The 54,515-nt window shown below is 35.3% G+C and overlaps 1 protein-coding gene and 3 pseudogenes across 1 annotated transcript; 2 read left to right on the forward strand and 2 right to left on the reverse strand.

The window, feature by feature from the left end:
• Positions 1-6,880: 6,880 nt before the first annotated feature.
• Positions 6,881-9,113, forward strand: LOC118062378 (pectinesterase-like; annotated as a pseudogene).
• An 11,578-nt stretch (positions 9,114-20,691) lies between these two features.
• On the forward strand, positions 20,692-22,782 carry LOC118062362 (pectinesterase-like; annotated as a pseudogene).
• A 6,032-nt stretch (positions 22,783-28,814) lies between these two features.
• LOC118062237 (MLO-like protein 3) lies at positions 28,815-47,143 on the reverse strand. The gene is made up of 16 exons (XM_035075976.2): positions 46,886-47,143; positions 46,585-46,663; positions 35,737-35,978; positions 35,583-35,639; positions 35,286-35,479; positions 34,348-34,409; positions 31,384-31,472; positions 31,172-31,246; positions 30,607-30,695; positions 30,420-30,469; positions 30,271-30,311; positions 29,984-30,157; positions 29,704-29,739; positions 29,530-29,597; positions 29,359-29,419; positions 28,815-29,245 (listed from the first exon to the last, which is right to left on the reverse strand). The coding sequence occupies exons 1-16, from the start codon at positions 47,141-47,143 to the stop codon at positions 29,129-29,131; spliced, it is 1,692 nt and encodes a 563-aa protein (XP_034931867.1). The 3' UTR covers positions 28,815-29,128.
• A 4,802-nt stretch (positions 47,144-51,945) lies between these two features.
• LOC118062387 (pectinesterase-like) lies at positions 51,946-54,185 on the reverse strand (annotated as a pseudogene).
• Positions 54,186-54,515: the final 330 nt, after the last annotated feature.

Here is a 54,515-nt window from a genome sequence, read left to right on the forward strand (position 1 = left end):
ATAAAATGCTGAAAAAAAAATATATTTTTTTTTTTTGAAATGGGCCGAATCAGTCCCAAATATATGGGCTGGGCCGAACCTGGCCCAAAGAATGGGTTAGCTACTGTGCACATAGTAACCGGGGTTACTGTGTGCACAGTAACCAGAGAATTAATCTGCAGGTTACTGTGCACATGCACAGTAACCGTGAATTAATTAGCGAGATACTGTGCACAGCACAGTAACTCGCTAATTAATCTTCATCTGCTGCAGAACGTAAACGTTCTGCATGCAGATGAAGCTCAACCAAAAAAAACGACGGGCAAGGCTACCTGGAGCGGTGGTGATGTTGGCAGCAACTGATGTGGCAGGGGTGACGGCGGCGGAACTGGCTGTTCGCGGTGGCCAGCGGTGCTGTTTTCCTCTCTCTCTCTCCTCTGTTTTACTCTCTTCTCTGCTTCTTCTTCTTCTTCGCTCTCTCTCCCTTCTCTTCTACTTTCTTCTCTCTGTCTCTCCCTTCTCTTCTCCTCCTCTTTCTTTGCTCTCCCTTCTCTTCTCCCCCTTTTTATAGAGCCCGTGAGCATGCTTTTTTTCATTGTGGAGCCAAGGAACGGGTCATGCGGCGGCTGGTCGGGCGCGGCTACCTCAGTTTCGGCGGTGCGGTAGGTGGTCGGCCAATGTCTTCGGTCGGTGGGCTAGAGGGACCGGCGGTCGGTGGGCTTGAGGGACCGGCGTCATTAAATATGCATTCTTTTTCCTTCTTTGCTGTTGTGTGTTCGGCGGGGAAGAAAGGGGAACAGTGTCGTTCAAAACGGCACTATTTTGAGCTTTCTTTGATTTTTTTTTTTTGTATTTATTATTTTTTTTATGGGGACCCAAAAATGGGTTACAACATCAGGTAAACACCTAATTATTCTAAGTCGTCAAAAGAAAATATCTTTTTAGTAACGGGCATACGTTTTACATATAAATTCATAATCCATGATACTAAAATCAAACAAAATAAAATTTTTGTTGTTTTTAAAATTTTGGCCAATGTTCTCTTGACTTTAATAAACTGGTTATTAAAGCCAAAATACATGCTTAAAACATTGTTTTTTTGGGTGTATGAAAAATACAATATGATTTTTTAGCTTTGAGACACTTGGTCGTATGAAAAAAATATTATTTCTCTTTTTTCACATTTTTTTTGTATTTTTTAGAAGTTTTGACGCAAAATCAAGTATGTTAATTGCCGGATTTGTATTTTTACGACATAAAAAATACTACCCAATATTAATCAAAATAACATAAATCAAAAGGTGGAAAAATCACAAATATATTAAAAATATTTTTTCTTTTGATTAGTTTTTTTGAAATGGGCTAGATTAAGCCCAACTATAGGGGTTGGGCCGAACCTGGCCCATGTGAAATAGTGCACTCCACTGTTCACATGCTACGTGAACAGTGGAGGCATTGCAGGGACGAAGCAAGAGAGAAAGAAGGGAAGAAGAGCTCACTTGCAGTGGTTGTTGTCTTTGACGGAGCTGCTAGAGGCGACAGACAACGGCGCTGGTGGTTCGCGGTGGCCTGCGGTGTTGTTTTTCTTCTCCCTCTCTCTCCTCTGTTTTTCATTTGCTTCTCTGCTTCTTCTTCTTCTGTTTTGTTTTTCTTTCGGCCTCCCCTCTCTTTTCTCTTCTTTCTCTTATCTTCTCTCTCTCTTAGTCTGTTCCCTCTCTCGGGCTCCTCCTCGTCTCTTTTTTTTTTTCATCCTCCTCCCCTATTTTTATAGGCAAAAACAGGGGGGACGTGGCTGGGGCGGCCACTGTGTTGCCGCCCCTCCACCACCCGTCCAACATGTGGAAAGTGGTCAGCAAGTCGGTGTCTTTTTAAAGGTGAGGCGGCGTCTTTTTGAAGGAGTCGGTGGTGGTGACAAAGGAAGGAAGAAAAATCTTCTTCCCCTGCTTCGGGCGTCCAGGGGAAGAAGAAGACACACAATGCCTTTAAAACGGCACCGTTTTGGTCCCCCCCTCCTCTTTTTTTTTTTTACAAACAGTGCATGAAACGATGCCATTTTTTCAAAAACCCGTCGTTTCATTTAAATGGGAATTGGCGCCAAAATGCGTCAGATTCAAAGCAGGCCTTCAATTTGCGTGCGTTTTTCATTTTGGTCCTTGGTCTCGGATTTCTTCAATTAAACCCCTGATTTTACCAAATTAACTTTCAAAATTTATAATTTGACCCAAAAACTTTAATTTCTTTCAATAAAAGCCCAAATTAACTCCAAAATCAATTTTTCTTGCAATTAAACTCTCCATAAATTCAATTAAACCTCCAATAAAATTTAATTGAGTCCATAAACTTCTAATTTTGGACCTTTCTTCCTCAAATTGAATTTTATTTGTCAATAGGGCTCTCATCAGTCAATGATATACCGTCAAATTTTAATTTTTATATTTTTGAACATCCTTAATCAATTTTTGAGCATTTTTAGGGCGCTCTGACATTTTTTTTTTCACTGTTATATTTTTTGATAATATATATTTTTTTCTTTTTTTGTATTTTTTTTATGGGGGGACCAAAAATGGGTTACAAAAACAAGTATGAGGGCAGATTAACCGATGACGAATACTAATGGTCTAAAAGAATTTATTTAACTTACAATATTCACCGCCTCAATCAGTTTGAACATATTTAATTTGAAGTGAAAATTGATGCTCAACAAGTGTTTTAAAATGTTGAAAAATAGAAAAATACATCAGATTTATTTATTATTTGATGCCACTTTTCAACAATTAGAGCAATATTAGTTATGAAAATTCTGTTTCTGCTTTTATTTTACCTATAATTCATATCAACATTAACATTGAGCATATATTAAAAAAAAAAAAAAATTAAGATTGCATTTACTCAATAAAAAACCAATGCCTCGTCCATAATGTTACACGAGCCTTCGAACTAGTTTTTACTCTAAATAATATTTTTTTTTTTTTACAAAGTAATTCTTTGGTTAGACTGTTTGAATTAATAATTTGTAGTGGAGTCTAATTCAATTTTAAATTTAAATCAAACCGAATCAATGTTAATTCGTTAATTTTTTCTATAAACTCCACGTGATTTCCATGGACACTTAGGCATCCCCATTTCCTCTTGAGCACTCAACATGATTTTTCGGTATGCAATGCTCTTTATCATCTCCTCTTTAGCATCTCACCTTCTTTATAATGGTTGATGCTGCCTATGCAATTTGTTTATATTTTTGTTTTATGTTTATCAAGTCACTATCTTCCATTCAAAAAACAAAGAAGGAAAAAAAAAAAGAGAAATCTTTATAAATTAAATTTGAGAATTCTTTTTTAAATTATATTATTATCGTCAATGATGAGGCAAAATATTAAAATATTAGATTTCTTTTCATGTAATTAATGAGTAAAAGCTAGCAATTAGAACCTTAACTAGGAAAACCTTAATACATTAAAAAAAAGCCAATTTATCGAACAATTAAGAATATGTGCTACTAATAATAGTATTAGACTTTATAACATAATTTATTCAAAAATGTAACACAATAATATATATATATATAATTAAAATTAAATTTAAATATCTTATTGAATGATCTTAACATGTTTCACGTTGAATAAGGTGCATGCCTAAAAGCTTCCTTCCTGCAGTATCTGTAATTTAATGGAGGAAGAAAAAGAATAAAGTAAAGTGGTGAATAAAAAATTTAAAAACCAAATAAGAAAGAAAGAAAAAATGATAAAAAAAGATAGAGAAACCAAATTCACGTTGGCCTTGAAATTTCATCCAATTGAAATCTAAGAGTGAGATTTGAAAAGGAAAAAAAGAAGAAGAAAAGAATGATGAATATTATATGTATCCTTTTGTGAGATAATAAATAATATTCTAAATATATTCTTCCTTAGATCTTACTGGGAACAAATAACTATTAACAACTAATAAAAAGAAAAACTAAAAGAAAATGGTGTTTTATTTTTTATCTCGGTTTGATGATTCACAAATTATTATTCATCAACCATTTATTTATCATTTTATTCAGCAGTATTTAGAAATTCCTGATTTTTTTTTATGAGATTTTAAGATCTTAAAATTAACTTATTAGACTAAAGATTAATAAAAATATCAGCTAGTTCTCTACATTTTGGATTTTTTTTTTATTAAATGTTTTTAAAAAATGTAACCCGCAATCAGCTAATGTATAAACTAATTCTATTCTAAGCAATTTGGTTTTTTTTTTTTTAAATTACAAAATCAGTCTTTGACATGAACATTAGGTTAAGAGTTTATAGTCAGATGAATTTATTATCTAATTCAAGTCTCAATTCTCTTTATCCCGTGGGCGGGCACTGGGCATCCCCATTCCCTCTGTATCACTCAAAGGTAATTTTCCATACTCTATCCTCTTTATCATCTCAAAATCTTAATCATTTCCTCTTTAGCATCTCAATCCTTCTTTATTATGGATTCAAAGGAAAAGCACTAAAGCTGCAAATGAAAAGAAAAAACCAGAGAAATTAAAATGCATGTGCTCCTGGGCACCACACCATCTGCACAATATCCTAACAAAACTTGACGTGGTAGGAGTCACTACCAGAAATTCATCTAAAATCAACAGAATTATCGATGGAATAATTATGTCGATATATTGCAGTGATAATTACCAACGAACATTATCCCGTCTGTAATTCAGTTGATATATACCGACGGAATTACAGACGGAATAGTTAGGATTAAAAAAAAAAAAAGTGGTTCGCTAACGTGGAACTTTTCACAGATAATTTTACTAACAGAATCATCGAGGGATTCAAACCCGAATCTTCGTACAGTGACGTGACCAATTCAATCACCGGTAGAATGAGTTTGTCGGTGATTCCATAGGTAAAAGTGAATATATCACCACTCTTCCGACCCTCTCCTCCTCTACTCCTCTATTTCTCCTTCTTCTTTCCAATTCCAACACTCCCCTTCCAAACTGCAAACAACCACCCAAAAAAAAAAAAATCTCCCTCTTCTCAACATAGTCATATTTCTTTAAGTTTTTTCATCACAACATCCGTGTTCTGATTTATTGTAGATTTTATTATTTTCTGTAAGTAAATCTATGTTTTTTTTAAAACAATTTAACATTTAAATGTTAATTTTATTGTTTTTTTAGTATATTTATTTTGTTAGTATATGTACATGTTTATTGTTATTTCTCAAACAAACTTGTAGTATGAAAGTATAATTTTAGACTTGTTATGATTTGTTTTAGATTTTGTAAAATTGTATTTATTTGTAAATTATTGTAACTTTGTTGAATTACCGAATTACATGTGTTGATGTGAAATAATTAATAGCTTATTTAACGGGTCCATTTTAATTTTTATCAATGCTATTACGGAGTTGTAATTTTTCATAAATTTATATGAATAAATTTGTATAGACATTAATAATTGATAGTGAATCCTTTAAAAGTTAGAACTATATACCGACAAAATTCGTCGGTATAGTTCCAGCAGGATGTTTTTTTGTTGCTCACATTTTCCAATTGAAAAGATAGAGAAACCAAATTAACGTTGGCCTTGAAATTTCATCCAATTGAAATCTAAGAGTGAGATTTGAAAAGAAAAAAAATGAAGAAAAGTGAACAAATTTTGATCAAATAGCTTGATATTGTGATGCATAATAAGTTTTAAAAGTATTTGTTTATGGAGAATGAGTTATAATGATATTTTTTTTAAAAAAATTATTTTTAATATTAACAAATTAAAATCATCTATAAACATAAAAAAATATATGAAATTAATATCTTTTCGAGTAAAAAGTATTTTGAAAAGTAGTTTATAACACAAAAATAAATATTCTAGATTTTTCTTGCTCAAAAAATTTATTCTCAAAAACTTGGGGAAGTGATACACAAAATATTTACCATAAGCATAATTAATAACGTGCAAAAATATGTATGAAGAGGAACTTGAAAAGATATTATTCTCTTCTTCTTCTTCTTCTTCTTCTTCTTCTTCTTCTTTATTGATTCAAAGAAGTATAGATTTAGCTTTTACCACAAAAGTCAAGGACTTGTGCAGTAACAATGATAAATATTATATGCATCCTTTTGTGAGATAATAAATAATATTCTAAATATATTCTTCTTAAATCTTACTCGGAAACAAATAACTATATTAACAATTAATAAAAAGAAAAACTAAAAGAAAATGGTGTTTTTTTTTTTTTTTTAATCTCGGTTTGAGAGGGTTTTATCATTTTATTCATCGACCATTTATTTATCATTTGTTTATCATTTTATTCAATAGTATTTAGAAATTCCTGATTGATTTTGAGGGGCTTTTATTGACAAAAGAAACTAAAAGAATATTATTTTTTTTGAAAAAAAATCTTAGTCCGTATAATATAATTTTATTTCCATCCTTAAAGTTTTTTTTTCTTTTCTCTTTATTAAGTTTAAGATTGATTTTGTCAGGCTTTTATACAAAATCTTTAGGAAGCATGGAATTTAAAACACAAGTGCCATATAATATAATATAGATGTAATTTAATTGACCAAAATGCCTCAAGCCAAGCCTTCGAAGCAGTTACTTCTATAGTAAAACAAATCCTTGAGAATAATTATTTATATCAATGGTGAAGTTTTTTCAATTTTATTCTTAATTTATTTTTATAATTATCTAGATGTGGAGGTAATTTTCCCTCTGGATCACTCAAAGGTAATTTTCCATACACTATCCTCTTTATCATCTCAAAATCTTAATCATGCATTTCCTCTTTAGCATCTCTGCTTCTTTATTATGGTTGACGCTGAATATGGATTCAAAGGAAAAGCACAAAAGCTGCAAATGAAAAGAAAAAACACAGAGAAAAATGCATGTGCTGCTCATGTGCACAATATCCTAACAAAGCTTGACAAATAACCCTAATTTATTGTTTTATTCACTATCAAAAATGATTTTATTAATATAACAATCGAAATATTCCCACATTACTTACCTTTTTTCCCTCTATATATTGGTTCATGGTGTAGTCTTTCACCACACCATCTTTTGAAAGTCCATAAACCCTACTTCACTATCCTCCAAGAAACCAAAAACCAAAAAAGATGACCCAAGCCGGCCAGTACACTTCCATGTCCAAGAAAAACAAGAGGCTTGTCCTTGCTATTTTTGCTTCTTTCTTACTAGTTGCCGCTATAATTGCCATTGCCATTGGCGTGAATTCTCACAAAAACTCCACCAAAAATGATGCTGCTCATGCCTTGCTGATGGCCTCATGCAACTCCACAAGGTATCCTGATTTGTGCTACTCAGCAGCTACCAGTTTCCCTGATGATTCCGCGAAATCGGGTGATCCCAAGGCAGTTATTCTGAAAAACATAAACGCAACTATAGATGCTATTAATAGCAAAAAGATCGAAGCGAATAAGATCCTATCCACCAAAAATCCTACAAAAAAAACAAAAGACCGCTCTCGAGGATTGTACGAAGAATTACGACAGCAGTCTTGCCGATCTAGACAAGGTTTGGGGAGAGCTCAATCGCAACCCCAACAATAAAAAACTTCAACAACAATCATATGCTGATGAGCTCACAACTAAAGTGAGTGCTTGTAAATCAAATGAAGACTCGTGTTTCGATGGTTTCTCTCATTCAACGATATCTAGGAAATTAAGGGATATTTTTCTTGGTTCCAGTGAAGATAATGCTGGAAAGATGTGTAGTAATACATTGTCATTGATCAAGGGGTTGATCGAAGACGCTCAAGCCATTGCCAATAGGCTCAAGACCACAAGCAGGAAGCTCAAGGAGGAGGACGACAGCGATGAAGGGTGGCCGGAGTGGTTGTCGGTAACGGACAGACGGCTGTTCCAATCATCATTGCTGACTCCAGACGTGGTGGTGGCAGCTGATGGCAGTGGGAAGTACAGGACAGTGTCAGCTGCAGTTGCTGATGCACCTAAGCACAGCGCTAAGAGGTATATTATCAAAATCAAGGCAGGTGTCTACAGGGAAAATGTGGAAGTTCCAAGTGAGAAAACCAACATCATGTTTCTTGGAGATGGAAGGAAAAAAACTATCATCACATCAAGTAGGAATGTGGTTGATGGCGGCACAACCTACCATTCTGCCACTGTTGGTATGTCCATTCATTTTATTTTATTTTTCCTAATTATTTTCTATGCAAGACTCTAATGGGACATCTTGATGAACCTCGCAGCCGTGGTGGGTAAAGGATTCCTAGCCAGAGACATAACCTTCCAAAACACAGCCGGCGCCTCCAAGTACCAAGCCGTGGCACTACGAGTTGAGTCTGACTTTGCAGCGTTCTACAAATGTGGCATGGTGGCCTACCAAAACACCCTCCATGTCCACTCAAACCGTCAGTTCTTCACAAACTGCTACATAGCAGGCACGGTTGATTTCATTTTCGGCAATTCTGCAGCTGTTTTCCAAGATTGTGACATCCGTGCTCGCCGTCCCAATCCAGGACAAACAATCACAATAACTGCCCAAGGGAGGAGTGATCCTAATCAAAACACTGGCATTGTAATTCAGAAGTCTAGAATCGGTGCTACTCCTGATCTACAGCATGCCAGGAGTAATTTCTCTGCGTATCTTGGTAGACCCTGGAAGGAGTATTCGAGGACTGTTATCATGCAATCATCCATAAGTGATGTGATAAGCCCGGCCGGATGGCGTGAGTGGAAGGGCAGATTCGCACTTAACACATTACATTTTGCAGAGTACGAAAACAGTGGGGCCGGTGCCGGAACCGCAGGAAGGGTTCCCTGGAAAGGATACAAGGTGATCACCGATGCAACTGAGGCTCAAGCTTTTACTGCTCGCAACTTCATCACTGGTAGTAGCTGGTTGAAATCCACTACCTTCCCATTCTCTCTTGGTCTCTGAACTGGGTTTTATCCATAGTATCCCTACCCACTTCTACCTTACCTAGTATGAGTGGATTGAGTGTCTCGAGTAGCTCTGGTGCTTCTTGTTTTTTGTTTGTTTTTTTTTTTTTTTACAAGTTTTGGTTCATCCCTTTGGAATGTTGCAATCTCCTCTCCCTGTGGGGAGCTTGTGTTTTTGGTCCTAGACTGGACTCTTACTTATGAAATAAAGAGTGTTTCAAATTAATTTGCTTGTTATTGTTGCTTAAATTAATTTCTCTATTTACTTTTTGCAATTGATAATGATTATGCCTCATTTCTAATACCAAATATGTTCCTTGTCTAAAGTACTGTCTTCATCCCTTGGATTATTGGATTAAGTATGTTTGGCAACATGTTTGGTATGGCGCCGCAACATACCCATCTTTTTCTAGGATGAAAACCAACCTCCAAAAGATCAACTTATTAAACTTATGAAAGTATAAGGATTACCTATACAAGTTTTACATGAGGTTTTTTACATACACAAGTGATCTTTCAATATTAAATCTTATTCATTAACAATTGAATACTATCAAATTTTTCACATTTTGCTCCAAAATTAACCCAGCTTGTAAAAAAGTTAGGTTGCGTTTGAAAAAAAGTTTCAAATTCTATTCAAAGAATCATGACTATAGTATTGAGAACAAACATGATTTGACAAGGTAGACATACTCTATGTTATAGTGTCTTGATGCAAACCTCATGATCATGCGATCATACAACCCACAATCAAGATTAAAATCTAATCCCAGAAAGCTAAAAAATGTTTGATAGGAGTGTGACACAATGAAAACTTATCCCAATGCATCGACACTAGTGGAATTGTATCGAATGACGCCATCTATCTAGTTGATCTTTAGTAAGTTCGTTTTAATTCTTTCAAGAACCAAAGGATGCAATAATCACTTTTACACGTTAAGTTGAGAAAAATTCAGAATTATTATTGATCAAAAGGTGTGGAAACTAAGGTTTACAAGAGTTTAAGTACTTCTGAGAAATTAACCCTGATTGATCTACCTTTGTGGGCTGAATTGACCTACTTACAAAACTAACCCAAAACCAATGCTATTAAGCCCAAACCTTGATTCAAACAAGTATTGGATTTTAGTTGAAAACAAAATATTAATTAAGCCCAAAGCAAGCCTTGGGTTGTAGCTTATGTAAAAGAAATAAAGTTTATAAGTTTGATTCTTATAATGCCGTGAGTAGAGAAGAAGAAAAGAAAATATTGCAGGTCTGATACAAGGCTTATTTATAGCCTACAATGCTGCCCAATAATCATAGAGATTAAAGGAGAAGTCGTCGCCCAAGTAGTTTCTTAGATAGAAGAGAATTTTAATTGCAGTCTTGTATTTGTCCTTCTTTTGGAAGAAAACTAGTTGTTGTCCTTAACCTTCCTTGTAGGATTAAAAAACTCCTCAAAATAAACTGACCAATCTATCATTAAATACCAATAGCTTTGCAGCCTATTAAAAATCCTTGTAGAACTAGAAAATTCCCAAAACAAACTACCACATCCTTGTAGGAAAATGATCATTTCCAAATAGAAAGTTCACAAATCAAAAGAAAGTAAATAACAAAACTCATTTAGCATGTTTTAACCTATATCATAAGGCCTTTGAAAACTCCGATTGACTTGAAATTTTTCTCTAACATAGAAAACAATTTCCGGGAAATTCTAGGTACAATTTCTACCCAATCCAACAATCGGATTGAGAATTATGATTATTGTCATAAAACTTTATAGTATGCACAATTACACTAGAATCTGAATTTTCTTGTTCAACCCCTCCTTGAAACGTATCATCCCCTCTCTCTTTAAGATGACTCCTCCTTGATTCACCTATATGTATGATGGATGTTTCATAAGCCTTTTGTTTAAGCATTTAGAGCTATTTTGATTGCAAACAGATGCCTCCAACTTTGTAAAGTTCATCAAACTTTCTATGATGTTAAGGAAAAACAATGTTTCTTAAACACAACGTGGTACTTGGTTTCGGAGACTATATAAATAGCTAGGTCCCTTTGGATTGCAAGCCATTGAGAACCTTTTCTCCATTGATGGAGCTGAATCTCGAGAAGCATTTGGTGGAAGTAGTGGCCACATCCATCACTAGAAAGCTCATAAAAGACTCCACAAAGCTATGTTTTGATCGCATGAGATATGCATACATGATCGTGAAACTTGTAGAGTGGGATGCAGCTCTCTAAAAGAAGAAGAAACCACTCATTTGAGAAGTCTAGAAGGGCATTAGCTAGAAGACGCTTCTCAACATCAATTGTTGACATGTATCCCCATTTCACCCCTTAACAAAGGAAAAGCCCTAAAGTTACAAAGCTCATAGAGATATTTAATTATAACCCAAGATGGATATTTTCATTACACAAACACGCACTCCTTGCTTTATATCTGCTTTCCATGGAAGGGAGAGTCTTTAGATGCCTTGATCCTGTACTTTGGATATTCAAGCCAATAACAATCAAAGAAATGCATCCAACGAAACAATATCTAACTCTTTGTAAGCCATAAAGAAATCCAAGTCAAATCTTTCTTGATCTTACTTGAGTTTGTAACTTGAAAACATGATATGAAGTTGATACTTCATAAACAAAAAGAAATGCCACAAAAATAAATGAGTAAATAATAATCTACAAATTATGATTATAAGATTAGAGTTTAAAGAATATAGGTTTGTAGTAATATGATTTTGTTGTATGTGATCTATGATGATGATGCAAAGAAAATGGAAAAAATTAAAAAGTGCTAATAAAAAAAAAGTAAACAAATATAAAAAAGAATTAATGCTCGGCAAGCAACAATGAATAATAATGTCACCTACTGATAAGACAAAATAGTTAGAGAATTTTAATATAAAAGGGTTAGCAATAAATAATTAAACCAAATCACAATATTTAATTATTCAAAATCCTTACTTTCGCTTAATAAAAAGGGTTAGCAATAAATAATGAAGCCAAACTAAGTAAATAAAACCTTAATTAATATAATGTTCAAAATAAGGATTTAGAAGTTAATTAGATAGTAATTTTAAAATAGGATCTATTTATATGCCATATATATTCTTAGATTTTTTTTTCTTGTCATAGTTTTTTTTAATATTTATTATTATTATTATAGTGAATTAAAATTTGATTTCAAGAAAAAAAAAAAAGGAAAGAAAAACAATGCTTTTATTTGGTTTAACACATACACACAAGCTAAGTGTTTAAATCTTATAGGGTTGTTTTATGCTGCTAAGTAACAGACATTATTGATGTTTCCTGATCCAGTCCCTATTTTTTTATTCCTCAAACGAAATCAAATAATGTCCTAAGAAAATGGTCTTTAATTAACCCAAAAAATTCTTGAAACATTAAATGTGGTCCCTCGAATCAGACCTTCAAACTCAGGTCAGGATCCTTCTTGCAGCAGTATTCTCTACTTTCACGTTTAGATATTCAAACGGGAATATCTTTAACTTCTGATATCAAAATTGAGGGATTCAAAAATTTAAATTCACCTACGCGTCTAGGACTACAACTTTGATGAAGGATTCGAAGTCAGAAAAAAATTGTTTTAAAGAATACAATCTTGCAACAATCTGGTTGATAAAAAAAGATCTCCTGATCTAATTCAGAAACTAACAATGCCGAGCCTCCTAATATAATTGAGAGTATGACCTAAAAACAATGACCAACAAAAATGTGATGGAAGCAGAGTCTTTAGTGCAAAACTCGGGTCAGAATCCTTCTCGTGAGAGCATTCTCTACTTTCATGTTAGATATTCAAATGAGAATATCATGAGCTTTTGATATCAAAATCAAGTGATTCAAAAGCTTAAATTCATTTACGTATACAAGACTACAACTTTGATGAAGGATCCAAAGTGGGATAAAATCATTTTGTAGAACAGAATCTGGCTGCAATCTGGTTGGTCAAAAAGGGTTTCATGATCTAATTCAGGAAACTGACAATGCCGAGCATTCAAATTTAATTGAGAGTTTGCCAGAAGAACAGTGAGCCGTAGGACCCAATAAAAATGTAGGTCAATTCTTCAACATGTCATGAGTAACAGAATATAGCTAGGATGGTCAGATATCGTACGAAACCAAATCAGAATCTAAGTTTAATGTTGCACGTGTGCGGTGTCGCGATGATCGTCCACCCTATCATGGAAAATGTAATGGTATCCATGACAAATATGGTGAGACAAGGAATTCTTGTCTCTTATCAGTAAGATATAGACTAGGAGTTGCCACCTGATATTTTAGTTACTAAGAACCCTAACTAGTCTTAAAGATCAAGTACGCAGACTGGTTGCGTAAAAGGAAGATATTAACACCCCAACTACGCCCTACCTAAGGTAGGCTATATTGTTTGAATGTATGACAAAATCTAATGTCTTGTTGTGTTTTTTAATTGTTGGTTTGTCTAAGGTTCAATAAAAGCCCTCATTACTAAGGAGGTTCTTATCTTAATGGGGTAGACCCCAACCGTTCTAGCGTCCGAAAAAAATAATTTAATATCTAGAACACGTATTACGTGTAATGTCGTACCCCAGATACAAAAAGACAAACACAATAAAAATTTTGTTGTTTTTGCAATTTTGGCTAATGTTCTCTTGACTTTAATAAACTAGTTATTAAAGCCAAAATACATGCAAAAACATTTTTTTTGGTGTATAACAAACACAATATGATTTTTTTTTTTAGCTTTGAGACACTTGGCCGTATGCACAAAAACATTTTTTTTCTTTTTTCAATTTTTTTTGTATTTTGAAAGTTTTTGATGAAAACCGGGTATTTTAATACCAGATTCATATTTTTTTCAAAATGACATATAAACAGACTAATATTAAGCAAAATTTAGTCTAAAAACATGGGGAAAATTACAATTTTTGAAAGGAAATTTTTTTATTTGGGTTGGACCCGGCCCAAACGTTTTGGGCTAGGCCAGGTCTGTTGGGCTTTAAATAGTGGGCCTCTCCACTGTTCACATGCAACGTGAATAGAGAAGGAGAAGACGCAGAAGAGGAAGAAGAACGGGAAAGGAAAGACGACTTACCTATGGTGGCTCACGGTCCATCTAGTAACTGTGGCGGTGGCAACGACGCTGCTAGTGGTGGTTGGGGAATGGTGGTGTGCTGCTTCTCTTTCTTCTTCCTCTGTGTAGAGGCGAGAGCCTCTGTTTTTTTCTTCTTCTTTTCTTCTTCTGCTCGACGAGCTGCTGCTGCTGGTGGTGATGGAGAGGAGGCACAAAGGTGGCACTACTGAGCTGGAGGCAGTCGTTCTCTCCCTCTACCCCTCACGATTTTGTTTTTTTCTTCTCTCTCTCTCTCTCCTCTATTTTTCCTTCTCTTCTCTACTTCTTCTCTTTTCCTCTCTCTACTTTTTTAACTTTCTTTCTTCATTTCCTCCCCTTTATCTCCTGCTCTGTCCTCTCTCTTCTCTTCTCTCTTCTGTCTTTTTTTTTTTTTTCCTGCTTGTGCTCCCTCTTCTTATAGGCAAAAAATAAAGGAGAAAGTGGACGGGACGACCACTGTGCTGCCACCCCTCCAACATATGAAAAGTTGTGGGCAAGTGGGTCTTTGGTCAACGTCTTTTTTATGCTTTTAAGAGGAAGAGAAGTCAGTGAAAACAGGGGAATGCAACTTCCTTCCCCTATTTCTCTACATGTCTAGGGGAAGAAGAAAGTCTGTAGTGCCATTGTTTTTTTTAATATATAAACAGTGGATGAAACGACGCCGTTCTGGACAGAATACGCCATTTCATTTAAAAGGAAAAGGTGGCAAAACATGTCAGAGTTCACATTGGTCCTCAATTTGTGATTTATTCAATCGAGTCCTTAATTGCAATTTTGATTGTAAAAATCAATTCACTTACATCCCTGCAAAATTCAAACAGCACCCCTGAAGTTGGCCTCCTTTTTCACTTTGATCCTTGGTCTTGAATTTATGCAATTTAACCCTCAATTGATCAATAAACTTCTAATTTCTTCAATTTTGCCCTTGATTTGTTTTAATTGCAGCCCCTCTCTTTACGCCTGTTTTTTTATTTTGGTCCTTGGTTTCATATTTCTTTAATTAAGTCCCTAATTGACCATTAAACTTCACTATTTAAACAATTAAGCCCATAATTTGACCAAAATAACACTCAAAAATTATATTTTGACCCTAGAACTTTAATTTCTTCCCATTAAAGCCCAAATTAACTCCAAAATCAATTTTTCTTGAAATCAAACCCTTCATAAATTCAATTAAACCTTTAATAAAATTTAATTTAGTCCATAAACATTTGATTTTGGACTTTTCTTTCTCAAATTGAATTTTCTTTATCAACAAGGCTGTCACCAGTCAACAAAATACTGTCAAATTTCAATATTTGTATTTTTAAACTTTCCCAACCAATTTTGACCATTTTCTAAGTGTTTTGGCATCCTCTTTTCACTGTTATTATTTTTTGGGTTTTTTCGAACATATATTTTTTATTTGTATTCTCTTTTTTGTGCGGGAACCCAAAAATAGGTTATAACACCTAAGTTGGAACAAAAAAAATTATTGGAACGAATTTAACATTATCAAGACTCCTAATTAGTCTAAGAAACCTTATGATTTTGGCAGCAGAGGGGGAGGATAAAGAGGGCAGAAAACAACTTAAACAGGGTTCGAAAAACATTTCTTTCTTCTATGTTTTTGTCAATTCCTCAACAATCATGAACTAAACTCCTTTATTTGATTCAAGAGAGGTACACATTATCTCCAGCATGTGGAGGCCAAAAATATGTAACACAAATATGAGGACAGATTAACCGATGACGAATACTAATGGTCTAAAAGAATTTATTTAACTTACGATATTCACCGCCTCAATTAGTTTGAACATATTTAATTTGAAGTGAAAACTGATGCTCAACAAGTGTTTGAAAACGTTCAAAAATAGAAAATACATCAGATTTATTTATTATATGATGCCACTTTTCAACAATTAGAGTAATATTAGTTATGAAAATTCTGTTTCTACTTTTATTTTACCTATAATTCATATCAACATTAACATTGAGCATATATTAAAAAAATAATAATTAAAATTACATTTACTCAATAAAAAACTAAGCCTCATACATAATGTAACACGAGCATTCGAACTAGTTTTACTCTAAACAATATTTTTTTTTTTACAAAGTAATTCATTGATTAGACTATTTGAATTAATAATGTATAGCGGAGTCATTTTCTTATCTAATTCAATTTTAAATTTAAATCAAACCGAATTAATGTTAATTTGTTAATTTTTTCTATAAACTCCACGTGATTTCCATGGACACTTAGGCATCCCCATTTCCTCTTGAGCACTCAACATGATTTTCGGTATGCAATCCTCTTTGTCATCTTTCCTCTTTAGCATCTCACCTTCTTTATAATGGTTGATGCTGCCTATGCAATTTATTTGCATTTTCTTTCATGTTCTAGGATTAGATTAATTAGCTCAGCAATTTGTTTATATTTTTGTTTTATGTTTATCAAGTCACTATCTTCCATTCAAAAAACAAAGAAGAAGAAAAAAGAGAAATAATTCTTTATAAATTAAATTTGAGAATTTTTTTTTTAAAATTATATTGTTGTCGTCAATGATGAGGCAAAATATTAAAATATTAGATTTCTCTTCATGTAATTAATGAGTAAAAGCTAGCAATTAGAACCTTAACTAGGAAAACCTTAACGGATTAAAAAAAAGCCAGTTTATTGAACAATTAAGAATATGTGCTACTAACAATAGTATTAGACTTTATAACATAATTTATTCAAAAATGTGACACAATAATTTATATTGAGATTTGATATAAACAATTGGGGCAACACCAATATTCGTATTTTCAAACTAAAATATTCATCAATTAAAATTAAATTTAAATATCTTATTGAATGATCTTAACATGTTTCACGTTGAATAAGGTGCATGCCTAAAAGCTTCCTTCCTGCAGTATCTGTAATTTAATGGAGGAAGAAAAGAATAAAGTAAAGTAGTGAATAAAATATTTAAAAACCAAATAAGAAAGAAAGAAAAAATGATAGAAAAGATAGAGAAACCAAACTCACGTTGGCCTTGAAGTTTCATCCAATTGAAATCTAAGAGTGAGATTTGAAAAGAAAAAAAAAAGGAAGAAGAAAAGTGAATAAATTTACTTATTAAAATTATTTTTAAAAATATTTTTTAATTGAGAATAAATTATAATGATTTTTTTATTTTTTTTTATTTTTAATATTAACAAATTAAAATTATTTAGAAACACCTAAAAAAACATTAAATTAATATCTTTTCAAGTAAATTTTTTTTTGAAAACCATATTATAATACAAAAATAAATAGTCACTAAAGACCTAAATGTTTTATATTTTTCTTACTCAAAAATTTATTCTCAAAAATGTATCATAAACAAAATTAAAAATGATTCAAAGATATGTATGGAGAGAAATATATTATTCTTTCTTTTCTTTTATTATTGATTCAAAGAATTATACATTTAGCTTTTACCACAAAAGTCAAGGACTTGTGCAATAACTATGATGAATATTATATGTATCCTTTGTGAGATAATAATTAATATTCTAAAATATATTCTTCCTTAAATCTTACTCGGAACAAATAACTATTAACAATTAATAAAAAGAAAAACTAAAAGAAAATAGTGTTTTATTTTTTATCTCGGTTTGATGCTTCACAAATTATTATTCATCAACCATTTATTTATCATTTTATTCAGCAGTATTTAGAAATTCCTGATTGTTTTTTATGGGGTTTTAAGATCTTAAAATTAACTTATTAGACTAAAGATTAATAAAAATATCGGCTAGTTCTCTACATCTTGGATATTTTTTTTTATTATTATTTTTTAAAAAAAAATGTAACCCGCAATCAGCTAATATATAAACTAATTCTATTCTAAGCAATTTGTTTTTTTTTTAAATTACAAAATCAGTCTTTGACAAGAACATTAGGTTAAGAGTTTATAGTCAGATGGATTTATTATCTAATTCAAGTCTCAATCCTCTTTATCCCGTGGGCGGGCACTGGGCATCCCCATTCCCTCTGTATCACTCAAAGGTAATTTTCCATACTCTATCCTCTTTATCATCTCAAAATCTTAATCATTTCCTCTTTAGCATCTCAATCCTTCTTTATTATGGTTGACGCTGAACATGGATTCAAAGGAAAAGCACTAAAGCTGCAAATGAAAAGAAAAAACCAGAGAAATTAAAATGCATGTGCTCCTGAGCACCACACCATCTGCACAATATCCTAACAAAGCTTGACGTGGTAGGAGTTGTTACCAGAAATTTGTGTAAAATCAACGGAATTATCGATGGAATAATTCTGTTGGTATATTGCGGTGATAATTACCAACAGACACTATTCCGTCTATAATTCAGTCCGTATATACCGACGGAATTAGAGACAGAATAGTCAGAATTAAAAAAAAAAAAAGTGGTTCGCTGACGTGAAACTTTTTGTTGATGATTTTACCAACAGATTCACTGAGGGATTCAAAGCCGGATCTCCATACAGTGATGTGACAAATTTACCGTCAGAATTGCCAACAGAATGAGTTCGTCGGTGATTTCATCGATAAAAGTGAATATATCACCACTCTTCAGACCCTCTCCTCCTCTATTTCTCCTCCTTCCCCATCCCAACATTCCCTTTCCAAATTGCAAACAACCACCCAAAAAAAAAAAAAAAACCCTCTTCTCAACATAAGTCATATTTCTTTAAGTTTTGTCGTCACAACATCCGTGTTCTGATTTATTGTCGATTTTATTATTTTCTGTAAGTAAATCTAAGTTTTTTTTTTTTTTTTTAACATTTGAATGTTAATTTTAAATGTCAATTTTATTGTTTTTTAGTATATGTATTTTGTTAGTGTAAATATTTTTATTGTTATTTTTCAAACAAACTTGTAGTATGAAAGTATAAATTTAGACTTGTCATGATTTGTTTTAGATTTTGTAAAATTATATTTATTTGTAAATTATTGAAACTTTGTTAAATTACCGAATTACATGTGTTGATGTGAAATAATTAATAGCTTGTTTAACGGGTCGATTTTAATTTTTATCAATTTATTGCGGAGTTGTAATTTTCATAAATTTATATGTATAAATTTGTATGGACGTTGATAATTGATAGTGTATCCTTTGAAAATTAGAACTATCACCGCATAATAAATTCGTTGGTATAGTTCTAGTGGGACTTTTTTTTTTTTGCTCACATTTTCCAATTGAAAAGATAGAGAAACCAAATTCGTGTTGGCCTTGAAATTTCATCCAATTGAAATCTAAGAGTGAGATTTGAAAAGAAAAAAAAAATGAAGAAAAGTGAACAAATTTACTAATTTGATCAAATAGTTTGATATTGTGATCCATAATCATTTTTAAAAATATTTTTTTATGGAGAATGAGTTATAATGATATTTTTTTAAAAAAAAGTTATTTTTAATATTAACAAATTTAAAATCATCTATAAACATAAAAAAAATATATGAAATTAATATCTTTTTCGAGTAAAAAGTATTTTGAAAAGTAGTTTATAACACAAAAATAAATATTCTAGATTTTTCTTGCTCAAAAATTTATTCTCAAAAACTTGGGGAAGTGATACACAAATATTTACCATAAGCATAATTAATAACGTGCAAAAATATGTATGAAGAGGAACTTGAAAATATATTCTTCTTCTTCTTCTTCTTCTTCTTCTTCTTCTTCTTCTTCTTCTTCTTCTTCTTCTTTATTGATTCAAAGAAGTATAGATTTAGCTTTTACCACAAAAGTCAAGGACTTGTGCAGTAACAATGATAAATATTATATGTATCCTTTTGTGAGATAATAAATAATATTCTAAATATATTCTTCTTAAATCTTACTCGGAACAAATAACTATATTAACAATTAATAAAAAGAAAAACTAAAAGAAAATGGTGTTTTTTTTTTTTTTATCTCGGTTTGAAAGGGTTTTATCATTTTATTCACCGACCATTTATTTATCATTTGTTTATCATTTTATTCAATAGTATTTAGAAATTCCTGATTGATTTTGAGGGGCTTTTATTGACAAAAGAAACTAAAAGAATATTATTTTTTTGAAAAAAAATCTTAGTCCGTATAATATAATTTTATTTCCATCCTTAAAGTTTTTTTTTCTTTTCTCTTTATTAAGTTTAAGATTGATTTTGTCAGGCTTTTATACAAAATCTTTAGGAAGCATGGAATTAAAAACACAAGTGCCATATAATATAATATAGATGTAATTTAATTGACCAAAATGCCTCAAGCCAAGGCTTCGAACTAGTTACTTCTATACTAAAAAAAATCCTTGAGAATAATTATTTATATCAATGGTGAAGTTTTTTCAATTTTATTCGTAATTTATTTTAATAACTATCTAGATCAACCGAGGTAATTTTCCCTCTGGATCACTCAAAGGTAATTTTCCATACACTATCCTCTTTATCATCTCAAAATCTTAATCATCATTTTCTCTTTAGCATCTCGGCTTCTTTATTATGGTTGACGCTGAATATGGATTCAAAGGAAAAGCACTAAAGCTGCAAATGAAAAGAAAAAAACACAGAGAAAAATGCAAGTGCTGCTCATGTGCACAATATCCTAACAAAGCTTGACAAATAACCCTAATTTATTGTTTAATATCACTATCAAAATTGATTTTTTATTAATATAGCAATCGAAATTCCCACATCACCTCCTTTTTTCCCTCTATATATTGGTTCATGGTGTACTCTTTCACCACACCATCATTTGAAAGCCCATAAACCCTACTTCACTATCCTCCAAGAAAACAAAAACCAAAAAAGATGACCCAAGCCGGCCAGTACATTTCCATGTCCAAGAAAAACAAGAGGCTTGTCCTTGCTATTTTTGCTTCTTTCTTACTAGTTGCCGCTATAATTGCCATTGCCATTGGCGCCAATTCTCACAAAAACTCCACCAAAAGTGATGCTGCTCATGCCTTGCTGATGGCCTCATGCAACTCCACAAGGTATCCTGATTTGTGCTACTCAGCAGCTACCAGTTTCCCTGATGATTCCGGGAAATCGGGTGACCCCAAGGCAGTTATTCTGAAAAACATAAACGCAACTATAGATGCTATTAATAGCAAAAAGATCAAAGCGAATGAGATCCTATCCACCCAAAATCCTAAAAAAAAAAAAAAAGACCGCTCTCGAGGATTGTACGAAGAATTACGACAGCAGTCTTGCCGATCTAGACAAGGTTTGGGGAGAGCTCCAACGCAACCCCAACAATCAACTTCTTCAACAACAATCATACGCTGATGAGCTCACAACTAAAGTGAGTTCTTGTAAATCAAATGAAGACTCGTGTTTGGATGGTTTCTCTCATTCAGGGCCTTTGAGGATATTCAGGAATTTGTTTCATGATTCCAGTGAAGATGATGCTGGAAAGATGTGTAGCAATACATTGGCATTGATCAAGAAGTTGATCGAAGACGCTCAAGCCATCGCCAATAGGCTCAGGACCACAAGCAGGAAGCTCAAGGAGGAGGACGACAGCGATGAAGGGTGGCCGGAGTGGTTGTCGGTAACGGACAGACGGCTGTTCCAATCATCATTGCTGACTCCAGACGTGGTGGTGGCAGCTGATGGCAGTGGGAAGTACAGGACAGTGTCAGCTGCAGTTGCTGCTGCACCTAAGCACAGCGGTAAGAGGTATATTATCAAAATCAAGGCGGGTGTCTACAGGGAAAACGTGGAAGTTCCAAGTGAGAAAACTAACATCATGTTTCTTGGAGATGGAAGGAAAAAAACCATCATCACAGCAAGTAGGAATGTGGTTGATGGCGGCACAACCTACCATTCTGCCACTGTTGGTATGTCCATTGATTTTATTCTATTTTTCCTAATTATTTTCTATGCACGAGTACTCTAATGGGACATCATGATGAACCTCGCAGCCGTGGTGGGTAAAGGATTCCTAGCAAGAGACATAACCTTCCAAAACACAGCCGGCGCCTCCAAGTACCAAGCCGTGGCACTACGAGTTGAGTCTGACTTTGCAGCGTTCTACAAATGTGGCATGGTGGCCTACCAAAACACCCTCTATGTCCACTCAAACCGTCAGTTCTTCACAAACTGCTACATAGCAGGCACGGTTGATTTCATTTTCGGCAATTCTGCAGCTGTTTTCCAAGATTGTGACATCCGTGCTCGCCGTCCCAATCCAGGGCAAACAATCACAATAACTGCCCAAGGGAGGAGTGATCCTAATCAAAACACTGGCATTGTAATTCAGAAGTCTAGAATCGGTGCTACTCCTGATCTACAGCATGCCAGGAGTAATTTCTCTGCGTATCTCGGTAGACCCTGGAAGGAGTATTCGAGGACTGTTATCATGCAATCATCCATAAGTGATGTGATAAGCCCGGCCGGATGGCGTGAGTGGAAGGGCAGATTCGCACTTGACACATTACATTTTGCAGAGTACGAAAACAGTGGGGCTGGTGCCGGAACCTCCGGAAGGGTTCCCTGGAAAGGATACAAGGTGATCACCGATGCAACTGAGGCTCAAGCTTTTACTGCTCGCAACTTCATCACTGGTAGTAGCTGGTTGAAATCCACTACCTTCCCGTTCTCTCTTGGTCTCTGAACTGGGTTTTATCCATGCTATCCCTACCCACTTCTACCTTACCTAGTATGTGTGGATTGAGTGTCTCCAGTAGCTCTGGTGCTTCTTGTTTTTTGTTTGTTTGTTTTTTTTACAAGTTTTGGTTCATCTTTTTGGAATGTTGCAATCTACTCTCGCAGTAGAGAGCTTGTGTTTTTGGTCCTTGCTAGACTGGACTCTTACTTATGAAATAAAGAGTGTTTCAAATTAATTTGCTTGTTATTGTTGCTTAAATTAATTTCTCTATTTGCCTTTTGCAATTGATAATGTTAACTTTAACCACTCGAATAGAAATTTGATTTAATTTGAATTTTAAATTAAATTAAATAATTATTAAACTAAATTTTAGAATAAAATGTTAACTTTAAATTAATCTGATCGATCATAAATTTAATCTAAGTTAAATTTTAAATTATATTAAATAAAAATTTAAGGTTTTGCCATGGATTCCAGAACAATGATGAGAGATGAATCGGAAAATAACACTTAAGGTGAGAAACGTTAGCTATGTGGTTCAGTTAGGGCATACTGTAGCATCAATTGCTCAAATGTCTTTGCCAAGATTGACATACCTCGGCCTCTCAAGTTTTTTTATCAGTATCTGTCAAACTATGAACTTATTGCCCTGACTCCATCAATTCTCATACAACCATCATTTTCTAGGTGGTATAATCCAGAAAAAAGATATGAATATCATGGTGAGATTTTAGGCCATTCAGTTGAGTAGTTACAAGAGTTTTAAGAACTAAGTTCGGAGGATGGTGAGCAAGAGGCGAGTTGAGTTTGTGAAATGTGTCATTGGATATATTTTTCCCTGAACATTTTCAGAATGACAAGTGATAAAAAATGTTTGGCAAAACACAAAGATTACAAGAAAAGCTAATCCAAGGATGGTGTTGAATTATCATTAATATGGTTATAGAATTTTGACTCTCTGCATTTTGTTTTGGAATCACATCTCATCCTTTAATGAAACATGTCTTTTCTTTGTCTCTTTGTTATTCTGAAATCATGAGATATTTCCTTCAAAGTTTATTTTGGCAAGATATTTTGATCGAACTCCGACACGCGATTTAGGCTAATCAATCTTGAAAGTTTAAAAGTATTTTGGTTGCAAAATGACTTGATGCTTTTTAAAATGATATGGGGTGACCAAACAAATTTTGAGCTCACACGTGAAACTAAATGACCCACTATGTAGCTAAGTTTTAGTAGTATGCATAATGACATGTAGTGAATTCGATAGTTATGGACTTGTGAATCATGATTCTTATAAGTCCAAATCACTACACTGGATGGGATCAAAATTTATTAGTTCTAACTGACCTTGTTTGAAATGAGAAAATGTCATCTTTGCCCATCCCTTCACTTTCTAAATATATATATCCTTTGCAATCCCCATTTGAGCCTAATAGAATATTTCTTTTCAAAAGAAACCCTGATTAGGATCACACCCCACACTAGGAGCAAATAAGAGATATTTTGAAGACACTGATAGAATTAATAAATAAAAGAAAGGCTTAGAACAAAAGTTCAATCATTGAGAAAGAGCTAGAAGAAGAAAGAAACCACAGACTGGAGGGCATGTAAGAAAAATTTATGGATGGGATCAAAATTTATCGGTTCTAACTGACCTTGTTTGAAATGAGAAAAGGCCATCTTTGCTCATCCCTTCACTTTCTAAAGATATATATCCCTTGCAATTCTTATTTAAGCCTGATAGAATATTTCTTTTAAAAAAAAACCCTGACTAGGATCACGCCTCACATTGGGGGCAAATAAGAGATATTTTAAAGACACTAATATAATCAATGGATAAAAGAAAGGCTTAGAAAAAAAGTCCAATCATTGAGAAAGAGCTAAAAGAAGAAAGAAACCATAGACTGGAGGGAATGTAAGAAAACTTTGAAGAAACCATAGAATTAGTGTAAGATCCCACATCGGAAGCGAGTGTCCAGAGCCAGGGCCTTATAAGTGCATGCTCACCTTGACTAGTAAGACGCGTGTTGGGCAGTCAGGTCGTAGGCTCATTGCTGCAACAACAAATCCATGAGGGCCTGTGGGCCAAAGCGGACAATATCTTGCTAGTGAGGTTATGGTGAGCATGCCAACTTGGAAGACGCGTTTTGGGAAGTCAGGCCCCACGGTGGGCTCGCTTCTATAAGGACAAATCCGTGAGGGTGTGGGCCCAAAGCGGACAATATCTTGCTAGTGAGGTAGGGTGTTACATTTGGTATCAGAGCCGAGGACGGCTCGTCTTAAGATGGGGGGATTGTAAGATCCCACATCGGAAGCGAGTGTCCATAGCCAGGGCCTTATAAGTGCATGCTCACCTTGACTAGTAAGACGCGTGTTGGGCAGTCAGGCCGTAGGCTCGCTGCTGCAACAACAAATTTGTGAGGGCCTGTGGGCCAAAGCGGACAATATCTTGCTAGTGAGGTTATGGTGAGCATGCCAACTTGGAAGACGCGTTTTGAGAAGTCAGGCCCCACGGTGGGCTCGCTTCTACAAGGACAAATCCGTGAGGGTGTGGGCCCAAAGCGGACAATACCTTGCTAGTGAGGTGGGGTGTTACAATTAGAATGCCTACCAATTCTAAGAAGGGCAAAATAAGTTTCAATTGAAAAAAGACACAGCAAATGTCAAAAGTGAACATAAAAAAAAATCGAGTTTCATGTGTTTTGGTGTGTCTAGGACAAAGCCTGTAGTACCTTCAAAAAGATTAGATTGGTTATTCTTCAAAGAAAAAGTTGGACTTGCATTATGATCAATGTTAAAAGAATTCTGATCTTTGAGATTAACAAGATTATATGCCACTTTCTCTACAAAGACAACGAAAGAAAAAGAGACTGATGAATAATTGATGTTGATCTTAGGTTCTTGAAACTCTCAAACACCTTTTGAGCTTGTGAAATTCTTTTCTTTCATAGCCATGAACCATAGCCTGCATTACATGCTTGAAAAAACTCTTTTTAATCAAGTAAGCAATCTAAATCGATAAATGGCGATCTCAAAACTTGAAGAGTTATTTCATAAGGGTTGTGACTTCATGAATCAACTACTGATTATTATACATGCTAATAAAATTGGTGCTAAGAAAAAGAAACAATCTTTATTGATAAAGCCTCGAGTTTTGACTCAACTACCTTGTATTTCTTAAAATTCACAAAAGGTCACGTTATTCATAGACCATCAAATAACACACCCAGGATCAAAGATTTAAATAGACACAAAGAACCAGAGAGCCAAGGACCCCCCGCCATTTCAGATCCTCCCTTCTCCTTCTTCGGCCGCTCATCCTTTGGACACTAGATCCACCCTGCCTCTCCACAGCTGCCTATTTTTAGTTTGCCTCGCAACCAAAGTCGACTGATCTCTACCTCCATCTCCCTCACGAGATCTCCCCTCTCTATTTCCCCCCCCCCACAAACCAACTGTCATCGTTCCCACAGCAGCTCTAAATATATCATTTCCTCTCATGTTCAATCGCAGCAACCGTCTCCCAACTTCTCCACCAAAAGCTTTCCCCTCAGCAGCCTCTTCTTCTCTTTCGGTCTCCTCAACAGCGACGGCCACAGACTAGCCAAGGCAACCCCCGCTCTTCTCCATCTTCTGCAACTGACCATATACAGCACCACAAAATAGCCTCATCTTCTTTGGCTAGAGAACGGGTAGAGTTGTTCCTCGTCTCTACAAACCCACAGTCTCTCTTCAGCCATAGATGCCATGTCTCTTTTTGTCCCGACCAGAAAGCCACTCCTTTCTCCTCCACACCGAGGCCTTCAAGCACTGGCACATCCGCCACCTGAAGAAGAAAAGAACAATGAACTGAAAACAGAAGAAAAAAGATCGAGAAAAGATCTAAAAAGGGAAAGAAAAATAAAAATCAATTGTTGTTTGTGCATTTTTTCCCTTGTTACAGGTGGTGGTGACCTTTACAGACGGCGTGGGAAGACAGAGAAAAAGAAAATGTTCCCGATCCATGGTTTTCTTACCTTCATCAGTGGCGGTCCGTGAACCTACGCGCCGCTAATGTTTCTACAGTTTCAGAGGGCTTCCTAGCATTGTTCCTGAATTTTTTGGGGTTCATTTTGTAAATTTAAAATTGTTTAATATGTTGTTTGGGTTATTTTGAATTTTCATTTATTTGTAAACATGTAATGGGTGTGTGCTTAAACATAGTACAAGAAGAGTGTTTAGTGGGTGTTTTGTTATTTTTTGTTATGTATGTTTTGAATGATAAAAACTAAAAAGAAAGAAAAAATAAATGTTTTAACTTGCATTGAATTTGGTTCATATTTCAAAAAATATCAAAAAAATATTTTTTCTTTTGATATCCGGGATTATAATCTTATATGTAAGATGTATTCTTGATATTAAATAGAAAAGTTTGTTTTATTATTATTATTATTATTATTGATGTTAGAGTAATTAGGTTTTCTTTATTCAATAAGATAAGGATTTTCTTACCAAGTAGAACTTTTCTTTTCTTTTTAAGAAGTCATTGGCAAGACAACTTTCAAAACTTTCTAAGTCACATCAAATTGCAAAGCAGCTTACCTCAGGTAGGGTACGCTAAGGGTGCTAATACCTTCCCTAGCCACAACCATTTCCTTACCCGTGAATCTTTGATAAGATTAGTACACTTGGGTTTCCTAGTAACCCTGAACTAAATACTAGATGGCAACTCTCAAGAACCAAACAAGCAAACGAATGAAAAATTACCAACAAACACCGCACTGGGACGTGCGACATAGTGATTGGTGCGATGATTCAGCTGAAATTTCTAAAAACCACTGGTAGAACGTTGTGAGGCCATGGAAACTACGTACCTCGCCAACATTCTTTAGAGTAGGCCATTCCTGGATGGCATGGATTTTGTTCTTCGTCGACCTTAATTCCATCAGCACTCACAACAAATCCCAAAAATAATAAACTGTTAGTCATGAATTTCATATAGAAATATCACTTGTGTCTGTCTATGAAAAAGCTCATATGATGGTTATGTAAGTAATCCTTAGACTTGAGATCATTAAGTTATCTTATATAGGGAATGTTATGCTTTGATCCTACTACAAATTATCATAATCAAGGGTAACAAATGAGTAGATATTGGGTATAACATGAACTATAAGAAGATATTTAAGTAATCAAGAGATGATTCATCACCTTATGTGAATTAATTAGAATAATATTTCATTTGTTCTGGAATAACATTGATTGTAAACCATTGTGTAAGGTGGAATGAGATTTGAAAAGAGTTTCAACATATTCAAATAATCAATAACTATAGTGTTGTGAACAAACATGATTTGATAGGGTAGACATACTACATGCTATAATGTCTAAATCATAATATTGTTAATGAAGAAAATAAAATTAAACTAAGAACTGGTAACTGAAATGTTAAGTTAAATCACTTATGACTTTCCTATTAGTTTAGGGATCATGACACGTTACTAAGCATTGTATTTAATTTTCAAATATAAATCAATTAATTATTGAATTGATAATAAATTAAATTATTTAATTTATTTAATCCTATTTTATTTAGGATTGTGATTTATATTTAAGCCAACTTATCAGATAACCTAATGGATTACACACATAAGAACCATTGGTCAAAAAATAAAACTATGATGATTAATTAAGTGTGACTTGATTGTTAATAAGTTTTAGAAATTGGGGACTGGAATGTATTTAATATAAGGGATTGCAATTCTAGATTTAAGAAAAAAAAAACAAGTAGGGATTTTGATTGAATAATTTTTGAAATTATCGTGAAATAATATATATGATCTTATTCAGGGAGCAAATTGATATTTTGTTATTTATAGGGTTTTCAGGTTTTTCTATAAATAGAATGTTATACGTAGAAAAACTAAGTTGCATAACACTTAAAAAACATAAAAGAAAACAACTAGCACTCAAAAGCATAACAATCCATCTCTTCTAAAAAGGTTTAAAAGATTTTTCACTGGTGGTTTGTGTGGATTAACGTTAAAGGATAGATACTTGGACGACTTGTGGATTAATGTTAGAGGATATGAAATTTATTGTTTTTTGGTGGTATATGCGTTTTGGAAAACCCAACACCAATAATATAGCAAAAATATTTTGTTTGGGAACTTAAGCTATAGTCAAGTGATAGTTTAGAGACGTAAATGTGCTCTTTTTTTCACAAATCTATCAATAGATCAAAATATTACAAGGGCAATGAATTTGTAACTTACAAATATAGGGGGATAATTTTTTAGATTGTAAATATCTATGTTTGATTCTTGATTAGATCAGGCACACCAGCTATTTCAATCACAGTGGATGGAACCACATGTTGGGGAATTTCTTGAGCACCATTTTCAACCATCTCAATTTGGCCATGAAATGGAGTGATATCACTTAAAGTTGGATTTCTTAAAAGAGAAGGGATGTCATCTTGAGAATTACTTTGGCTATGATGATGGCTGTTATCTGAGAGGGAATCCATGGTTCGGTTGCTAGTTGACACAGGGGGGGAATAAGAGTGATAATTAGATAGTGAAACATCTTGTCTTTTTTTCTTCATCTTCTTCTTCACTCCACGTACATTGCTTGATAGCGTTAGCTGTTCGCTCTTCCAAGATCGCACCCTTTAATTGTGACCCCATCTGTTTACATACAAATTAAGTTTTAGTGCATTTCCAAGACTAACCATGCGATTCTATATATATATATATATATATATATATATAGAAAGAAAGAAAGAGATATGGATGGATACCTGGGTTACTAGGGCATACAGAGGAAGAGTAATGTAGCTACACATGATTTGAACAGTCACCCTGGAAAGACATAACAATTCCTTATGCATTGACAAGTAAAATAGTCGCGATTGAATCAATTTTTTCCAGCAAGATGAATGAAAATAGTAGGGAAGGGAAGTTATACTCACGCTAATACAACCCTAACAGCGGTGATCTCTACCTTTTCATGGTAGCAAGATTTTATCCCAAATTGCAGCTGAGAAAAAAGAGAGAGAGAAATTAGATATTTGTCATAACGTAGGGTTGTATTAAGTTGGATTCATAGTGAAAACAAAGGGAAGGGAAGTGGTGAGGAATACTACCGTGACCCAAACAAAAAATGCGAGCTCGAACGCGTTCTGCAGGGTGCGGAAGGAAAGAAAGTAAGTTCACTAATAATGCAGTGATTATAAACAGAACTTGATTTTAGATTTGTATCATTACTTTTGATTAGTATATAGTGATAGAAGAGACAAATACATATATAAACATATTTAATCAAAGAAATATCTTTTATGTCGTGTGAGACAGTAACCAAACACACGATAAGATCATGCATATACAAACACACACAGACAAAATATTAAAAATGAATGGACATACCATGAATAGAGTGAAGTGTATAAGAGGCAAGACATATTTTGGATGACTGAACCAGAAGAGACTGTTATCTGGTCGGACTAGAGGAGCTCCCTTGATTACACTGCTTTGATCACGGATTTCAAGAGCCATTTCTGCTACTACTACTTCAAGTTTGGTTCCAAGAACCAGCACTATCTGCAAACACATAAAACCACTCCTTTAATTTAATTAATTAAGAACTATTTCTACTACAAAAGATCATAAGAATGTATAAAGAGAAGTTTGAATTTATAGTAGGAGCAACGTACTAGCAGTGGGATAAATGATACCCAAAGATAGGCATGCCAACCTGTTTTTGTTCACACACAAACACATGCAAGTTAATTAATTTAGAAATGATAGGTTTTTTTTAATATTAAAGAAATTAAGAGAAAAGCAGAAGCTAGCATTAATTTACCATAGACATCCACAAGCATGAAGATGACGACTAAAAACCACATCCAGGGACTGTGAAAAAAAGCAATAGAAACAGAAGATTATGACATAAGAACACGGATGCATGCAGTCACAACGGCGCTCGCATTACTATATCACCATGTATATATATATTTATGGCTTCTTGAATTATTGATCCTTCAACGTACCTAATGCCGACTATTTCTTTGAAATCATCATCCAGCGATCGTTGTATGTACCTTTGGAAATTGAAGGAACTGTTATTGGGAAAATGAGCCTGCAAATAGTTATTCATGAATGAATTATCAGTATAAATCTTGATTCTTCTGTGCTTATTTTTATTTTGAAAAGCATACTAAATGAACAAATTTATAAAAAATAATATAAATAATATCCTGAAATTTCGTCTAATAGCTTAAATTATTGAGCTGAGATATTTTTTTAAATTAAGCATAATAAAATATGGATTTGTACAAATTTTTAAGCTCAAAAAACTTGCACTTAAAGGAGTGTGTTAGAAAATAATATATATCATATATTGGAACCTCATCTAATAGCTTAAGTTATTGGGTTGAAATAATTTTTTATTGACACATACTCACAAACAAAACAACATGTATGTATGCAATTCAATTCGTCAATAATAACAAAGAAGGATTGTAATAATAATAATAAAATGATGATGAAGATAAGGTTATATATAATCAAGGGCGTGATCATGAGCTAGGTGGGATGAAAGCATGAGAAGCTCACCGCCAGGAATCCATGGCGCAGGGTTAGATAGTCAACTTTTGCCACTGAACTGAAGAATTGACGGAAAAAGCATTTCTGTAATTGAATACAACCAAGCAGTTAAATGTTATTTTAACCTACGATCGAGAAATACATATATATACTATGGCTGTAATTAAATATAATGACGATGCGATCAAAAAAAAGAAAATGATTAATTGGTGCTTAATTACAATCCAGAGTTGGGCTGATGTTGCTGTAAAGAAACCCATGTGTCTACGTGCAAATGTCGTTTGCCTTGTGTATCGAAAGCGATGAGCATCTACAATAAAAGAAACAAAAGAAATGTTAATAATATATTAAATATTATAGCTTTGATTATTTTTTTCAATCAGTATTAAACTAAAGTCAACTTTAAGATTAATTAGAGGACATGTGCGCGCACTTTCATATATACTACATATTTGACCCGCGCGCGATGCTGCGGGTTATTTTTTTTGCATAAAAAATATTAAAACAAATAAAAATTTAAAAATCTTAGGTTTTTTCTGCAAAGCTATATCTAAGAATCTTGGGTTTGGTTGCAACGCCTGACCTAAGAGTAATATTTATAATATTAATAATAAAATTAAATTTGCATGACCCAAGTTTAAGTGAGCCTGACTGCAATACCGGACCCAAGAATATTGGATGTGGGTCTAGCTATAAAGGTCGTGTCATAAAAGTGTGATAATTAAATAGATTAATTAAAAAAAACAAAGAAAAAAAATCAACATAAAGGAAAAAACTAATAAAGAAAAAGAAAAAAAATTGAATTAATTGGGCTAACTCTTTAAACCAGGTTATCCCGTAAAACCTGGAATTCACATCATGAAAGTTTGATAACTAAATAGAAAAACAAATGATGGATTTACTCAGAATTAACTGGGTTAACCCATCAAACCAAGTTAACCCGTCAAGCCCAGGACACATGTCATGAAAATATGAAAGTTTGATAATTAAATAGAAAGAAAATTAACTTTAACAAACTAAATTAAATGAAAAAAATAACTTGTCAAATCAGGCCAACCCATCAAACCCGAGATCCATATCATGAAAATCTGATAACTAAATAAAAAAAAAATTAACATTAACAAACTAAACCAAACAAAAAAAATTCATTAAAAAAAATTAAAAAGAGAAAAAAAAAAGAAAAAAATAGTTATATAATACAATATAATATAACACAATATAATAATATTATAATTAATAATTATAATATAATAATTAAAATATTAAAACTTATTTAAGAAAATACGGTAGTAATCTATAGTGTTTTGTGAGGAAATATACAACTATAATTCTCAACCAGCTCAATATTAAAAAAAAATCAATAAAGATAATTTTGACAAATATAAAAAAAAAAACGAAAAGGAAAAAAAACATCAAGGGAAACACTATAACAATCTATAGTGTTTCATGAGAAAATCTACAGTTGTAATTTTTAACCAGCTCAATATCAAAAACAATAAAAACGACAAAGACAATTTAAAAAAAAAAAACATAAGAAAAAAAAGCATATGGGAAAACAATGTAGCAATCAACGATGTTTTAGAAAAAAAAGCTAAATTATTAACTGGTTTAGTATGAAAAATAATAAATTTGACAAAAACATATTTTGGAAAAAAAATATCGATAAAAAAAATATGTGGGGAAACAATATAGCAAGTCAAAAATCATGTGGGAAAACACTGTAGTAATCTACATTATTTTAAATAACTATAAAGCCTAAATTCTCAATCAGCTTAATATGGAAAAAATAAAATCGACAAAGATAATTCTGAAAAAAAAAAATTATTTAATAAAAAATCATGTAGAGAAATACTACAGCAATCTAGTGTTTTAAAGAAAAAAATTAAAAACTAAATTATCAATAAAGCCCAATAGTAAAAAAAATAAAATCAAAAAAAAAAATCATGAAAAAAAAATGAAAATATAAAGAAGAAAGACAATTTTGGGAAAAATTTAAAAAAATGGAAAAAAAAACGTGGGGAAAGCTAAAGTTAAAGCTAAATTCTCAACCAATTCAATATTGAAAAAATAAATTTGACAAAGATAATTTAAAAAAAAAAATAGTTGGGGAAACACTGTAGACAAACAAAAATCATGTAAGGGAAACACTGTAGCAATCCATAGTGTTTTTTTTTTAAAAAAAAAAAAGCTAAGTTCTCAACCAGCTCAATATATAAAAAAAGAACTGACAAAGACTATTTTTTTTTTAAAAAAAAAAAAAAGGAAGTCAATTTTGGGTAAAAGAAATGAAAAAAAAAAAAACATGTAAAAAAATGGAAACAAAAGCAAGAAAAAAAACACGCTAGGAAAGCTAAAGTGTTTTAAAGAAAAAACCAAAAAACTAAAATTTCAACCAACTCAATAGCAAAAAAAGTAAAATCAACAAAAATAATTCTGAAAAAAAAAATATGTAAAAAATGACAATTGTGGAAAAAAAGAAAAAGAATAAAAAAACAAAAAAAAAACATGTGGGGAAAGCTAAAGCTAGATTATCAGCCAGCTCAATATTGAAAAAATAAATTCGATAAAAATAATTTTTAAAAAAAAATATGTGGGAAACACTACAGTAAAACAAAACTATATAGGAAAAACACTGTAGCAATCCATATTATTTAAAAAAAAAAAAAACTATAAAGCTAAGTTCTCAACCAACTCAATATATATAAAAAAAAAAAATCTACAAAGACCATTTAAAAAAAATCAATATATGAGTATATTATAGCAATCCACAATGTTTTAAAGAAAAAAGATACATAGTTAAATTTTCAGCCAGCTCAATATTTAAAAAAATTAGCAAAGATAATTTTTGAAAAAAATTAAAAAAAAAAGAAGAAGTCAATTTTGGGTAAAAAAAAAATATATATATAAAAAAAATGAAGAAGAAACAAAAGCATGAAAAATAATGCTCCAAAAAAAAAACAGAAAAAATATGTTACAGAAAGAAAAATTACTCAAAAAAAAAAAAGCAAAACCCTGCTAGAATGAATATCCCACACGTTTTAGAGTTCTTTAATATATATATACACTCTTGAAAGTTTTGCTTTGAATCACACACAAAATTAAATTGTTGTCGGGCTGTGTATTGTTTTTATTTTAAAGAGAGAAAAACATCGAGCTAAGAGGCAAAACAATAATTTGATTAATACCATTGGCAGCTTGGTATTTCCACTGTTTGAGTCTCTCGCTCCCAAGCTTTCCAACTCCTAATCTGTTGATTAATCAAGTAATCAATCGGTCAATAATGGTGAAAAATAATTAGGGAAGCAAAACCTTCATGAAAAGTGGATCATGCTTGATTAGCATTAATTATACATTTCAACAGATCAGGGAGGACTAATTAAGTAGAAATAGATTGCTTTTTTTTTTCCAGACAACGCATGGAGTACAGGAAGTCAAGGGCAGTACTCCCCCAAGTCTGGGGCCAACTTCACGGCAACTTGGCAAGTTCTGGTCCAAAATATATAGTATACAGTATACACAAAACAAGCCTAGACCATCAATATCCAAACCCCTTCAAATTAAAGAACATAAAGGCCAGGTCAAACAAGCTCGAGGTGTCCACAGATTCCATTATCTTCTTTTGCATGGCCATGACTTGCTTGGAGGTTTTCAAGTCTTTTCTATTTGACAATATATATATATATATATATATATATATATATATATCAGTTATATTATTACTAGTTGTCTGCCCGTGAATATCTTTTCCAAATTAATTTTTAACACAAGAGAAGAGATTTTTATATATCAGTATAACGAGAAAAAAAGTTATGTCGCAGTAACTATAATCCAAGAATTATCAGCTGGTTCCATTTAAAGTCTGAAAGAGTATGAATGCAGTACAAAGGCTAATGTTAATGTTACCTTTGCCCTTCCAAGGCCATAGTAAGAAACGGTGTGGAGTATTTGCATTGATTGCGATCACACAGATGAATATATTGAGCTGATTGACCCCGCTTTGTGATAATAGAGAGATGTCATTCCCTGAAACATTTAATCTACGGATTAGTTAGTGTTCTGTTGTTTGTGTGCGGTGTGCACCGCGCAAACAAGAAATCCCTGAAGATGGGATGTGCGTGCAAACCCTTGAGCCACAATAATCTGAGCCGGATTCAGCTGCCAAGATGCCTTTCCTGTGTTGCTTTGGTGGTTTTGGTTATGGTTTGACGGCCATGGTAGCATCCTGTTTGCAACCTTGTCAATATGCAGATTTTTGATGATGATCTTTGAGTTACTGTCAAAATGAGTGACATGAACCCAGCACCATGGAAGCAAAAACTGTGACCACCAGCAAACAGAATCGTCGTCAGTCCCTAACCAGGCCCATCAATTATATGGAGAATATATATTTAACTGTTCTAGCTATCATAAGCTGGCTCACCTGATTTGAGCTTCTCCAAAGCCTCATACAAGCAGTCTTTCTGCTTTTTTTCAGCCACTGCAACAGTACAATTAATGGTCAAGGAGGTTCTTGAACTTGAAATCACATGATTTTCTAGTGCTTTGTTGGTGGTGGCATCTAAGAGTTGACTTACGTGGCTAAGGAGGTGGATCAAGTACTCAATGAATATGCCGGTGAAGATGAAGACGAAGCAAACGGTTGCCAGAGCCCAGGTGGGGGTGTCTTGCAAAGAGCGGTATGGGGTTGGACCTGTACTGCTTGCTCCTCCCACAGCCATTGGTGGTTGCTGCATGCCCGCCTTGTTCTTGGAGGAAACTTGAACATCATGGAGGTTGGGAGGATAATAAATATGTCTAGTATCGTAGGGGGCATGCTCTAAAATTTAAGGAAAAGAAGACCAAGGACCGAGCATTGATTTGGGAGGATCAAGACAAGGGAATTGTTCAACCAGGGTGCTAATTAACGGAGACTTGGGCCAATGAAGTGAGGGGAGTAATGGAAGCTTGCACCAGTGAAGTCTTTATCTGCTGACTTTGAAAGGGCTCGCAATCAAACTGGGTGGGTCACCTTCCAGAACAGCAGTGCCCACTGCCGTTGCCTGACCCAAGTAAAGTCCGCGCTAGACCAGCCTCCTGTGATCAGATTATAAATAAACAAATTCTGAATCGAAAAAGTATCAAGACCTTCAAAGTTCAAAGTTCAAACTCGTCAGATTATACATAAAATATATTAAAAACTAATAAAAAATCTTCTTATACTTTTTAAGTATCTTCCAAAAGACCCATTATAATTTCATCCAAACATTCATTCACCCTTTGTTTGCTAACCCATTTTTGTCCCCATAAAAAAAAAATAATAAATACAAAAAAAAAAAATCCAGAAGAAAGCTCAAAACAGTGCCGGTTTTGAACACACTGTTCCCCTTTCTTCCCCCGCCTGTAACAACACCAGCAGCATAAGAAGGAAAAAAAGACATGCATATTGCTACTATGACGCCCGGTTCCCTCAAGCCACCGACGCCGGTCCCTCTAGCCCAAAAACCGGGGAACCCGAAAAAAAGAAAACCCACTTGGCCGAGCAACCACCATACCGCACCGCCGAAACTTGAGGTAGGCACGCGCTGGCACAGCCGCGCCCGACCGAGCCGCCGCATTGGACCCGTTCTATGGCCCAAACAATGAAAAAAAACATCTTCACTGGCTCTATAAAAAGGGGGAGAAGAGAGGGAACCAAAGCAAAGAGGAAGGAGAAGAGATAAAGGGAGAGACAGAGAGAAGAATAAGTCAGAAGAGAAGGAAAGAGAAGCGAATTAAGAAGTGAAGAAGCAGAGAAGAGAGTAAAACAAGGAGAGAACGAATGAAAACAGCACCGCGTCCTCGCCACCGCAACACCAGTTCCGCCGCGCGTCCACCCCTGCCACATTCAGTTGCTGCCAACATCACCACCGCTCCAGGTAGCCTTGCCCCGTCGTTTTTTTTGGTTGAGCTTCATCTGCATGCAGAACGTTTACGTTCTGCAGCAGATGACAGATTCAATTAGCGAGTAGTGTATCTGTGCATGTGCCACAGTAACCTGCAGATTAACTTCTCTGGTTACTGTGCACCGTTGTACCCGTTACTTAGTGCCACAGTAGCTAAACCCATTCATTTGGCCAGGTTCGGCCCAGTCCTCCCATATATTTGGCCTTGAATCGGCCCATTTCCAAAAAAAAAAATATGTTTTTTTTCAGCATTTTATTTTCCATGTAATTTTTATGTCATTTTGATTAATATTGGTGGTTTTTTTTATGCTTGTTAAAAATACAAAAATCTGATTTTTAAATACCCCGGTTTTAAACGTCAAAAAAAAAAAAAACTTCCAAAATACAAAAAAATTGAAAAAAAGAGAAAAAAATGTTTTTGTGCATACGGCCAAGTGTCTCAAAGCTAAAAAATTCATATTGTATTTTCATACACCAAAAAAATATTTTAGCATGCATTTTGGCTTTAATAACCAGTTATTAAAGTCAAGAATATTGGCAAATTTTCAAAAACAACAAAATTTTACTTTGTTTGTCTCTTAGTATCCGGGGTAATGACTTTACACGTAATGCATATTCCGGATATTTAATGCCAATAGAACCTGGGGTTATGACATTACACGTAATGCGTATTCCAGATATTTAATTTTTTTGTTTGAACAATAGAACCGGGGTATGACATTACATGTAATGCATATTTTGGACAATAGGAAACCACAACATGACTTAGATTTTATTAGACAAAACAATGCAGCCTACCTTAGGTAGGGCGTAGTTGGGGTGCTAACACCTTCCCTTTACGCAACCAGTCTCCCGTACCTGATCTCTAAAAGACCAGTAAGGGTTCCTAGTAACCAGAATACTAAGGTGGCGACTCCCTGTCCATTTTTTTACCTTAGAGACAAAGAACTCCTTGTCTCACCATATTTTCCATGCCAAATAGACAACATACCACACCCTCATGAAGGGTTGGGGGTGGACGATCGTCGCGCCGCCGCAACGTGCGACAGAATGGCGACTCCACTGGAGACTTTGTGGACTAAGCTTTGTTTTTGTCTGATAATTGTGTTTTATTGTTGTGGTTTGCTTGTTTTATTTTAAATATGGGCATTTTCTATATATTTGTTCATATTTAGTTGAGCCGTTTTAATTTCTGTACATATTTATCTCATGCATCACATAGTTACTTTTTTTAAAAAACACACACAAGCTTCTGGTTAGGAGGGGGACTAGCAGCTTACCTTACGACTTTTAGTCAAGGTTTAAGTTTGTGTAAACCCCAACTTCTTCGTTGAGTGCTTAGACTGGTAATGTTGGTACACGTACCATCTCATTGCCTACAAGCCCCATATTGCCTCCACGAGGGCGATCACTGGACAACGAGAGTCCCTTTTTTAGAGACCAAATAGTAAACCTACCTTTTGTCTCACTTAAAAAGATTAGAACCAGCCTTTAGGATGTATGCTCCGTATACATTGTTTTGCATCCGAGCAAGCCCTTCTTGAAGCATCTTGAACTCCAGACTTTTGGGTGACACAATGACCGTCGCTCAGAAAATTTTCATTGTAGAGTTTGTGCAAGAATCAAGATTCTTGTTTCATCATACAAGAGTTGCGACTATATGTCACCCCTCGAAGGGCGAGTTTGTCATATAGATTACATGTTCATACATTTAACATGCATACATGTCAGATTGAAATATAGGTCCCCAAAAAAATGTACAACACCCGACTTTGAGCAAGAAACATGGAAGATGAAGAGCGTGCTCAACGTGATGCCTATTTGCACGAAGAGTTAGAGTCTTTGAACAAAAGCTTGACTCACCTCTAGCTTACTCGAGCATATATGGAGAAATGCCTCTGGTGAAGGTCCTTCCAATTGACCTATCATTTTTGTTCAAGCCCCAACAAAGACTCAACCTGAAGAAATTGAGGGCCCACATGATCAAGAGCCTCAACACAATTTAAAGGGGAATTGCATCACCGTTGCAGAATGGAGCCTGTTCTTTCTCTGCCAAAATAACTACCTCAGTTTGATCATGCCTCCAAAAACTTGATTTTTTGTTTCAACCTATTCTAGTTTTTGTTGGTCATTTGGCTAAAAAATTTCCACAAGACTTTCCTTGTCCACTAAGCCTTTCTTGTTAATAAAATCATGTGTTTTGTTGTGTTCATCACATGCCTTCATTTTTGTTGTTTCATGCAAATAACACATTGAGCATAACCTTTAAGCATGAAACCATCGCGCCTAAAATCTTGTGGTGCATTTTCCTTTTCTTCCAAAACTATGTATGATCGCATGTGATGATTTTTGGGAATTCAAAGTTTAGTACAAAAACAGAAATCATGTTGACGTTTGTCCGAAAATAAACAAGTTCTGGAAATTCAGGTGATTCCTTAGAGAGGTAACCATACACCTAGAAAAAAAAAAAAAAAAAAACATGAAGTGATTCCAAAAGCTGGGTTTTTATTTGCATGAATAATGAGAAATCACATTGCATACTCGCATGAAAGCAAGGCTTACCGATCCTAAATGCATGCATTTGAGATGAAGAAAGGCCATCTTTGATAATCCTTTCACAAGGCTGAAATATATCATTTGCAGTCCCCTTTTGAGCCTAATACATTTTCTTGAAAAAATAACCCTGGCTAGGATCACACCCCTACACTGGGGGGGCAAGTGCAAAAAAATCCATAATGATTGAAAGTGCCCAAATAACTCTTGGGGGCATGAAAAAGTCTTCAAAACAATGAAAGTGCCCAAACAATACTGGGGGCATAAAAGAAAATTCTCAATCATCAAAGGTGCCCATACAAAAGCTAGGGGCATGAAGAAAAATCCCAAAGGATCCAAAAATTTTGAGCAAAAATTACAAGGCCAATGCCATGATGCTCAAAATCAAATGAAGAAAACAAAAACAAAGAGAAAGAGCCCCAAAGCCCAACACTGGGGGGCACCGTGGACCATTTTACAAATCAATTCTAAGGTCCAAAAATGTATGAACAAAAGAGTTTGGGATATAAGCACTTGTGATCCTTAGTCTTAAAAGTCCCTTAAACACCTTTTGAGCCTGCAAACATATCCTTTCTTTGTAACTAATAACTAAAGCCTACATTACGTGCCTGATAAAGCCCTTTTCTGATCAAAGACAAGCAATCTGGATCGATATGCAGTGCTTTCTCGTGCGAGTCAAATCATATATTCATTGCAAAGAAAATAAATGCTTTGAATCAATTCGGTTCTCAAATAACCCTCAAATTGACATTTAAACCTTTTGTGACCAAACCAGATGTCACCTTCATCTTTAAACAAAAGCAAAAAAGCTTTCATCACGTCAAGAAACCTGTCCATAGGAATCACTTGAATTTTTGAGAACAAGTTTATTTTGAACCAATATCAAAAATCATTTTTGTGAGTGGCATAACTTTGAAGTTCCAAAAATTTTGCATGAAAACATTTCATTGTACAAAAAAAAAACCCAAACTTACTTTCACATATCCTCACCCCAAAAACTAAACCCAAGTTGAACACTTGGGGGGGCATGATCAAGCTGGGGGGCAATCAAAAACACATGGTAGGCTGGCTCCATGATTCCTTTCTAAGGAAAATGACGGGCAAAATTGGTAACTCTACTTGTTGGGGTGAAGGACAAAAGATGTATGATGACATCAAACCCTTCCCAGAGGTCAAGATCACACAATATGTTAACCCGAGTAAGCAAAAGTGGAAAAGCCATCGAAGTTTACTACCAACACTCTAACAACTTTTAAAGAGAAAACAAAGACACCATGAAGAAATGGGGCCTATATTTCTCAGGTAAGTAATACATGCATATCAATCATAATGCATTTTGCTTTTCAAACATTGACAATCATTGCTTCAACCTCATCCTTTGGTAGTGCGTTTTCTAAACCCTAGCTCCTTTTGAGTGCGCCTTTTGAGCCCTCACTCCATATTGAGTGCGCCTTTGAGCCCTCATCCCTTTGGTAGTGCGTTTTCTAACCCTACCTCCTTTTGAGTGCGCCTTTGAGACCTCAACCTCCATGTTGAGTGCGCCTTTGAGCCCTCATCCTTGGGTAGTGCGTTTTTCTAAACCCTACCTCCTTTTGAGTGCGCCTTTGAGCCCTCACCTCCATTTTGAGTGCGCTTTGAGCCCTCATCCCTTTTGTAGTGCGTTTTCTAACCCTACCTCCTTTTGAGTGCGCCTTTGAGCCTCACCTCCATTTCTGAGTGCGCCTTTGAGCCCTCTCCTCCATTTTGAGTGCGCCTTTGAGCCCTCACCTTTTGGTAGTGCGTTTTCTAACCCTACCTCCTTTTGAGTGCGCCTATTCGAGCCCTTACCTCCATTCTGAGTGCGCCTTTGAGCCCTCTCCCTCCATTTTAAGTGCGCCTTTGAGCCCTCATCCCTTTGGTAGTGCGTTTTCTAACCCTACCTCCTTTGAGTGCGCCTTTGAGCCCTCACCTCCATATTGAGTGTGGCCTTTGAGTGCCCCTCATCCCTTTGGTAGTGCGTTTTCTAACCCTACCTCCTTTTGAGTGCGCCTTTGAGCCCTCACCATCCTCAGTGCGTGTCCTTTTGCGCCTTGAGCCTCATTTTGAGTGCCCTTTCCCTTGGTAGTGCGTTTTTCTAACCCTACCTCCTTTTGAGTGCGCCTTGAGCCCTCTCCTCCTTTGATCCCTTTGAGCCTTTGCGCCTTTTGAGCCCTCATCCCTTGGGTAGTGCGTTTCTAACCCTCTTTTGAGTGCGCCTTTGAGCCCTCACCTCCATTTTGAGTGCGCCTTTGGAGCCCTCATCCCTTTGAGTAGTGCGTTTTCTAACCCTACCTTCCTTTTGAGTGCGCCTTTGAGCCCTTACCTCCATTCTGAGTGCGCCTTTGAGCCCTCTCCTCCATTTTGAGTGCGCCTTTTGAGCCCTCATTCCCTTTGGTAGTGCGTTTTTCTAAACCCTCACCTCCTTTTGAGTGCCCTTCAAGCCCTTACCTCCATTTCTGAGTGCGCCTTTGAGCCCTCTCCTCCATTTTGAGTGCGCCTTTGAGCCCTCATCCCTTTGGTATGCATTTTCTAACCCTACCTCCTTTTGAGTGCGCCTTCGAGCCCTCACCTCCATTTTGAGTGCGCCTTTGAGCCCTCATCCCTTTGGTAGTGCGTTTTCTAACCCTACTCCTTTTGAGTGCGCCTTTGAGCCCTCATCCCCTTCTTGGGTAGTGCGTTTTTCTAACCCTACCTCCATTCTGAGTGCGCCTTTTGACCTCCACCTCCATGTTGAGTGCGCCTTTGAGCCCTCATCCCTTTGGTAGTGCGTTTTCTAACCCTACCTCCTTTTGAGTGCGCCTTTGAGCCCTCACCTCCTTTGAGTGCGCCTTTGAGCCCTCATCCCTTTGGTAGTGCGTTTTTCTAAACCCCTGACCTCCGTTTGAGTGCGCCTTTGAGCCCTCACCTCCATTTTGAGTGCGCCTTTGAGCCCTCATCCCTTGGGTAGTGCGTTTTTCTAACCCTACCTCCTTTTGAGTGCGCCTTGAGCCCTCACCTCCATTTTGAGTGCGCCTTTGAGCCCTCATCCCTTTGGTAGTGCGTTTTCTAACCCCTACCTACCTTCCGTTTGAGTGCGCCTTTGAGCCCTCACCTCCATTTTGAGTGCGCTTTAGAGCCCTCATCCCTTTGGTAGTGCGTTTTCTAACCCTACCTCTTTTTGAGTGCGCCTTTGAGCCCTTACTTCTATTTTGAGTGTGCCTTTGAGCCCTCATCCCTTAGGTAGTGCGTTTTCTAACCCTACCTCCTTTTAATTGTGCCTTTGAGCCCTCAACTCATTCCAAGTGTGCCTTTGAGCCACCACCAGTCAGGTAGAGTGTTTTGTAACCCTACCTCCTTTTGAGTGCGCCTTTGAGCCCTCACCAACATTTTTTCTGTATAGGTCACCCATTACAATGCGACCAATTCTCCATGTTTTATATCTGGGTAGGTCACCCATTACAATGAGACCACACTTCACATTCTTTCCTTTTTTTCGGGTTAAAGGGGATTGGCGAAAGGAATCTCAGTTTAGCCCAACCATACACAGGACTTTGGGTCCGGTTGAAGTTTTAGGTTAATCAAATTTTGAGACGACCAGTTTCGGAAGACCAATGTTATTTTTTCTTTACAACACTTACTATGCACAAATCTTTGCTCCGTAAGCATTGTAAAGAGGGGGGCAACTGTTGTAACCCATTTTTGGGTCCCCATAAAAAAAATAATAAATACAAAAAAAAAAATCAAAGAAAGCTCAAAACAGTGCCGTTTTGAACGACACTGTTCCCCTTTCTTCCCCGCCGAACACACAGCAGCAAAGAAGGAAAAAGAATGCATATTTAATGACGCCGGTCCCTCAAGCCCACCGACCGCCGGTCCCTCTAGCCCACCGACCGAAGACATTGGCCGACCACCTACCGCACCGCCGAAACTGAGGTAGGCACGCCTGGACAGCCGCGCCCGACCAGCCGCCGCATGACCCGTTCCTTGGCTCCACAATGAAAAAAAACATGCTCACGGGCTCTATAAAAAGGGGGAGAAGAGAAGGGAGAGCAAAGAAAGAGGAGGAGAAGAGAAGGGAGAGACAGAGAGAAGAAAGTAGAAGAGAAGGGAGAGAGAGCGAAGAAGAAGAAGAAGAAGCAGAGAGAGAGACAGAGAGAGAGAGGAAAACAGCACCGCTGGCCACCGCGAACAGCCAGTTCCGCCGCCGTCACCCCTGCCACATCAGTTGCTGCCAACATCACCACCGCTCCAGGTAGCCTTGCCCGTCGTTTTTTTTGGTTGAGCTTCATCTGCATTCAGAACGTTTACGTTCTGCAGCAGATGAAGATTAATTAGCGAGTTACTGTGCTGTGCACAGTAACTCGCTAATTAATTCACGGTTACTGTGCATGTGCACAGTAACCTGCAGATTAATTCATTGGTTACTGTGCACACAGTAACCCCGGTTACTATGTGCACAGTAGCTAACCCATTCTTTGGGCCAGGTTCGGCCCAGCCCATATATTTGGGCCTGATTCGGCCCATTTCAAAAAAAAATATTTTTTTTCAGCATTTTATTTTTCCATGTAATTTTTATGTCATTTTGATTAATATTTGGTGGTTGTTTTTTTATGTTGTTAAAAATACAAAAATCTGATTTTTAAATACCCGGTTTTCGTAAAAAAAAAAAACTTCCAAAAATACAAAAAAATTGAAAAAAAGAGAAAAAATTGTTTTTGTGCATACGGCCAAGTGTCTCAAAGCTAAAAAATTCATATTGTATTTTTCATACACCAAAAAAAATATTTTAGCATGCATTTTGGCTTTAATAACCAGTTTATTAAAGTCAAGAGAATATTGACCAATATTTCAAAAACAACAAAAATTTTACTTTGTTTGTCTCTTAGTATCCGGGGTATGACTTTACACGTAATGCATATTCCGGATATTTAATGCTTTTTTTTTTTTTGGCAATAGAACCTGGGGTATGACATTACACGTAATGCGTATTCCAGATATTTAATTCTTTTTGTTTGAACAATAGAACCCGGGGTATGACATTACATGTAATGCATATTTTGGACAATAGGAAACCACAACATGACTTAGATTTTATTAGACAAAACAATGCAGCCTACCTTAAGTAGGGCATAGTTGGGGTGCTAACACCTTCCCTTTACGCAACCAGTCTCCGTACCTGATCTCTAAAGACCAGTAAGGGTTCCTAGTAACCAGAATACTAGGTGGCGACTCCCTGTCAATTTTTTACCTTAGAGACAAAGAACTCCTTGTCTCACCATATTTTCCATGCCAAATAGACAACATACCACACCCTCATGAAGGGTTGGGGGTGGACGATCGTCGCGCCGCCGCACACGTGCGACACCCGATAAGATAAGGATCTCTTTACAGAGGAGGGCTTTTCTTAAACCATAAACGAACCGACAATTAGAAACCACAACACGACTTTAGATTTTATCAAACAAAACAATGCATCTTACCTTAGGTAGGGCGTTGTTGGGGTGCTAATACCTTCCCTTTACGCAACCAGTCTCCGTATCCGATCCCTTAGACCAGTTAGGGTTTCTAATGACCAAAATACTATGTGGCGACTCCCAGTCTATATTTTCCTGATAAGAGACAAGAATTCCTTGCCTCTCTACACATTTGCCAGGAATATACCATTCCATGTTTTTCCTTTAGGGTGAACGATCGCCATGCCACCGCACACATTTGACACTTGTAGTTACACATTTTTGGGCCCCACATGCTGGAGATGGTTATACCTCTCTTGAACCAAATAAAGGAGTTTATTTCATGATTGTTAAGGAATTGACAAAAGCAAAGAAGAAACAAATGTTTTTCGAACCTTATTTAAGTTGTTTTCTGCCCTCTTTATCCTCCCCTTTTGCTGCCAAAATCATCAGGTTGCTTAGACTAATTACAAGTCTTGATAATGCTAAATTCATTCGCATAATTTTTTTTGTTCCAACTTAGGTGTTGTAACCCATTTTTGGGTCCCCGCACAAAAAGGAGAAAATACAAATAAAAATATATGTTCGAAAAAACCCAAAAAATAATAACAGTGAAAAGAGGATGCCAAAACGCTTAGAAAATGATCAAAAATTGATTGGGGAGGTTTAAAAATACTAAGATTGAAATTTGACAGTATTTTGTTGACTGGTGAGAGCCTTGTTGATAAAGAAAAATTCAATTTGGGGAAGAAAAGTCTAAAATCAGATGTTTATGGACCAAATTTAATTTAATTAAAGGTTTAATTGAATTTATGGAGGGTTTGATTGCAATGAAAATTGATTTTGGAGTTAATTTGGCCTTTAATTGGAAGAAATTAAAGTTTTAGGGTCAAAATATAATTTTTGAGAGTTAATTTGGTCAAATTATGGGCTTAATTGCTTAAATATTGATGTTTGATGGGCAATTAGGGACTTAATTAAAGAAATATGAAAGCAAGGACCAAAATGAAAATCGAGCGTAAATAGAGGGGTTGCAATTAAAACAAATCAGGAGCAAAATTGAAGAAATTAGAAGTTTATTGATCACTTGAGGGTTAAATTGAATAAATTCGAGACCAAGGACCAAAGTGAAAAAGAAGGTCAACTTCAAGGGCATTGTTTGAATTTTGCAAAGGATGTAATTGAATTGATTTTTTACAATCAAAAATTGCAATTGAGGACTCTATTGAACAAATCACACATTGAGGACCAATGTGAACTCTGACACGTTTTGTCGCCTTTTTCCTTTTAAATGAAACGGCGTGTTCTGTCCAAACCAGCGTTGTTTCATCCACTGTTTATATTTTTAAAAAAACCCGAAACGATGCCGTTTTGAACGGCTCTACAGACTTTCTTCTTCCCCTGGACATGTAGAGAAATAGGGGAAGGAAGTTGCGTTCCCCTATTTTCACCAACTTCTCTTTCTCTTAAAAGCATAAAAAAGACGTCGACCAAGGACCCATTTGCCCACATTTTCCATATGTTGGAGGGGCGGCAGCACAGTGGCCGCCCTGTCCACTTTCTCCCCTATTTTTTGCCTATAAGAACAGGGGAGCACAAGCAGGAAAAAAAAGGAGACAAAAGAGAGAAGAGAAGATAGAGGACGAAGTAGGAGATAGAGGGGAGGAAACGAAGAAAGAAAGTTAAAAAAAAATAAAGAGAGGAAAAGAGAAGAAGCAGAGAAGAGAAGGAAAAATAGAGGAGAGAGAGAGAGAGAAGAAGAAAAAACAAAATCGAGAGGGGTAGAGGGAGAAAACGACCGCCTCCAGCTTAGTAGTGCCACCGTTGTGCCTCCTCTCCATCGCCACAATCAGCAACAGCTCGTCGAGCAAAGGAAGTAAAGAAGAAGAAAAAAGCAGAGGATCTCGCCTCTGCACAGAGGAAGAAGGAGAAGCAGCGCGCCACCGTGCCCCAACCACCCCGAGAAGTGTCGTTGCCACCACCACAGTTGCTAGAAGGACTGTGAGCCACCACAGGTAAGCTGTCTTCCCTTTCCCTTTCTTCTTCCTCTTCTGCATCTTCTCCTTCACTATCCACGTTGCATGTGAACAGTGGAGAGGCCCACTATTTAAATGGCCCGACAGACCCGCCCTAGTCCAAAATGTTTGGGCCGGGACGAGCCCAAATAAAAAAAAATCCTTTTAAAAATTGTAAATTTTCCCATGTTTTTAGACTAAATTTTGCTTAATATCAGTCTTTTTATATGTCATTTTGAAAAAATTACGAATCCGGTATTAAAATACCCGATTTTCATCAAAAACTTCCAAAATACAAAAAAAATTTAAAAAGAAAAACATATTTTTGTGCATACGGCCTAGTGTCTCAAAGCTAAAAAAATCATATTGTGTTTGTTATACACTAGAAAAAAATGTTTTGGCATGCATTTTGGCTTTAATAATTCGTTTATTAAAATCAAGAGAACATTGACCAAAATTGCAAAAAAAACAAAATTTTTATTTTGTTTGTCTTTTAGTATCTGTGGTACGACATTACATGCAATACGTATTCTAGATATTAAATTATTATTTTTGGACGCTAGAACGGTTAGGTTCTACCCCATTAAGATAATAACCTCCTTATTAAGGAGGGCTTTTATTGAACCTTAGACATACCAACAATTAGAAAACACAACAAGACATTAGATTTTATCATACATTCAAACAATGCAGTCTACCTTAGGTAGGGCATAGTTGAGGTGCTAATACCTTTCCTTTACGCAACTAATCTGCGTACCTGATCTTTAAGACCAGTTAGGGTTCCTAGTAACCAAAATTCTAAGTAACGACTCCTAGTCCATATCTTACTGATAAGAGACAAGAATTACTTGTCTCACCACATTTGCTAGGGATACCATTACATTTTCCAAGATAGGGTGGACGATCGTCGCGACGCCGCACACGTGCAACATTAAGCTCTGATTCTGACTTGGTTTCATACAATATATGACCATCTTAGCTATATTCTGTCACTCATGACATGTTGAAGGATTGACCTACATCTTTATTGGGTCCTACGGCTCACTGTTCTTGTGGAAGACTCTCAATTAGATTTGGATGCTCGACATTGTCAGTTTCTTGAATTAGATCATGAAATCCTTTTTGACCAATCAGATTGCAGCCAGATTCTGTTCTACAAAATAAATTTATCCCACTTTGGATCCTTCATCAAAATTGTAGTCTTGTATACGTAGATTAATTTGGGCTTTTGAATTGCTTGATTTCGATATCAAAAGCTCATGATATTCTCATTTGAATATCTAACATAAAAGTAGAGAATTCTGTCATGAGAAGGATTCTTACCCGAGTTTTGCATTAAAGACTCTGCTTCTATCACAATTTTATTGGTCATTGTTTTTAGGTCATACGCTCAGTCATATTGGGAGGCTCGGCATTGTCAGTTTCTGAATTAAATCAGGAGACCCCCTTTTAATAACCAGATTGCTGCAAAATTCTGTTCTTTAAAATGATTTTTTCTGACTTCGAATCCTTCATCAAAGTTGTAGTTTTAGATGCTTAGATGAATTTAGACTTTTGAATCACTTGATTTTGATATCAGAAGTTAAAGATATTCTCGTTTGAATATCTAAACGTGAAAGTAGAGAATACTGTTGCAAGAAGGATCTTGACCTGAGTTTGCAGGTTTGATTCGAGGGACCACATTTAATGTTTCAAGAATTTGTTGGGTTAATTAAAGACTATTTTCTTAGGACATTTTTTGATTTCGTTCGAGGAATAAAAAAATAGGGACTGGATCAGGAAACATCAATAATATATGTTACTTGGTAGCGTAAAACAACCCCATAAGATTTAAACACTTGGCTTGTGTGTATATGTTAAACCAAATAAAAGCATTGTTTTTCTTTCCTTTTTTTTCTTGAAATCAAATTTTAATTCACTATATATAATAATAAATAATATTAAAAAAACTATGACAAGAAAAAAAAATCTAAGAATATATATGGCATATAAATAGATCCTATTTTAAAATTACTATCTAATTAACTTCTAAATCCTTATTTTGAACATTATATTAATTAAGGTTTTATTTACTTAGTTTGGCTTCATTATTTATTGCTAACCCTTTTTATTAAGCGAAAGTAAGGATTTTGAATAATTAAATATTGTGATTTGGTTTAATTATTTATTGCTAACCCTTTTATATTAAAATTCTCTAACTATTTTGTCTTATCAGTAGGTGACATTATTATTCATTGTTGCTTGCCGAGCATTAATTCTTTTTTATATTTGTTTACTTTTTTTTTATTAGCACTTTTTAATTTTTTCCATTTTCTTTGCATCATCATCATAGATCACATACAACAAAATCATATTACTACAAACCTATATTCTTTAAACTCTAATCTTATAATCATAATTTGTAGATTATTATTTACTCATTTATTTTTGTGGCATTTCTTTTTGTTTATGAAGTATCAACTTCATATCATGTTTTCAAGTTACAAACTCAAGTAAGATCAAGAAAGATTTGACTTGGATTTCTTTATGGCTTACAAAGAGTTAGATATTGTTTCGTTGGATGCATTTCTTTGATTGTTATTGGCTTGAATATCCAAAGTACAGGATCAAGGCATCTAAAGACTCTCCCTTCCATGGAAAGCAGATATAAAGCAAGGAGTGCGTGTTTGTGTAATGAAAATATCCATCTTGGGTTATAATTAAATATCTCTATGAGCTTTGTAACTTTAGGGCTTTTTCCTTTGTTAAGGGGTGAAATGGGGATACATGTCAACAATTGATGTTGAGAAGCGTCTTCTAGCTAATGCCCTTCTAGACTTCTCAAATGAGTGGTTTCTTCTTCTTTTAGAGAGCTGCATCCCACTCTACAAGTTTCACGATCATGTATGCATATCTCATGCGATCAAAACATAGCTTTGTGGAGTCTTTTATGAGCTTTCTAGTGATGGATGTGGCCACTACTTCCACCAAATGCTTCTCGAGATTCAGCTCCATCAATGGAGAAAAGGTTCTCAATGGCTTGCAATCCAAAGGGACCTAGCTATTTATATAGTCTCCGAAACCAAGTACCACGTTGTGTTTAAGAAACATTGTTTTTCCTTAACATCATAGAAAGTTTGATGAACTTTACAAAGTTGGAGGCATCTGTTTGCAATCAAAATAGCTCTAAAATGCTTAAACAAAAGGCTTATGAAACATCCATCATACATATAGGTGAATCAAGGAGGAGTCATCTTAAAGAGAGAGGGGATGATACGTTTCAAGGAGGGGTTGAACAAGAAAATTCAGATTCTAGTGTAATTGTGCATACTATAAAGTTTTATGACAATAATCATAATTCTCAATCCGATTGTTGGATTGGGTAGAAATTGTACCTAGAATTTCCCGGAAATTGTTTTCTATGTTAGAGAAAAATTTCAAGTCAATCAGAGTTTTCAAAGGCCTTATGATATAGGTTAAAACATGCTAAATGAGTTTTGTTATTTACTTCCTTTTGATTTGTGAACTTTCTATTTGGAAATGATCATTTTCCTACAAGGATGTGGTAGTTTGTTTTGGGAATTTTCTAGTTCTACAAGGATTTTTAATAGGCTGCAAAGCTATTGGTATTTAATGATAGATTGGTCAGTTTATTTTGAGGAGTTTTTTAATCCTACAAGGAAGGTTAAGGACAACAACTAGTTTTCTTCCAAAAGAAGGACAAATACAAGACTGCAATTAAAATTCTCTTCTATCTAAGAAACTACTTGGGCGACGACTTCTCCTTTAATCTCTATGATTATTGGGCAGCATTGTAGGCTATAAATAAGCCTTGTATCAGACCTGCAATATTTTCTTTTCTTCTTCTCTACTCACGGCATTATAAGAATCAAACTTATAAACTTTATTTCTTTTACATAAGCTACAACCCAAGGCTTGCTTGGGCTTAATTAATATTTTGTTTTCAACTAAAATCCAATACTTGTTTGAATCAAGGTTTGGGCTTAATAGCATTGGTTTTGGGTTAGTTTTGTAAGTAGGTCAATTCAGCCCACAAAGGTAGATCAATCAGGGTTAATTTCTCAGAAGTACTTAAACTCTTGTAAACCTTAGTTTCCACACCTTTTGATCAATAATAATTCTGAATTTTTCTCAACTTAACGTGTAAAAGTGATTATTGCATCCTTTGGTTCTTGAAAGAATTAAAACGAACTTACTAAAGATCAACTAGATAGATGGCGTCATTCGATACAATTCCACTAGTGTCGATGCATTAGGATAAGTTTTCATTGTGTCACACTCCTATCAAACATTTTTTAGCTTTCTGGGATTAGATTTTAATCTTGATTGTGGGTTGTATGATCGCATGATCATGAGGTTTGCATCAAGACACTATAACATAGAGTATGTCTACCTTGTCAAATCATGTTTGTTCTCAATACTATAGTCATGATTCTTTGAATAGAATTTGAAACTTTTTTTCAAACGCAACCTAACTTTTTTACAAGCTGGGTTAATTTTGGAGCAAAATGTGAAAAATTTGATAGTATTCAATTGTTAATGAATAAGATTTAATATTGAAAGATCACTTGTGTATGTAAAAAACCTCATGTAAAACTTGTATAGGTAATCCTTATACTTTCATAAGTTTAATAAGTTGATCTTTTGGAGGTTGGTTTTCATCCTAGAAAAAGATGGGTATGTTGCGGCGCCATACCAAACATGTTGCCAAACATACTTAATCCAATAATCCAAGGGATGAAGACAGTACTTTAGACAAGGAACATATTTGGTATTAGAAATGAGGCATAATCATTATCAATTGCAAAAAGTAAATAGAGAAATTAATTTAAGCAACAATAACAAGCAAATTAATTTGAAACACTCTTTATTTCATAAGTAAGAGTCCAGTCTAGGACCAAAAACACAAGCTCCCCACAGGGAGAGGAGATTGCAACATTCCAAAGGGATGAACCAAAACTTGTAAAAAAAAAAAAAAAACAAACAAAAAACAAGAAGCACCAGAGCTACTCGAGACACTCAATCCACTCATACTAGGTAAGGTAGAAGTGGGTAGGGATACTATGGATAAAACCCAGTTCAGAGACCAAGAGAGAATGGGAAGGTAGTGGATTTCAACCAGCTACTACCAGTGATGAAGTTGCGAGCAGTAAAAGCTTGAGCCTCAGTTGCATCGGTGATCACCTTGTATCCTTTCCAGGGAACCCTTCCTGCGGTTCCGGCACCGGCCCCACTGTTTTCGTACTCTGCAAAATGTAATGTGTTAAGTGCGAATCTGCCCTTCCACTCACGCCATCCGGCCGGGCTTATCACATCACTTATGGATGATTGCATGATAACAGTCCTCGAATACTCCTTCCAGGGTCTACCAAGATACGCAGAGAAATTACTCCTGGCATGCTGTAGATCAGGAGTAGCACCGATTCTAGACTTCTGAATTACAATGCCAGTGTTTTGATTAGGATCACTCCTCCCTTGGGCAGTTATTGTGATTGTTTGTCCTGGATTGGGACGGCGAGCACGGATGTCACAATCTTGGAAAACAGCTGCAGAATTGCCGAAAATGAAATCAACCGTGCCTGCTATGTAGCAGTTTGTGAAGAACTGACGGTTTGAGTGGACATGGAGGGTGTTTTGGTAGGCCACCATGCCACATTTGTAGAACGCTGCAAAGTCAGACTCAACTCGTAGTGCCACGGCTTGGTACTTGGAGGCGCCGGCTGTGTTTTGGAAGGTTATGTCTCTGGCTAGGAATCCTTTACCCACCACGGCTGCGAGGTTCATCAAGATGTCCCATTAGAGTCTTGCATAGAAAATAATTAGGAAAAATAAAATAAAATGAATGGACATACCAACAGTGGCAGAATGGTAGGTTGTGCCGCCATCAACCACATTCCTACTTGATGTGATGATAGTTTTTTTCCTTCCATCTCCAAGAAACATGATGTTGGTTTTCTCACTTGGAACTTCCACATTTTCCCTGTAGACACCTGCCTTGATTTTGATAATATACCTCTTAGCGCTGTGCTTAGGTGCATCAGCAACTGCAGCTGACACTGTCCTGTACTTCCCACTGCCATCAGCTGCCACCACCACGTCTGGAGTCAGCAATGATGATTGGAACAGCCGTCTGTCCGTTACCGACAACCACTCCGGCCACCCTTCATCGCTGTCGTCCTCCTCCTTGAGCTTCCTGCTTGTGGTCTTGAGCCTATTGGCAATGGCTTGAGCGTCTTCGATCAACCCCTTGATCAATGACAATGTATTACTACACATCTTTCCAGCATTATCTTCACTGGAACCAAGAAAAATATCCCTTAATTTCCTAGATATCGTTGAATGAGAGAAACCATCGAAACACGAGTCTTCATTTGATTTACAAGCACTCACTTTAGTTGTGAGCTCATCAGCATATGATTGTTTGTTGAAGTTTTTTATTGTTGGGGTTGCGATTGAGCTCTCCCCAAACCTTGTCTAGATCGGCAAGACTGCTGTCGTAATTCTTCGTACAATCCTCGAGAGCGGTCTTTTGTTTTTTTGTAGGATTTTTGGTGGATAGGATCTTATTCGCTTCGATCTTTTTGCTATTAATAGCATCTATAGTTGCGTTTATGTTTTTCAGAATAACTGCCTTGGGATCACCCGATTTCGCGGAATCATCAGGGAAACTGGTAGCTGCTGAGTAGCACAAATCAGGATACCTTGTGGAGTTGCATGAGGCCATCAGCAAGGCATGAGCAGCATCATTTTTGGTGGAGTTTTTGTGAGAATTCACGCCAATGGCAATGGCAATTATAGCGGCAACTAGTAAGAAAGAAGCAAAAATAGCAAGGACAAGCCTCTTGTTTTTCTTGGACATGGAAGTGTACTGGCCGGCTTGGGTCATCTTTTTTGGTTTTTGGTTTCTTGGAGGATAGTGAAGTAGGGTTTATGGACTTTCAAAAGATGGTGTGGTGAAAGACTACACCATGAACCAATATATAGAGGGAAAAAAGGTAAGTAATGTGGGAATATTTCGATTGTTATATTAATAAAATCATTTTTGATAGTGAATAAAACAATAAATTAGGGTTATTTGTCAAGCTTTGTTAGGATATTGTGCACATGAGCAGCACATGCATTTTTCTCTGTGTTTTTTCTTTTCATTTGCAGCTTTTGTGCTTTTCCTTTGAATCCATATTCAGCGTCAACCATAATAAAGAAGCAGAGATGCTAAAGAGGAAATGCATGATTAAGATTTTGAGATGATAAAGAGGATAGTGTATGGAAAATTACCTTTGAGTGATCCAGAGGGAAAATTACCTCAACATCTAGATAATTATAAAAATAAATTAAGAATAAAATTGAAAAAACTTCACCATTGATATAAATAATTATTCTCAAGGATTTGTTTTACTATAGAAGTAACTGCTTC

This window comes from Populus alba, chromosome 3 (genome assembly GCF_005239225.2).
Source record: "Populus alba chromosome 3, ASM523922v2, whole genome shotgun sequence".
Taxonomy (NCBI): Eukaryota; Viridiplantae; Streptophyta; class Magnoliopsida; order Malpighiales; family Salicaceae; genus Populus; species Populus alba.

Excerpts from the sequence above, each read along its gene's own strand:
- LOC118062237 (XM_035075976.2), bottom strand. The coding sequence starts at position 47,143 with ATGCAGAAGAGGAAGAAGAAAGGGAAAGGGAAGACAGCTTACCTGTGG. Across the intron at positions 46,664-46,885 it reads GCACTACTAAGCTGGAGGCG|GCAAAAAATAGGGGAGAAAG; the intron begins GTCGTTTTCTCC and ends CTGTTCTTATAG. Across the intron at positions 30,158-30,270 it reads TATCATTTATCCCACTGCTA|ATAGTGCTGGTTCTTGGAAC; the intron begins GTACGTTGCTCC and ends ATGTGTTTGCAG.